Source organism: Serinus canaria, chromosome 1A (assembly GCF_022539315.1).
Source record: "Serinus canaria isolate serCan28SL12 chromosome 1A, serCan2020, whole genome shotgun sequence".
NCBI lineage: Eukaryota > Metazoa > Chordata > Aves > Passeriformes > Fringillidae > Serinus > Serinus canaria.
This window is the reverse complement of record NC_066314.1, coordinates 42,493,750-42,565,838: the sequence shown is the minus strand read 5'-3', so window position 1 is coordinate 42,565,838 and position 72,089 is coordinate 42,493,750. Positions and strand designations below refer to the sequence as shown.

Here is a 72,089-nt window from a genome sequence, read left to right as displayed (position 1 = left end):
GGGGATTTGCTGTAATTCAAACCATACCTATGGCTGCTTGTTCCATACTGTAATGTATGGACTACTTGCACTTGTGCATATTTGAGAAAATTATCCACTGCATTCTTTTTACTTCTGCTTTTTGGGTTTTGGTTAATTTTGTTTGGGGTTTATTTGGATGGATTCCCTCCCTGTTCCTGCTCAGGATCTGATCTTTCAACTTTTGGCCATTTTTTTTCAGTCATTTTATTTCAAAGAACTTGTTAGGAAAGAACAATAACTTAGTCTTCCTGAAGACCACAGTAACAGACTTTCTGGTTCTGTGATTAAAAGAATAATGATCTGTTTTGTTGTTGTCACTCCAGAAAAAGTACTCAGCTCACCATCAGCTGCAGATCCAGTTGCACATCTGTCTGTACAGACAGACATGCACCTCTGGCGTGTATTGAGAGGAACACATTGCACAGGAACAGATTGTTCCTTGCTTGCATTGTTTTTGCAGAGTAGCAATAATTCAGCAGGACATAACTCAAGATTTTACCTTTTTCACTTAACAGAATGACTGCAAGGTTTCTGCACATTTTTATGAAAGAAAAAGTAATTGAAAATGGTTATCTTACTGGAATTTAAAGTATGTTGCAAACATCTTGATGCAGCTATAAAATGATCACTTATCCCATTTGCTGTTTACAAGGCTTTTTGGTTTTGTTTTGATAAATGATAATGGTTAAGACTAAGGCATGAAAAGACATTTCAGTTTTGCTATTTAATCAAACTCCAATTGATCAATAACATTGTATTTAAAAACATTTATCTGATGCATTTTTACAACTTTTTCTATAGTTACCTTGCTATTAATTTACTTGTTTTAAAAGATGGGAACAATCACATGTATGGAATATCATCTCACAGTTTATGAACTATGACAAAAGGAAACCTTTCAATCCATCTTTAAAGGATAATATAATGGCTCAATATGTAACAAAATATTTCCCCAAAAGCCTGTTCCACAGGTACAGTGGGAAATGAGGAACCTAATGGAAAATACAGGAAAAGTCAGAGTGTCACTGCCAGAGCTAGGCTTAGGGCTGAAGCTGCCAGAGCAGCACACTCTGCTCACAAGGGAGCAAGTCACATGTGCAAAGGAACACAGCACCTCCCAAAAGGGATTATCTATACCACTGTAACTCTATATTCATTCTTTCTTCATACTCAGATAGCAAGTAAGAGAATTATGTGGTATCATGTTATCCATTAAAGATGCACATCCTTATCACAGAAATTCAGTGATTTCACCATAACTCTCCCAGTCAGCGTAACATTAGACTTCCTTCTGCAGGTTGCTGATTGCAGGCTCTTAGTGCATGCCCAGATTAGTCCCAGGATGGGGGCTGTGTGCTCAGACCTGCACAGTGCCCCATCTAGAAGCTGTTAAAAATATGTGACTTTTACCTGCATTCTGCCATTGAGCTGACACAACAATAAGAGCAAGAAGTTCCAGGCTTAGCCATACATGCACATCAGGAACTGGAAAATCCATTATGCACTGTGGGTCAGGAGAGCACAGCTAACTGAGACAGAGCCTGACAACAGTGAAAACCAATCCTGTGCATCAGACACCCTCTCCTTTCTTACACACACAGAAATCATTTGTTGTGCTGCCACGGGGAGTGCTTACTATTAGTGGAAACAGTTTCCTCTCTACAGCTTTCAGTTTTGCAAAAGACTGGGAGAAAGATGCATACTTCCCTTCCATGCTAACTGCAGGCTCAAGATGAACCCAGATAGGTAATGTGATTAATAATAAAAAGCTATGCTAGCAAGGGACCCAATAGCTGCTTCTACATGCCCAGTTCTGCCCCAGGGTTCAGTGGAAGACCTCCACTCTTTAGCTTGCCCAGCTCTAGTGTTAACATTTTTCACTTCTTTCTTTTGAGTTATTTGCCAGCAAGATTTAGGTGAGGTCTTATTCATTTTCATAATGATTTTAGGCTAATTTTTGGTTTTTGGTTCTGGTTTTTTTTGTGGCTTTGTTTTGTTTTGGTTTGTTTTGTTTTGTTTTGCTTTCTTTTCTTTTAAAATTTTGTTTCAAGAAACTGAGACAGCAGACATTTTTCTTCAAAGCCATTTCAATTAACAAGGATGTATTCAAACCTTAGAACAAGTCAACACACATATTAACCCATCAGGTGGTAAGCAAACCAAAAATCTCACTTACCAAGCAGTTGAAAGAGTTACAGGGAAGGAGAATATGGACAAAATGTGACATGGTGGCCATTCTCACCATTGTCAGGTCTGATTCTGTATTCTTTGGGTGCTGTTTTGCCACTGAGCATGGACTGGACAAAAAAAATCTTAAGGCTGGAAGAGCTCTCTGACCAAAGTATTTAAGAATCCTTCAGGACAAATAGAATCTTTAAAAACAGGGTTTGTGGACATGTATTAGAAAATGACCACGTATCACTGAAATGTGAGGAGGTAGGTGAAAAGTATGGACTCTCTTGACTTTTTGAGTATTTTTCACAATGTAGGCTTCTTTAAAGAAGAAAAACCCCCACTGTTTATGTTTATGTTTACGTTAAACATCTCTATGTTTAAATTACCAGAGAAATGTCAGGAACACTTTCTTTTTTGAAAGATACACATGCCTATAACTTTTTTGTGATGACAGTTATAGGTTTTGATCAACTTGTAAACTGGGTACAAAAAAAAAAAGCAGAAAGCTTTTAGGTTTATTGAATGAATCTTCCCACACTGGGTACCAAGGCTCTTACAGTCTGGTTTGTGCTGTGTATATTCAGGCTCCATTAAGCCTAATTTTCACATGAGAAGTTTGTCTGACATTTTTTATTTTGTTTTAGAACATTGTTTTCTTTGCTCAAACAAACAAAGAAGTTGTAAGGCACAATCATTTCTGAATCTGAAATACTTAGGTTACCGATGTTAATTTTCATAATGTTTCAACTATCAAACAAACCTTAAAATTACTTCTTATACAAATATCAAATTATATGACAAATTCTTCTTGTTATATGAATCACTATAAGTTTTCATGCATACTAAAAATTATGTTTTAACTTTTAATGTTACAAGTTTTTGGGAATGTGCCTAAAACACTAAATATTTTTTGCATCTTTTTTCAAGTGCCTGAAAAAACACAACTTGGAAATGGAAGTTGCACATTCTTCTGAGTTTTTATTTAAACATTCTGAAGGGAAACATTCCAGTCCTAGGATCATGTTCATGAGTTTCTTCATGAAGTGCATTCAGCTAGACCTGAATATTGCTAGAATTCTCTCACAGTCTGCTGCTGCCATGTCACAATTTCATCTCAGTCACGGGTACCTCCCCTTCCCCCCCCCCCCCCAGTACTGCTCTGTTTGATTATTTCAGGAAAACATCTCATCTTGAAGAGCTGGTATGGCACTTCCTGTGGAATCTCTCCCACTTGGCCTCTCCCTGTCTCATCCAAAGGGATTTTTCTACCTCTCTGACTGTAATATTGAGATGTGGCAACTTTATTTGCTGACTGAATGCCTGCTTCAGGTGTGATTAAAAAGGCCAGCCTGTCATAGTGCTTCCTCTCCTCCTAATCTCAGCACAGTTCAGTGATAAATTTCAGGTTATACCGAATCTTTTCTGCCTTGCCCAGCCTTGGCAGAGTCTCTTGGCAAAAGGCATCGCTTGAGCTACATTCACATCCCATTCCTGTCCCAGGGCAGCTAATCAGCTTCTGAGAGATGACGAACAGAGATTTGTTTTGCTAGATTTAAAACAGTAAACCTCACTTATAGGAACTGTAGAAAGGACTTAAAAAATCTTCATCACCCTCAGGCATCCTAATGTGTATTATGATCAAATTCCAAGACTTTTCACTCATGTGTATAAAAAGAAATTTCTGAAATTCATCTTTAAGAAGGTTTATAGGGGCTAGATTTCCAAGGGACATCAGCCCTGTCGCAAAGAGGCACAGATTCAGGAGCTGAAGTAGAAGCCTACAGACAGCTGGTAACCTTCTAAATTGTACCCTTGAAAATTAAATTCCTATTTGCCCTACAGGGATTGAACTTGTGAGATCCCCTGTTATAAAATGAATATGTAAATAATAATAATAATAATAATAATAATAATAATAATAATAATAATAATAATAATAATAATAATAATAATAATAATAATAATAATAATAGCTGTTTTCAGTTCCATTTTCTTCTGCCAGTTCCAAGGAAAAAAATGAAGTTTTAAAATTCTTTGGATTTTTTTCTGACATTCATAAGTGAGCGTCTTCAGCCTAGAAGCTAGCAGAGTCAAATTTCAGGCATCAAAAGCAGGCAGAGATGGACAATATGGTAATGACAGGATTTCAGAGTATATGCAAGACAAAGTTTATGAACACAACTAATATTTGCATTTAGGTCAACTGATACCATTTTAAAGAAATAAAAACAGACAAGTCAAATCTTGAAACATGTATTTTTCCAACAGTATTGGCTGACCTTCTAGAAGATACTACTTGCAAATAAGGCATAATGAAATATTTTATCTGTGATGATGTCTGGTAGTCACAGACTTCCTATCTTGCACTTTGCAAGACCATTTTATTGGAAAAAACAGGGGGAGGTAAACTAATGCATCATATAATAGACAATGTTAACTTAATCTAAACTTTGGAGTGAATTTCAGTTTCCCAACTACTATATCACCCCTTTAGATCAAAAACCAGAAAATCCTGAGGTTTTCCTCCTCCTATGTTATCATGCAAACCAATGATCTATTATTGGAACCTATTTTATTAGTAGCACAAACAACTCCAACTTGTACTTGAAGAACAAGTGCAACCTGTACTTGCCTTAAGGAATAAACAGTGAAACATTTATGAAATGTGTAAATTATCCTTAAATGACAGCAAAACTCTAGAACAGTTTTATATAGCATGTCTTATTAAAATTCTGCTAAGTGAGTACAAAGTTGGTTGGCTTAATGTGCATTTATATATATTTTAAGCAAGATACATATTGCATGAACCAAGGAACTCTGGGATTTTTGTGGTTTTTTTTTTTTTTTTTGTAAATAGATATATCTTCACCCATCTTTGTCATAGCCCAGGTCTAAGTAATTTATATTAATATGATTATTCTCTAGGGGTTGACTAGCTGCTGCTGCAGCCTGATCTTTCACCAAGCCAAGAAAAGGGGGATGTTTTAGGGAATTCAAACCTAAACCAGTAAGAATTTTAGACTCCAGTGCCATTCATCCTCTATAGCTGAATGTGCATTTGAAGGGTGCTTGGAGATTTGTTAGGACAGAGGTAGATGAAAAGGAGAAAAGAATGGCTGTGGAAGGGAGAGAAAAGCATAATTCAGAGTAAAGAGTTTCATGCTGAGCCTTGATGCTGTGAACGCTCCTGTATGAGAAATGAAGATCTATCAAAATGAATATTAAATTAGGAAGAATGGCTTTTGAGCAAATAGCATGGTTTTCAAGTCCTCTGACTGATACATAACCATGCCACAGCTTTTATCACTAGCCAGGAAATAAACCAGACAAGTTATTTAAACTTTCTTCTCTCCAGAGTTATATTTAGAAGGGAGCTATGTGTCCTCTCTCCTTCTACCTATAAGGTGACCCAACTAGCTTCCCCTAAATGTCCCTGGCTTTCCCAGCTGGGATCAACAGAACTAAGAAGGCTGACATGAAAGAAGCAGAGATGTATCCAAGCTCCCAATGGCCTAGTGGGATCAGGTTTTCAAGGAAAGAAAAGATGGTGCTTTGTGTTTGTGCACCCTGAGGGAGTGTCCACTCCAGCTTACATGGCTGCAATGCCTCTCATCTCAGCCAGACTGGATTGTCAGGGGAAGGAGGGTGGGACAGCATGTTTGTATTCATCCTTTTGTCAGCAATTCTGTATTCTTCTACTTAAAACAGAGTTCTCTCTAAGTTACTGTCCAGCAGCTCAAGGGCCAAATCTACACTGTCCTTCTCCTCTTTCTACCATCAGAGGCTGGGAATTGTCTGCCCACTTGTGATAGCAAGTTCTTTTTGTTGTGTTCACACACTGTTCCACCTGTGGAAAGCATCCACCTGTTCTGTTATTTGTATCAGAACAACTGGAGATGCAGGCAAGAGTGAATTCCTGACATCATCATCACCTAGCTGGGGGTGTGTAACAGCAAAAGCAAGTGTGCAGGTCTGGGGAAAAGAGGACATACAATGGAAAGCTGGGCATCTCATTGAAAATTGACACTGTGCTACCTAAAGAAAGATACAACTTTGTGCTTCACCTTCCATTTTTTGGTCACTTAAGGTGTTTCACAGCCTGAAATTGTGCTTGTTTGCTCTCCTTAGGCAAAGGGTTTCCCTCCCCTGTCTCAAGCATTCCCAGAATGACCTGACAGTACCCTGTGAGCTTTCTCAATGATGCTCCAGCTGCATGCTAAATAGAATACAAAGTTTGGGTTTTGCCTTGAAGGCAAAGATGCACTTCTCTTTGGGGAATCTCCATGCTGGAATTTGTCTGTCACTGGGACATTAGATGTAGAAGATGTAAAACCATCCTATCACCTATTTGATGTGCATATGTAAATCACAATAAAAGGACACGTTGCTTATACACGGGGACACTTGCTGCTCAATGGCAATCATCTTTATGAGAAATAGGTATTCTACTGAGAAACATCATGTCAACTTAATTTTATTGGTGGGAAAAAAAAAAACCCTACACAATAAATAAGGAAGGGAATGAAAACTGAGGCAAAACACACAGTTTTGTGAGGTTCTTTTGCAAAGCTGCTTCACTTAGGCAGCAACAACCAACACACTGAAGTTCCTCTGTCTTACTGCAGCTAAGGATTTGATCCTGTTATTTGAACAATTGTGCAAGAGGTGCTGATGTTTAGGAATCAGAGGAAACTAGACAGCCATGTGGTGTCACATAAGCCAATGATTTGGCCTTAATTTTGTCTGACTAAAATATGTAAAGCAGTGGTCATGAAAACAGTAAGTAAAGACAAAGCAGTTTTGTCCTAAAACTGCTTAACGAAGGCAGCACTGGCTGAACAGTAGCACTGGTTTTTACTGACCTTTCATAAAGAAAAGGCAGTCTGTCTGTCATTATGCAAATTTAAGAACATCTGTTCCATGAAACCCTGTAATAATGCCTGAGGTTTGCATGCTATGAGAATAAAAACTGTTTTGACAAAGGCTACAGAGCACACTTGTGTTAGCCAGACAGTCCTTTTTTCTAGTCCGAGTCCACCTCAAGCCTAGGGGGGCCAGACCTTCAGCTGGATTAATTGTTGTGGCTCAGTGGAACTGGTTTCTCAGAAGGCTGTTTTATTTTGTGAATAATGAAATCTAAGAGGTAACCCCTTCATCAGAGCATTGCTATTTCACTGGGAACAATGGCAGCAACGGATGGGTGACACAATGTGAAGTGTTTGTTGCAGCCTTCCTATGCAAGCCACAAAAGAGGCACCAGGCACTTTTTTCAGAGCTCTGCCAACGACTAACTCACATCTGCTTCGGTTTAATGAAAAAAAAAAAAAAGAAAACAAAAGAAAGCAATATTGACAGCAGATATAAACAATAAGTGGATGTCTCAGCTCTGTTTCATACTTAATAAACCTCAGGAAATACCTACTAAAATATATTGATTTTTCCCAAGACCATTACCAGCTCTGAATTTAAATGATGGAGGGGCTGAGGGTCCTGAGTGCTGGGGACTTCTGCAGTCCAGTGGCAACTGACAGAAATATTATGAAGATGGAGATCAGACAGGAACACAATGTAAGCTGCTCACATAATCTTTTCAGGAAGAGCAACCACAGGCTGCTTCCACAGGCCTAACTAGAGCACAGGGGAATTAGAGCAGAATTTCATCTTGCCAACATACGTCACAGCTCCTTTTCAGCATCAGAGGCAGAAGCCTCCTCTGTGTATGAAGCCAAAAGATGGCTCTATCCTTGGCTGCAGGGGGAAAGAGGAGGCTGTTTGACTTCTCTGCATGGGGGTAGTCATGGGCTAATGTCAGTCCTCGCTAGAGGACCTGTTGTAGAGCAACCATCACCCTTTCAGAGCCTAGCTGAGCAACATGGGACTCAAAAAATATTTCTGTCATACCTATTTTTGAGTACTTATTAACTTTCACATCACAGATATTCACAGATATATACAGAAATATTTGCATAGGTTCACAAGCAGCTGGGAAGTTTTCCTTTAATAATGGGTTTTGTTTGATTGTTTGTTTTCAAAATCCAGCCTGGTTTTTAAGGGTGGGAATTTAGCCAGCTTATCTATAGGAATGCAGGCATTTGACATTAGGTTTAAGTTGAGAAGGTGCCTCTGGCTGATCACAGATGTTTAATATACATGTGAGGGTTCAGTGTCTGCCTCTGCCCATGTCTGCTCACTGAACACAGGCTGGAAGCCAGGACTTAGCTCCCACCACCCTCACAGCCTCCACGTAGCTAAACAGGGCTGAACCAAATCCTACCCCAGAGCCTGTAACCCAGAAAAGGCTATCTGAAGTGACTGGACTTCATTTACCCCAAACAACTAAAACCAGGCATGAGTCTGGCACTTGTTAAGCAGTGTGGCTGTTATTTTGGGGGTGATGGCGAAAACAACCCAATCTACACTACCTCTGGTCTCTTTTCAGGAAGTCACCACCACTGCCAGCAATTGCTGATGTGGATGTTGGCAGGAGATGAGCTCTGTGTCCCCTTTTCTCACTGCCATCCTCTTCCTGCCTGTTGAAAGTGATGGCAGTGTGAGACCATCTGCTCACCACCGTAGTGCTGAAGTGATGGTCTTGGTCCGGAGGCACTTTCTTGGGCAGGATGAGCTTCAGCAATGATTCCTGCAGTGAGTGGCCCTAGCAGAGCTCTTGGGACATGGCTGTGTTTCAAGCCTGGGTTACTTGTGCTCCTGAGGGTAGCACATGAGCAATGGGCTATTTCTGGATGTTGTCATCATGGACTGGCACACACCCCATGGATATTTTTTCCTGCACCTTGCAGGTTGGGGGTGGCATCCTGAGGAGTGCTGCTGGTTTCTGTTCATGTTTTTTTTCTGATACCTCTCATGTATTCCCTTACAAATTTAATTTACCTTTGGCAGTGATCCCAGGGCCATATCAATTTTGAGTTTGTGGTTTTTTCCCAGTAAATATCTGGGACTAAAATGTTGGGCATAAACTACACAGCAGATTAAAGGCATAGATATCAATATTTTTTTTCCAATAAAGAATAGATCACTTGCTTTTAAACAGAATAGGTGAATGAAAATAGCAGATAAATGGTTAAAGCCTCGACATTTTTACTGCTAAAATTGAAATGTTTTCCACTCCTTAAAATTCACGCAGATGTTTTGCCCTCAAAATTGGCATTACTACTTCTTAGGCTGAGTGAGCTGAAATGTGACAAGAGAAGCCAACAGAATTTTTTCTTACAAGATATAACCAAAAGGTCAGAATTATATAAAGTGTGCTGACACTTTAGTGAAAAATGATGCTCTTAATCTGAAATTACCTTCTTGCGTTTCTAAATGCAGTTATCGATCAAATATAATAAAATCTATAGTGTTTTAATTATAATAAAATCTATAGTGTTTTCTTCCCTGTGTGAATCATCTTGCTTTCCAAGGTGGAATTGAGAAGAGAAAAAAATGCAGGATAAAGCAACAAAAGCCAAAAATCTCCTAAATCAACTGACACCTTCATACGGTTTTAAAATTTTAGAAAGATAAAATTTCCTAAAGCATTCCTGAAATAAAAATATTAGTGAATTTCCAACATACTTTATATGAGTTATATTCTTCCACCAGCTCCACAATTGCAATGGTTGAGCTAACTTGTTAAAAATAGGGCATTAATACTACATTTCCTGTATTTTTTTATTGCTTTCATTGCTAGTGTTTGTGAAATGTTAATAGAGAGTCCCATCACCCAATATATGCCTGCAGCTTTAGCTTCATCTCGACATGCTATTATTATTGTGATTACTATATAATGCATCAGAAATTACTTCTCATTATTGTTTTAATCATGATGATTAACTCGGATGCCTTCTTCAAAAGATGCAATTCTGCATCTTTCTTTGAAATCATAGGAAACCTTCCTTCAAACCTGAGGCATGCCAGAACCAGACAGACAAATTATGTCACCAACCCTTATTTTATTACTGGTTGCACGTCAAGTTTGTACTCTTTGGTGAATCTGTCTGTGAAGTAAACAACCTTGTTTGGTCACATTGTATATGGATAACAAATAACACGTTCACTTAACTCGCTTTCCAGAGAGGCAGAATGTGAGGAAGCAGAGATCATTTATTTATGGCATGATTCATATTTTAAAGCCATCATTTATTTATAGTGTTGATGCAGTTTTCTTACTACAGTCATATCACAGTTGCCTATGCTTTCAAAAATAGCACAGGACCCCATCTATTCCACAAACCAGCACCCAGTCACCACGGGCCAGGAGTGCAGCTTTCTAGTGTACGCTGCACAAAACATCACAGCAAAATAATCCTTCATGCATAATTCACAAATCCAGTCTCTGCACGCTTTATGCACTGATGAATTACTTGGTTGTGCTGAGGTAATTCAGAATGAGCTAAAAAGAAAATTATGGCAGGCATGTACTGTAACATTATTATTCTGCAGGCCTGGATTTTGAAATTACTGTTTTTGAGACCTGATTCAGAAATATAATGTATTCAGCCTCCATTATATTTCAACCCAGTGTCTTATGTCTGAGGATGTCCGAGGACTTGTTTCAAAAGATAACTGTCCAGAAACTCTATTTGATTTCTTTCTTTTTGCCTGAAATAGGCCTTGACATTTTAAAATCATTAAATGCAATCTGTTTCAAATGCTCACAAAAGGTCACAAAGACTATGGGACTGCTCCTGCTACACTACACCACCACAGCTCTAATCCCCTTTAGCAGGGGGACTAAGTGCTCAAGGCATTCAAAATCGAGCTCCTAATGTATTAAGTGCATTAGGAGAATTATTAGTCACAGCTCTGCTAGAATTTCCATTTCAAGGTCTAGATTACCAAGAGGAACATGCTGTTTGGGATGCAGTTGACTTTAAAAGGGTTTTAGTATTGTGTTGGATCAGATCCTGAGCACACACTTGATCTTTTCAGGATTTATTTTTTTCTTTTCCTGCAAAACAAGAAAACATGGTTTGTCTTGTTTTGGTTTGTTTTGTTTTGGTGGGTTCTTTTTTTTTGGTGGGGAGGAGAAAGGGGGCAGGTAAAAAAAACCCAACAAATTTGGGGCACAGTCTGAAATAAATCCAACAGCATATTGCATGTATCAGCAGCTGTTTACAAGGCTCTCTTTAATTTCACACCACAAGTATCTGATGACAACCTAAGAGAAAAAGGAATAACTCTAGAGAAGAGAACAGCTGTGACATGAATACTTTCCTTTCACACACTGCATTGTTGTCTATTTGACGTCAGAGAGACAATATCTCAAGTTACTGACAAGAAAAAGATTCACCCATTTGGAGAACAAGATCCAAAGTGCACTAAGTTTGCTAAACCTAATCAGGTTTATGTAGCACTGGACCAAGTTTTAAGCATTGATTGAAAAAGTAGCGAGCCCTAAATCTCTTCTTTCAGGTCAGACTATGGCCAGACATGGCTTCTTAAGAAATCCTCACTCTCCTATTTCCAGCTGTTCCTCCTCCCTCTGGATGCCCCCTTATCTCCATGGTGCCAGGGCAGTGTTCTCCTGGCCACTGGTGAAGCCTCTTTCTCACCCTGGTCCCAAGTTCACGACACATCTGTGTGGACAGCTGTGCTGGCACTACAGAAGAGGCTGTAGAGGCTCACGAGTGGTCTGGATGTTCCCCACAGCATTCCCACCAAGCAACACACCCAGGGCTACAGCCTAACTTTCTGCTGGGTACTCCTATGCCCCAGGAACAATGTCACTGTCCTCAATCCCAGTCACCAGAACGGCAGCAGCATTGTTGCAGGAGAGAAGCAAATTTATTTTATCTGGGGTAATGCTGCCAGTCTGGCTGTTTCTCACAGCTCTCCTTAGCTAAAGGGATAAGGCAGGCATCAGGTCTGGCCATGCTTACAAACCTGCACACATCTGTGCATTTATCTGTGCATTTTGGGCATTGTGAGAGGCTCAAAAGCAGGGCCTGGGCATGCTGAAAGGTCACATGCAAAAACATCCTGGAAAACTCAAATGTGGTCTGGACTGAAAATGATACAAACCCCTCCAGTATTTGCATTGAATTTTTTTTTTCCAAAATGTATACACAGTTGGTCTTGCAGGACAACTCTTTCTTGCAACTATTTTGAACAAAGCCCTAACAAAGTGCTACAACTCAGCTCTGAGAAGCCCATCCATACTAGCAACAATTTTTGCCACGTTTGGTTCCAAAGGGATGTAGTTTACTGTATGAATATCTTAGTGAGATAAAGGTCATGATGCATCAGTGTCTTATTGGTGTATCAGACCGCTGGTCTTATTGGTAAGGTGTGACAGTGTGCAGAGATTCCAAGGGCCACATTCAGAAAAGGCTACACGTGACTAAAGTGAGAATTCAGAAGAATTTAAGGCTCTGGAATCAAAAGTGAGATCTGGGAATCTCACTTAAACCGTTGTTTATAATCCAGCACAGTCACTCCTGAATCTGTCTGAGAGAAAAAGGTGATAGAAGGGAAGGTCTGTCCAGTGTGGCACCTGCCCTATGAATACAAGGATGAGGTTCTTCTCATTTAGAAGTTTACAGCACAGACTTCTGTCTCTGAGCTAATTGTCTAGACTCCTCTTATAGTCATTGGAATCAGGCACTTCTAAAAGGCAATTTATCTGACCTGCCTTAAATGAATCTGTAAGGGGAAAATTCACTATACCTTGAAAATGCATGTTCCTTGCCAGAGACCAAAAAGGGTGCGTGGATGGTGACAAAGACACTGCAAGTTAGGCAAGAAGGATCCCACTTCGCATAAAGGATTCCCAGAAAAATTTATTCTGGCATTTCCCAGATTTAGACTCCAACTAATCCCCATTTATCTTCTGTTATGGGTGAGTGGGAACAGGTGACATCTTGTGGACATGTTTCTTTGACCCCCTAGGAAGCACTGTGCTTCTTGCAGCCCCCTTGCCCTTGACATCTAAGAAGTGAAGCAGTGCTAAATACACAGTCACTCATAAATGGCAACTGTTGATGTGTGAAAGGTGCATGTCCTAACATCTCATCAGCTTTACAGCTGGTGCTATTTTAGGCTTCCACAAATGATTTTGTAGCAAAGGTCTGGCAGGGCCAGCAGCACCTGCAGAAAAAGAATCACTCATGAGCTAATTTTGCACTCAAGAAAGTTACACAGGGTTCTTGTAGACAAATGAAGCTCCTTCTGTCCCATGCCTTGTCACCTGTAACATCTCATGTTGGAATAAAATCCCAATATTGCCGGGTGGAACGTGCCTGGGCTCGTCCAGCCCTAGTGTTCTGAACCAAAGGCAACAGCTGTGGTGTTTCACCTCAGAGACACCTTTGGCTGGCTGGAAGTTGCAGTTAGGCACTTGGAATAAAATCACCCATGTTAGAAACTCAGTTTACCTCTAGTGGAAAAGGTTCAGGTGATGGTGAAGAGGAAAGGGAGCGGATTCCGCTGGAGGGTTAAATCCAGAGTTTATTCCAGGACAGCTCTGAATCTGGGTAACAGCTCCAACAGAATATCACTGCATGGTCTCTGTGACTTTTAAGCCCACAGGGAGGGGGGAGGGAAAGGATAGGTGAGCCACCAACCAGGTGGGAGGGGGAGGGTCTCAGGGGACAATGACACCTGGACAGGCCAATGACCCCAGGTCTGAGAAGCATCTCTTGAACTTCTGCCAATCACACCACGCCCTTGCTGGAGCTTGACGGACAGCACTTCGGAAAGGGGGCAAGGGAGAGTGGAAGGAAGAGTTTGGCACACCTGAGAGGAACTGGGACAGGATATTGCTTCACACCACAACAATCTCAGGTTTTCTCTTCTGAGACCTGGTGCCATGGAGTGACCTGTGCAAGATGTGACTCTCGCGTGTTTCTGTAGCGCGAGGGGCTCACTCTCAGCAGGGCTCATGGCACACCCTGAGCACAACATCCTGCCCGTGGGCTGTGCTCCCAGGCCCACAGACAGGCCTTGGAGGAAGGGCACATGCAACAAAGCCACAATAGAAGAGCTTTCATTCCCCCTCTGCCCCTGAGCTGACCTACACTGAGCACATGCCCTATCCAGATTTTCTCCTTGTTTCACTTACTCTTGCATAGGTGCTGTCATGAATTTGAAACTGATGCTGAAGATGAATGTGTCTATGATCTACAGATGGGTAAATTCTACATCTGAATAAATGCACAGGAACTGTTTCAGAGAAGAGAAAAGAAAAAAATGACATTATTGTATTTAGGTTTTGTTTTGGCGTCTGCACAATTAATTCAGAAAGTTATCTAGAGCAAGATAGCAAGATATTTTTAGCATATAATGGTTCAATACTGCTAAGCTTCTGTAATCCTTAAGTAGTTCTTTTAAAGTAGTGCACTTTAAAATTATATTTTACACGTATGTATGGCAGTTTGTAGTCTACTTAAAATAAATATTTCCCATATATCCATATGCATGATCCACACTTATTTTGTAGTACAAGATGTGCTGACAGAGATTAAAAGATTGCAACACAGCAGAAGGCGTTGTGCTATCTTGCAAGTGCAAAGTAGGTACCTTTATCTGACTCAGTTTTTAGCATCTGTCTTCCGATTCATAACAGCTCCTGTTCCACATAAAACTATAATCACCTCTCAAGCCTCATTTCTTCAGGCATGACATTGAAGGCTATTTGGGGTTGTAGCAAATAAAAACCTAAATAGACGTTTAAGTCCCAAGTGTGAAAATGCTTAAACTGCAAAGTTTTCTTATTGCAGTCTTCAGTACAGCCTTTGCACTGGGGCAAATCACCAGAGCTTTTCAAGTGGGTTTGACAATACTAATAGTATCTGTTTTTGTTCAAAGCATGTAACACCTTGCCTTTTAGGGTGGGGTTAATAAGAAAAAAAACCCTCTTTCCTTTAAACCTCATATTTCCTTCCAAAACTGAATTTCCTTGTGAATTTCCTTGCAAAACTCTAGAAGCAGGGGTCATTTCCTTCCTTGTGCCTCGTTATAAAGTTAATCTGATCAGGCTGAAGTTGTGCCTGGGCTCAGTCAGGAGTGAGGCTTGCTGAGTGCTGCAGTGAGCAAGGAGGTGACAGGAGGAAGTTTGCTGTGTTTTTGTCCATTTGAAGGGGGAGTCAGTGCCCATTCTTGCAGGGGAGGCTGAGGAGTCAGGGCACAGGGATGCTCCTTGGCACTGTGCTGCAGCCCAGCGTGTCCTTGGCAGCGCTGCCGCTCGTCGCCTCCAGCCCACTGCTGGGGCACTGCTGCCAGCCCTCTTCACTTGCTACCCCCAGAGATGGGCACAGTGCTGCAGATTTCACCTCAACAGGTCACAGGATGACTGCTTTGTTGTCTTCAAAATTTTTTGTCTTGGTGGACCTGGAGGCCAGTAAAATCCAGGCTGGCTCCATGGGAAGGGGAATGGTGCTGCCCTGCTGCTGACAAAGTGATGGCAGTGGAATTATAAATTGCAGTAACAGGTATTAATCCTCTATTTTGTCTGTCTCCACCTTTGCCTCTGCCACTTTTTCTGGCATGTCCTTTTTGCATGCTCGGAAGGGATTTTCTGATGTTTTTACTGGCAAATAGCTATGGATTCTGTATAACAGGCTTTCTTGTAAGGACAGCAAGATCAAGCAAAGAAATGCAATTTGGTCAAAAGTAATATCAAAACTTGCAAGTAAATGAGTGAGACACTGAGCTGTGGTATTTCTATTGCCCTTCCTAATACAGGCTAAGAAGGGGATCCTCACCTCTCAGCTCATCACCCCTTGTGCTGGACAAGGGGAAACCCCTGGAAGCTTGCTGCTGTTTCAGACATGTGTGCTGAGAAAGGAATTTGGCATGGAGCAAATGGACAGGACCTTTAGGTGCCTGACCTTCCCTCAGGACTGTGGTGGGGGAGGCACACTTCTCTGGGATTGCCCGAGCTGAGCACACCAAGGAGAGACTGCAAAATATTCTTTGCTTACTCCATGCTAATTCTCAAGCAGGAAGTGATAAATAAGTTTGATGAAATATCCCTGCCAAAGCAAGAACTACATGAGCCAAAGGCATATCAGCTGTGGAAAGAACTACCTAGGAACATTTAAATATTTCAATTAAAGTAATGAATAATATAAAAAATAAAAATTAAAAATACAATTGTAAAGAATCTTTTTGGGCTACCTACTTGCTAAAAGAAATTGTTAGAAAAGGAGAAAAAACAATCCTACATTCTCTCCTAAAGCAAACAATCTCTCTTAAGTCCTTGCTCATGACATTTATGTTTCCTTAATACATTGCCAGCAATGGAAAGAAAAGAACCTCAGGTATGGAAGCCTCTTACTTTTCATAATTTTCACAGATTTTTTATAAACTCACACTATCTAGGAAGGTATTTCACAAGACAGAATATGATTGGCTGTTGACTCTGTGGTTCAGCCAATATTTTGAAAGACTAATACTGAAGTAGAAAATTGAGTTTGTATTAGAAACCTTATAAAGAGAATAAAACCTACCCAAGAGAGGAAAATAATCTATGACAGGATGCTTATCTAGGAGGAAGATACAATCTATTTTCTGACATTCTTAGGTTTTAAACAGCAGTGTGAGAAGATCAGTGGAAAAGCAATTTGCATTTGATTCAAGTCCCACAGTAGAAAAAATAATCTTCTGAAAAAGAACTTGATAATTTCTAATGCCTTTTAAATTCCATTTTCCAGAACAAGTAGCCTTTCCAGATCAATAGTAGACAAAGAGAAAGAAATTCTGAAAAACTAAAGGTTACAAAGTCAAGCACTGTTAGGTGAAAAAGCGACAGCTAGGGTTTATAGTAATTTAATGTTTAATGTATTACTAAATGTTGCCTATGGCAATCATTGCTGCACATTAATTTTTCAAAAAAATTCCTGCCCTAGAGTACAGAAAGTCCTCCCCTATCAGCAGGTATTCTTCAGCCTGCTTTTGTAATTATTTGAATCTAGACCTCATCCCCTATACTATTCAAATGAAACTTTAAATGCAGGGTCATTACAGTCCTCTTAGTGTTTTCTCATTACAACCCAGAGATGCCAAAAGCAATTTTTATGGTTGCTACAGAAAAACTCAACAGTTGTTGATTCTCTCCTCTGATAAATTCATGTTGTTTACAGACCTAGTGCTGCAGGAACTAAATGGCAAACGCTGCACAGTTGTGGTAATCCCCTTTCTTGGAGGAATGTGGGACAAGCCAGGGACAGAGTGAGCAAAGGTCACAGTTGTACAATACTCCCGAACCCATAAAGGGAATATCAGAATCATAGCATCCATATGCTTCTAATAAAGATGCAATAATAATCCTTATTCTATACTTTGCCTGTTAGAGGAAATGGTACTTTATTCACAAGAGCAGCTCTTTTGAAAGGAGTTTATAATTTCTACTGTTTCAGACAGAGAAGGAAAATATTGTGAGTCTAAAGCAACTGGGCAGAAAGGGTGTCATGGCTGAGCCTTAGGAAAATTTCTAGTCCTCCATTCATTCTTTCCAGGTGCAGCAATCCTCCTCTGAAGGAACAAATCCTTTGGTTTTCATCCCCTTCTCATCCTTTTACTTAAGAAGCTGTGATGAGACACATGTCTGCAGGGATAGCTGAGCTTTTTGTGTTAGATCAGCTACATGTTTATGTTACCAGCAGAGCAAACCAAGAAAAAAATTATGGCAAAGGAGATAAAAATATTTGCATGTAAGATAATAACATCAGAAGCACAGCATCATTTCTAAGCCATGGGCCGCTTACAGGGGTTTGTTTGTTGTTATTATTGCTTTTTTGAAAGAGAGATATTAAGTTCTGAGTATTAGCCATGCAATATTAGCAAGCTCTCACAGGTAGAGGTGGTAATTATAAGGCTTCGTTCATTGGGAAGCATGCTGAAAGCCTGAGGGGCAGGGTTTCTTTGTCTGGTGTCATTGTACTTCCTTCTCATAAAAGGATGCTGCTTGTTTCTCACAACTGCCAGGTAAGCAGAAATACCTACCTTGAGCAGACCCAAACCACTGCCCATCCAAGACAGGGGAAAGATTTTCATGGTCCTCAGCAAGTGCTGCTGGATTGGGTTCACAAACCCTGTCAGAGAAAGCCAACAGATTTATTGCTCTGAATGGGAATATTCATGTGCTTTGCTATGCTAAGTGAGGAGATCAAGCAGTATCTGTATATCTACATCAACAGTCAGTCAGGCACAACAAGAACAGAACAACAAATATTTTGTTTGGAACCAAAAGATAGAAATCTCCAGCTGGAAAATGCTGAGCTGAGGTCCTCACCACGTGGGTCCCACACACCTTCAAGACATTATTCAATCTGAGTAGGCTGCTGCTCTCCCCATTTCTCTGGCTTTTCTTTTGTTCTGAGCTGCCTTAGTTGCTTTTGGTTGTTTCCAGGGTTCTTTTAGGCTTTTTAATACACTGCCTGTGGCTCTCAGAAGCTGATCTAACACTCCTCTCAATATTCTCAACTTCAGAGCACTCTTTCCCAAAGCTCTTTTATGATGAACGTTCCAGTTCCAAGGCTACAGCTTTACAGCTGAAGCAGACTACAGACTTTATCAAGGATCCTGCACATGACTTTGAAGGAAAATGCTAAAGTCTTAGTCTTTTCTCTGCCTCTAGTGTTCCGAGTCTTTTATTCCATGTGATTAAGTCTGTAAGGAAATAAACATTCTCTCTCTAGCACAAATGTTATTTTCTGGAAGTCTGTGTTATTTTTCATTTCTTGATCCAATCTGGTAATTTTTTTTTCCAGATCTTCCCACCTGTTCTGTAAAAAAGAGCAGTCTGACAACTTCTCTCTCCTTTTTAGAAGTTTTCTAATTAGTGTAATTAAAAGATGATAGTCTGTCCCCAAATTGCTCATATCCCCCCCTGCTTTCTCTCCAAGGCTCAGTCATTTGCAGGTAGTCTCCAGGAGTGGTTTGAGTGACTGGACAATCATCAGATGTAATAACTATCATTATTCTCCTAATGACAGCTTTAAAGATTTCTCCTGTCAGCTCCTGTGGTTTCAGCTCAAGATGAAGGAAGTAGATAATGGCAAACCCCTTCCTCCTGTTTACTGTCCCATTTAACACAGCAGTAGATTCATCACAGCACCCACCTGGGGAAAGAACTCTGTGACAGGAAAAATTGATCAATAACATGTTTATTTCTCACATCTTTGCTTTAGGCATAATTGATCAAAGAAAAAAAAAAAAAAAAGGAAAAGGAAAAAAAGCACTTAATTTTGCTTTATTTGGAATTCTGGATAGGAAAAAGCACAGTCAGATGGCAGGAAGTTACCAGTTCATTGGCACTACAGGGTTTGAAACCGTGGGGAAGGGACTTTGCCACCTCAGGCATGGTCTGTCTGGAGCAGTTCAGAGAAGGCCACAGTCACAATTTTAAGCCTGAAGCTAAATGTCACAATCTGACTCTTAAGCAGGTTCTTGCAGTTAAAACCTTTTTCCACGGGACTGTATATTTAAAACAACTGAGGGTGGTGTCTCCAAAAACGCAGGGTGTGAGCAGAACCTAAGGGCTCTTCCTGCTATTCCAGCTGGCTGACACATCTGAAAGCAAACCTCAGCCTGCTCTACAAAGATGCAGTCGATGGATTTCATCACCTCCTCATTTATTCATTCATGTACCAGTGGCCTGTGCCCCATGACTCAGAGCCTGTTGAACTTCACAATGGCTGTTCCCATGAACCTCCATGGGTATTTTATTTAGACTCCCCCAGAGCAATTTGTTTTGGAGAGTTTTCCTTTCCAAACATTTGTCCTTTACAAACATTTGAAAAGAAGTTTTCAAAACTCACAATGTGTCTTGAAGCATATTTGGGGAGGGGCAGCTGCAGTACACAATTATAAAAGTCAGCAATTCTTTTTTAATCTGCAAAAGGAGATTATTGTGTTATGGCTACAGCTATGAAAGTGGAGATGAAAAAGAAGCTATTTCAAAATCTGAAGGGAATCTGGCTTTGGAAGAGTCATGGGCAGAAGACAGGATGGCTTAGTTCACATGGAGCTCTGCAAGAACTTTCCATAGGGCCTGTGTCAAAATGGAAACATTGGAAAACCATGCGCTCTTGAGCTGTTGCCTTCCCAGAGGACCGAGCTGGAGCAGCTGGTGTGAAACACAGACCATTTTCTCCACATGGGCAGTGCACAGCTCCCAGTCCAGAGCTGCAATGTGTCCACCCCCCTTGATCTCTGGCAGGGGTCCAGGCAGGCTGGCACAGAGGTGACTCCAGATGTTCACCTCTGGAGCTGCGCTGCTGGTGGCAGACCAGCAGGACATGTGCCAGGCTGCTCTGCTGACTGACATCCCCCTCACCCAGAGCTGCCTGTGGCAGTGGCAGGAACTGCCCACCAGCTGACCTGCCTGACAGGAAAAGAGCAAAACTGGATGCAGCCCTTACGTGGCTGGTTGAATGCCAAGGCAGGCTTCAGTCTTGCTTGAAGGCAAGCCTGTGCAGACATAACAAAGGGCAGCTCTCTCCCTTTCAGTCACAGCCCTGCCATGGAGCTTACCTCTGTCTGAAAGACATGAGATTGCTCCTGCTGTCTGGTAGTACAATTAAAAATATTGTATTTTCCTCTTGAGTCCTTGAAGATATGTGAATGTGGGTGTGAGAGCCTAAGCACACCCACATCCAGGCAAATGTGACCTTAGCATAGACTGAGCGTTTTATACTCTTTAAACTGTTCTGTTTTCTAATTTAAAGGACTGGGCATTTGTTCATTGTAATACTATCTTAGAAGAGAAAGAAAAAAGAGCAGTAAACTTAGGAAAGAAAATATGTTATAGTCTCAATGTTCTGGTGCAGACAAAGCAAAACTCTTTGCTTGGATTCACAGTCTGAACCTTGTTTAGGCCAGACTGCAGTAGCCATGTGAGTGGAAGCAAGTTAGTCCTGTATCTATGCTTCTAGCATACCTATGTCATAAAACTTGAGTGGCTCACTCCTTTCCCTTCAAAAGAGCAAAGAGAAAAACACAAAAATCCTGGGAAAGATGTAACAAGCAATGTGTAAAATGTAAAGTATTTTTACAGACTATAGTTCGACTGTTTTGGACTACAGTTTGACTGTTTTCTGAGTGCCAGGAATTTTATGAATGGACTCTTTATGGTGTTCAACCAATAAACCTCCAACATTTAGAGACATTTTTGATGTGGTTTTTTTCCTTTTTTGTTTTTTGTGTTTCATTTCAAACACCTCCAGCAGGACGGTGTAAATCAGAGAGCTTGGACATTTGTGAACATTATCACTCTTACATGTGGCTCATCTCTATTACCCAGCCATAAAATTCAGTGTCAATATTTCTGAGACAAAGTGTACTTAACTTCTTTTTTTTTTTTTTTTTTTTTTTTTTTTTTTTTTTTTGTTGTTGTTTTTGGTCAGGTGATAATCTATTATTCCTCTTCACCAGGACCTATCTGTAATGATGCATAACAGGACTATTTCAGACACACAGCAGGAGGAAGAGCAGATATAAATCATTCTCTCAATCCCCACAGTCTTTTGGGAAGAACAAAGAGCAAACTTTAATAGCAATTGTAGAGAGTATTAGCCCTTTGTTGGAGGTAAGGTGAAAAAGAAACACAGCTTATGCTCAGGAACATACAATACTTCAAATAGAGTACTAAGTGGCATTTCTTCTGGTTAGCTAACAAGGCTGGTTTCCTAGGAACAATAGAAGTACCCTTCATGCTTGGGCCACTCCTAGGGCAGTGGTCACTGCAGCTGGATAGGTCGTTTCTAGGGCTCATCTCCTTGTTTTCATTTGTTCATACAGTAATTAATCTTCAGTAATGTGATAAAGTCTCCCACCAAGGCACCAAAACTTTGTCCAAGGGGCATGAGAAAGTCTTTTGCAGTTGGAAAAGCCAGGAAGAAAGAACAAAACTTGTCCTAAACCCACCCACAGCAATGACTTGTCTAACCAGACAAAGGCACAAGATCTTGGATCAACAAGATCCAGCCATCCTCCATCTCGGAGCACCCTGATGGATTTCTGGATCCAGAAATACTTTCCAGGACTTTAAGTTCAATTTTTCATATTTAAGTAAATCGGAGCAAACCTGCTGCTCTCATCTGTGCCTGAGTGTACTGGCATGGGAAAAACTCAGCTGCACCATGCTGAGCATGATGTGCCCTTGCATGTCAAAGTACAGTCTGGGCCTTGGAGCTCATTTCCAGAACTCTTCTGCAGCATCTGCTTGGGAGAGAAGTGAACCAAGGTGATTGCCCCCAGCAATTCGTGGTTTAGGGATCCCTCATGCTGGGGACTGCATCCAGACTTCCATGTTTAACCTGTCCTCCATGGGTTTGTCCACGGTGCATCCTTACCTCCCTCAAGCATTTCTGCAGGAAGTTCTCATTTCTTCTCCAATGGTCGCCCTTCCATAGACGTCATCATGCTGCACAACCTTCCATGCACTTAAATAGTGCCATCAAAGATGACATAAGCAGAACTTGGGTAGTTTTCAAACTATGGGAACATCAGATATTTATACAGTGGCTTGACAATGCTTTCTGTCCTGTCCTTTGCTCCTTTCTCATTAGTTCATCACATTTTATTTGCCCCTCTGAGTACTGCTGAGCACTGAAATGGCACTTTCAGAGAAATATTCACAATGACATTAACATCACATTCATAAATGTAATAAAATAAAATTTAGAGCTGTCATAACCTTCTCCCAGACTACTTTGCTTTGATTATATTTCTCACTATTATCTCTGGAGGCTGGAGAGCATTTTTGGCAGATAGTAGACTTTTTTGCATAGATACTTCCTTTATTACCACCCCTTCAATTGGCTTGTGCAGCTGGCATGGACTGTGTATTCTTATTCTTGGGAAATTCTGGAACAATATATTGTGAGTTTGTGTCCTGTGGAAGCACCCACTAGCTGTGCTTTATTCAAGAGACAGCTTGTTCTATCTTTTGTTGCACTGTTAACCTGCCCTGCCTCTCTAGACTATCTCCTCCTCACAGCAGAACACCTACATTCTTAACTCATGGAGAGTAAAATGTTCTTTTCAGCTGGGAACCCGCTTCATAAATCTGTGTGTCAATATTTCCAGTACAGCAGACCTGCTATTTTACAAAAATATGCATATTCACAGCCATAATTTATGCAAACACGTACATATCATTAATATACGGATTTCATTAGTGTCTCTTGATTGGGTCTAGACAAAACAAGGATGTCTTCAAGGGATACAATGAGGAGACTTCTTTATGCATATGCAGTTAAGTGGGATGAGATCTGTAAGCAGAACAAATATCTTTCATTAGACAGTTTGAAAAAATCCCCAAGCTCTTGGACTCCTTGGATATTTAGATCTGAAAGAGAAACCTCAGCTTTAAAAGCTAAAGACAAGCACAAACCAATTGCTCAGAATTTAGTTAAATATGTATCAATTAGATAATCGTCTAAAAAATGACAGCTGGTATCAGTGAAGTAGAGGTAGAGTACCACTAGAAAATGTAGAGTTGGAGTTATTTTTTCCTCAGCACTTGGCTTTTATCAACATTGAATTTCATTTGCAATTTTATCACCCTGTCTCTCCAGTAATGGGAAAGCTTTCTGCAGCTTTTCACAGCTCACTGTAGATCTGATTATTCAGAATAACTTTGCCATTAGCAACCTTTATCACCTCACTATTCCTTGCATTCACAAGATGATTTACATTAAGTATCCATACACCCTTCTTTATTGAACAATAATGGCATCCTGGGCTGTATGGCACCGCAGCCAGAGTCTGTGCTGTACTCATCATCATCATCAAGATTTTCTACATTTTGAAGGAAAAGCAATTTTCATGAAGATGGCCATCACAAAATCAGTGAGTTGAGTTTTTCGAGTTCTTGAGAATGTTTGAGGAAAGATTCACTTGACAGCTCTACCTAAAAATAAAATGAAAGCCAGAAACCTTGGGGATGCAGTACAGCTCCTCTGGAAAATGCTTGTTTACGTCTGCTGAAGACCTCTCCATGTGCATTTTCTGCTTTTAATTATGCATCACATTCTGTAATTTTTCAAAGACTATTACAAAATACTTTCTGTTTCACCCTGAGCTGTAAATTTATTGACCTCTACCTCCCTAACTTGTGAGCCAGCCACTATACCTGCTGATTTAGAGCCTTGTAACAGGGTGAGCTTTAGCGGAATTGCATCTGCTGTGCTTTCAGATCTAACTTTGATTTGAACGCTGGCCAAACAGAGGTATGGAGGTTTTGTTTACAGGAATTTCCTATAACTCAGGATGGAACAAAAGAAAAATCTATTCACCAGTAAAGAGATGACTTGCAGCACGGATTGACTTTTCTGGCAGGAAATATGATTTCATGATTGGTCATAGTATATCCACATGAGATTTGTCTGGATTTCTGCCAAATATTTAATGTAGTCTACATGTAGTCTCAATCTTTGGAATTGGAAAAGCTGTTATTTAAATGCTTTAATCTGTATATCAGAGAGAATAATGTGCCTGACAAGCACAGTAGATAGTTGGAAAACAGTAATTATCATTATTTTCGGGTTCATTAAGATTCTGTAGTGCTTTTTCTGGAATTTTTTTGCCTTTCAAATTTTGTACTAAAAGTTTGGGAAATATGAGAACTTCTATTTTTCACTCTTAGCATGGAAATATGAATTCTTACAGACATAATAAATAAGACATCAGTGACAGTACACTGCAGACCCTGAATCTCTCTGTCCCAGGGCCCTACACTCTCCATGCTTGTCTCCTGTAAGGGGAACAATAGATGGGCACCTTTCCAAAACATTCCCTACTTGGCAGCAAAATAAGACTTCACCCACTGTGCAGATGGATGCCATGCCCTCTAGGTTACAACAGCTGGAAATGTTAATCCTTGATTATAATCAGTGGGCAGCTGAATTAAGGCCTCACTGAAATAAGTGAGGAAACTGATGTTGCTCAGTACCATAGTGCAATGCCCTCTGTTAATCCATACTGTGTCAGCCTAAAGCAGACAACAAGTGCAGAGATCCTGCATATTTCCCCCACTATGGTCATTCCAATACTGAAATGAGGTCAATATAAGGTTCACTTAAAGCTCATATAATCTGATGTGAGACTGAAGTGAATTATGATGCAGCATGTAAGTTTGCCCCCCAGCATTTCTGTGTGTAGATTTGCCCTCTACCCTTAAGCACTTCCGTACTGGTTTCTCCCTCTCCAGCTCCCACAGGTTCCTTTAGAACCACATCGTGTAGGAAATTATTTTGTAATAAAAATAAAAGTGGGCAGCAGGTCGAGGGAGGTGATTCTGCCTCTCTGCTCCACTGTGCTGCCACCCCCACCTGGAGTGCTGCATCAAACTCTGGGGTCCTGGGTGCCAGCAAGACCTATTGGAGCATCTCCTCAGGAGGGCCACAGAGATGATCAGAGGATGGGACAAATCTTCTGTGAAGACTGAGACAATTGAGGCTGTTCAGCCTGCAATAAAAAGGCACCAGAGCAAGCATGTAACACCTTCTAGTTCATACCAGGAACCTGTAAGGGAGCTGGAGAGGGGTGCTTTGCAAGGACATGTAGTGACAGCCCAAGCGGGAATGGCTTTAAACTGAAAGAGTAGATAAAAAGAGCAAAATATTTTGCAGTGAGGGAGGTGAACACTGGAGAGAGAAGTGGTAGATGCCCCATGCCTGGAAACATTCATTGTCACTTTGGATGGGACTCTGAGCCACCTGACCTAGCTGAAGATGTCCCTGCTTATTGCAGGAGGAGATGGACTTACATGACCTCTAAAAGTCCCTTCCAACCCACAGCCTTTATGTGATTTTGTGGTTCTCTGATTTCAATTTCATTTTAAAAAATGAAAAAAATTAAATGGAAAATGCTGAAGAACAAATGTATCTTTTGAGGCATTTTTCATGGAAGATAGAAGGCAATATTATCTCACTCTTGTCACTGGAAGACCTAAATCTCACTGCTTTAGCTTACAGGAATAAATAAGTAGCCTGTCAAAACTTCACCACTTTGTAGGGGGGTTTTAGTAGGCATAAAAGAAAAGAAGCAGTTTCGTGTCAATAGTGTGAAAAAATTATTAGCTTCCAGATCTCTATTTTTTTTACAAGTTAAACCTATGCTTTAGAGATATATTTTCAAAAGGCAAGATAGAAACATGCATGGTAAAAACTAAGAAAAATGTTATCAGATTATGCTGACCATATTTAGACAGCGTTTTATTTTGAATTCAGTTCCAGTCAAAAAAAGGGCTATGTGTCTAAGTTGAGGAGTGTGAGAAAAGACCTTGTTCATCTTTTGTGAAAATGGGAGTCTCATAAATATCACAAATGCCTTGCCTTTCCATTTGTCAAGAAGGGAAGAAATAAGGCTCCTCTAAACCTGGGAGAAAGATGGATTTTATAAAGTGGAGTTGTATTTTTATTTCATTTAATTTCATTATCAAGGAAATAGACTGCATTTTGTTATGTCTCTTTCCCAAGATAAGATGAAGGAAAATTTAAAGAACAGATGGAAATTTGTTTTGAAAGGATATAATTAAGGATCAGGAAAAAACTAATCTGGATTTAAATAGCTTAAAGATGTTGTTGAATGTATTAATATAAGACAACATAAAACTGCCATGCAAGTCAGAGGGTTTTTGAAAGAAGCTCAAGAACTCCAATCTGTGAGCAGTCATAGTGAAATTTGGTGTATTAGGGGGATAATCCATATAAATTAGTGCCAAAATTATTTAAAGAATTTTTGCTGCAAGGTTTGACCCTGGGAAATTCATCATTCAAGTCTTTCTGGTTTAGCTTCTTCTGCATTATCTCTGAGGTCTTGATTCAATGAAACTAGAATAGAAAACCCCATGACTTAAAAAAAATCCTTTTATATCTATATATCTACATATCTGTATATCTGTCTCTGTGCATTATGCATATTTATAATATATACGCATATGTTAAATATGTATATTTTATGTATGTATATATTAAATATGTATAAAGGTAAGTGTGTGCTTAAGTAGTTTCCTGAGCAGAACTGGCTTGTTGAGTTGTGGGACATAAGGATGGTCTTGTTTCAGGGCTTTCCAAGATCATTAGCATACTCTGAAAATTAGTACAAGGCTGATATTTCCAGCTGCCTGTGAGATCCTGTTGTGTGAGACACGTCCTGAAGAAGGGGTCAGTGTGCCATCATGGGCACAGCCCATCCTATAGGTAAGGATTTAGCACCACTCTGCTGAAAGTTTTCAGTGAAACCCTGGTGAATTTGACACTGAATTTTTGGTAGATTTGTTTTCTTCTAAGGGGTGGATGTATGGATAGATGAGGGCAAAGAGCTTGATTCCTTTTACTTTTGCCATGGTGAGGTGTTTGAGGAATAAAGGTGTAAAATTTAAGGGTAGTTTGTAATGGATGTTTCTAGGGGCTGCTTGGGGGCGTTTTTGTGTTTGTTTTTTTACTAGTTTTTCGGGGTTTTTTTTACCTAATTACATTTTTAAATGTCAACTAAATAAGAAAAAAACCCTCTCACACCTTCTCCCTTGCCTTAATGAAATGTTAATTTAATAATTCTAAGCATATGGCAGTTTTAAATTATGGCTCTGACATAATAGTGCCATGCAATAAACTGTCATGTAAACTGTGATTAAGCACCATTAGAATACGAACACCCACCTATTGTGTTAGAAAACCACGTTTCCAGCTGGTGTCAGCCAGGCAATCTCTCAAAAGCTTGGAACTAGCCAGAGCCAGCCCTCTCCCCCACACTCAAACACGACACAGGCAGGGTTTGGATGAGTGAGAGCAGCAGACAATCCCCTCCACCGCTGCCCTTGGTGACTCACAGAGCGCAGAGGATCCTGGTGGAGGATCCTCCTGGTGGAGGATCTCTGCCCTGTGTCCTGGAGCTGGGCTGTGGGGTGATGCTGCTGTTCCTGCTGGTTTGCCTCTGGCAATGGGCCTCACCCACTGCTTCCCACAGGGAGCGTTCCCTGCGGGCTGCAGGTCCCAACAATCAGCAGTACTGTTTGCTTATGGAATTCCTCCCTGCACATCTCGCTGTACTCTTTGCTCAGCCAAGCCATCACCACCCTTGCTTGGCTGAGAATCACATCAGGGAACTGAACTCTCCAAAATGAGGCTCTGAGAGAATAACAAAATGAAATTTTTCATTCCTTACCCCAAAATCATACATTGATTTCCTCCCCTCACCCTCTTCAATATGTGATTCTCACTTGTACTGCGTTCCCTGCCACCCTGATTCTGGTCAGTCCTGGTTAAAGAAGGTCCCACATTCCCTAAGACACATTCTGTTATTCCCTTACCTTCCTTAACTCACTCGTCCCTTCAGCTGGGCATGAACAGTTCCCTGTTCAGCTGGGCTGTGCAGCTGCTTGATCCCTCCCGCTATTTTGTGACATGGCTTCTCAAATAACTTAATCAACAAGACTGAGAGGCTGGAAAACTCAGGAGGGTGGTGGTGGGAACCTAACCCTCAGGATGGGAACCTCTCAAACCAGCTTTGCCAGCAGAGCTATTGCAGTATGGAACTACACCCCTAGGCACTAGATGCAGTATGCCAAATTTCAATTAAAGACAGAACCTCAATTTTCGAGTAAAACAGAGCATAATTACAACAAAAAACTTTTCTTTCTTTCCTTTTATTTTTTTTTTAATAATACCTAAATGGCTTGTGCTAACAAAGCTACTGTGTCTTAGACTATACCTTAAAATGCTACTAAAACATCAGTCATGAGCTTGTTGAAACTGGAAATATGGCATAGTATTTTAGTTCTTTCTTTGCTTTTTAGAGGGTCATTTGGTATTGGTTTGTTAACTGCAGACAACTGTTGAGCCTGCTAATCAGAAACAAGCAACCTGTGCCCAGAGGTACATTTTGAATTTACAGAGATGGGACTTCAGGGAAGTCTGGGCTAGCATATTTCCCACAGGTACAGCAGTATCTTAACAGGTATGGCACTATCTTAACATGGCAGTATCTAGATTTCCCCTCATTCTAAACAAGTTTAATTTAAATATATTGTAGAAAAGTTTACTGATCATTTTTTATGGCTGACAGCAGGCAAAACTGGAAGGCCTGCAATGACTTGACGATTATGCTCAATAATTTTTTTCCAGTCTCATTTTAGATTAAATAACAAAACAAAATAGTTTCTTAATTCTAACATTAGAGGCTGGTCTATCTTACCAGATTTCTTTTGAATATGCCAGTGGTTGCTTAATGAAACCTGAATTACTGATTGTGAAACACAGAGAGATAAAATAAAATCTGAAGTTAATAGCACACACCCTCTTACAGTCAAGCAGGAACTAAAGTCTGATTGTATTAATAAATGACAAGATCCTTTTATGAATGAGAGGAATAATTAATTGAAATAATCTTAATTTTTTTAGTATATTTTTAATTAAGTATATGACTTCCCATTTCATTAAGTGAAAATGTTGTCATGCCCTTGTGTTTGTATACATATGCACAGATTCAGATAGGTGGTGCATATGTAAACCTTCTTTACAGAAATCAGCAGTTCCCAGGGGTGGAGAACACAATCATCTGTGCTTGAATGGTCAGTTTGTCACTGCTGGAGGGGATGCCACCAGCCCTCCTCTTGTAAAGGAGCACTTTGTCATTTTGAGGAGGCATGGGAGGGGTATACCAGGGCACAGGTCCTTTTGGGATGGGCTGTTGTTACAGGGAACAAAGTCTCCTTGCAGCCCCTGTGCAGTTTGTTAAAAATTTGAATTAACCCTGAAAATAGTTTGCCACACCCTTAAATGACAGATTCATCTCTGGCAGTCCAGGAGTCCAGTCTGGGCTGTCCATCATCTCTGTCATGCATGTTCAGGATGCTCAGCCTAAGAGTCTCTTGTTTTGCTGTTCCCTGACCTGCTAGTTTTGGCCCAAGTGCATTTCACAATCCCAGCTTGCTGTGTAAAAGGTTCCACATCAGGCCAGCTTTTGGGGCTGCTTCTACATTGAATTTGACCCATTGTGCTTTTAACAGTAGCTACTACAGAGAGATTTTGATCTTAACTTGAGCTTCTAGACAAACTGTTTTTATTACACCTGGTAAATCAAGCCTTTTCATAGGTAAGATCTGAAAAGCTCCCACATGTATTTCCTAGTTTCATGCCCAAACTTTGCTGAAGGTAACTCAAGAAGAGTTAGCCATGACTACTCAGTGAGCACCAGGACGAGGTCCAGCTTCCATGGACACCAGACACCCCTCTGGCAGACCTCTGCCTCTCAGGGTGTGGCACCTTGGCCCCTGCCCCTTCTTCTGGTCTCCAACAGCTTCTCTGAGCATTGGTTTGGTCTCTGCAAACTGAAACCCATGTCCACATCTCCTTTTCCCTGTTTGAAGCTAAGTCCAGCTCCAAGAGGAAATTTACTTTCTCCCAATACTTTGACAGTCTAATCGTCTCCAAATCAATAGAAAATAAAAAGTACTGAGTCCTCTCTTGTCACAGCTACACAGGGTCTGAAAGAATAACCTTAGGAGAGTTGCAAACTAGAAAAAAAATTATTTCACTGCTTCATTGTAATTTTTGTATCTTCTCCTTTTGTACATTGTTCAATTCCCTGCATTGTCTATGAGACAGCATTTGTTGACAGCAAGCCTCACCTGCTTACCTGAAAATCCTCAGGGCCATGATCACTTCTAAGCTCAGCCTCCCTGACTGTTTAGGCCTCTCCAGTTTTGAACTTACATGGAAATATCAGCATATTTTAATTCTATTTACTGCTATTAACTCTTATCAGCAGTAAAAATACTGAATTCATTCAACATGCAGAGTTGCCATAATTTTTCACTTCAGCTTTATCTAATCAGACCTTGAAATCGCTACAATTTCAAAAAAGGAGATGCCTATGTTTAGATCATTGGTAAAATTTTCAATTTCTTCTTTTTTCTTTTTTTTTTTAATGAAATTTGTCTTTCTGAAGAAAGCCAGGATAGGGATTAAATCTGCTTAAATCTTGCCTGAACTTGAGTCCAGGCACTTAGGATCCAAGTAATTCTCAGCCTGTGAACCACATGTGCCTCTTTACCAGGACTGCCTAGCCCTGGAGCTCTTTATATTCACTAGACAACTCCCTGACTGGTTTGGGATTTCTCCTGGCATGTATCCTGGTTTGTACCTATGATCTAGAGAGAAGGAACAGACACTTTTATACACTATTGTCTAAATTTCCCCTTCTAAAATTCAGTAAAGTGATGCCTAAAATAGATAGATACTGGGAAATGAAAGGAAGAATAAAGTAAAAGAAGGTCAAATCTACTTCTGATTTAGGAGTTTTCAAATTAGTTGGACCAGATCAATTTCATATAAGATAACTGAAGCACTGTCTGAAGAAACCACAAAGCTACTGTCCTTGAAAAATATTGGTGAATGATAAGGTGCTGAAAGATTAGTAAGGACAAACATACCATATAACTTTTAAAAGGAGTCAAGAAATTAAAGCCTAATCAGCTTGATTTAATTTCTCAGGCAAGATCCTGGAACAATCAGTCAAACAAATATTTGAAGTGAGTTGTTTTAAATGCATGCTCCAGAGCCAGCCAGGGACTCAGTCTTGAAAAAAACAATGTAAGGAAGGTGCAAACCTATCTGTGTGTGCATATCTGGGGATCAGTTAAGTAGGGAAATATTCAAGGGCATAAGAGGAAATTAGTATTCCATAGAAAACCTTAGAAATCAGATTTAATTATAATAATTGCTTTTATTACTTCAGAAATAATAATTTTTTCTTTGCAGCTCAGAGAACACTGGAGAAAGTCAGGGAACAGGGAGAAGGACCAGACTAAGCATGTGAACATTTTTTGCCAAGTCAAGAATAATCATTTGTCTGTGTACAGGACTGGTAAAAAATAGGAAAGGATGGGTGCAATTTGCAATAGGAAATGCTAGTTAGATGTTAGAAAACCATATATGCAAAGTTTATGCCATAATGGAAGTGAAGACCAAGGAGACTCTGGATATGCCACCAGTAGAAATTCTGTATGTCAGACTATGTATAGCTGACTCTTTGTACTAACAGAGGAGTGCAGCAGATCCCTCTTGGGAACCTGCTGTCCTGTGATCTCATTATTGTATGGAAATAGCAGAAACACAGGAGTTCACCCTGAAAAGAGAGATGTTTGCAAGTAGTTCCTAAGCTGCTGAAACAAGGCAACAGTCTTCATCACAAAAGCTGAACCCACTGGGCTCCCTCTGACATTACTTTTCTGTTAGTCTCAAATACACTGGTGTTAACAAAAAGCAACTTTTGTCCCAAGCTGAAGAGGTTTTCTGTAGGATGCTCCAAGAGAGCAGGAATAGCAGAAGAGCCAAGACTTCACCCAGGTCACAGTAGGTGCTCAGCAGAGGTGGACTGTTTGCTACAGTAAATAAGAGTCTTAGATTACAGCTAAACTAGTGGTGAATCATTTGGGGGAAAGTGTATGTGGTTTATGCAGAGCACAGGTTACTGAGCTGGTGTCTGTGTGAATGAGCACTGTAAGCTGAGATAGGTGACCTGAGCTCCTGAGGAAACTCTCTAGAATCTATCAACACCACTAAGGCCAGAATCCAATGTAAAGAAAGAGAGAAAATGTCAAGAACAGCAATTAAAAGAAGCTTCTTTAAGTAAAATGCATCTGTTTTTTCATCACAGCAGTTTATGGAAATCCATCATCAAATGACCAACAGGGAGAATATCTGAAATTAAATGCTTCAGGGAAGAAAAACTTTTTTTTTTTTTGTCAAAAGAAAACATTGAAAATTCTTTATTTTTTTTTCCCTGAAAGACATAGAGGACCATGGAGCTCTTCTGTTGTTCTATGTATACCATGGTTGTTGTTTTTATTTACCATGGTAAATGCAGGACAGCAGTTGATCAGCACTACTGCACACTTGTTTGCATTAATCTCATGATAAGCAGGAAAAAGAATTGATTTGCTTATTGTCTTTTGCTCAGACAAAGTACAACAGATAAGTACTACTATTGCCAGTGGGAACACTACTCAGGTGCATAAACATGCAATAACATCCCTGCCCTGTCTCTAGCACAGACAAATAATTCTGGTCACTATGGTTTGCTCGACAGTTGCTGAATTTCTGCTGATGTGTTTGGCATTTGGTTGTAATTACCTATTCATCTGAATTAAAAGATTGATCACTGCAGTCAAGGACTGATACAAAACAACATGAAAGGGATACATTAATACTGAAATTTGATGTAAGCGTCGTTCCAGAGGGAAAAGAACATATGCAACAGGAAAATTGAGAAGACATCTGTCACGGCAGTCAAGCCTCTATCAAGCTTGATAATGATTATGAATCCATTACCATTGATATATTGCATAAAGCTGTGGGAATGGGAAGCTTTTCACATGACAGAGAGAGTAATCAACATCCAACAGAAGTAGTCCCATCACACACACACCTGCTGTGTGCCTCACATCAGAATGTGTCATTTGGAAATCTAAATGTTATTGGCATGGCAGAAGGAGACAGACAAATAATGAGATTCGCATGTGAGCTATTTTATTCCTCTGCTAATGAGTTTTTCTAGTAACTAAACAAGCATTTGGTAACTTGCATATATTCCTCAGAATGTGTTGACAATACATAATTTAATCAATACATTTCAAATGCAGCTGAGTAATATTTCCAAACTATTCCTTATGAGGAAAGTCCAACTGCTTGTAATGGAGACACATATTTCTTTCCTATATATTTATGGTTATATATGTTTTTCTGGGCATTTATACTACTATTAAAAAAAAACCAAACCAAAAATTAAAAATCCCCTTGAATTATGTGGGCGTGAAAAAATGGATGCAAAACTCTTATTTAAAATTAAGCAGAAAATACTTTTATGTCAATCTCTCTTTTTTTTTTTTTCAGAGTTGGGTTGAATTCAATTGTGTGTAAGAATAGGAGCCTTTGTTTTGAAGACAAGAAAATACTAGAAGGTTCTGTCTAAAAAAAAACCCATGCAGCTCAGAATCTGCTGAAATCAGATAGAACATGAATCTCCTCTGGTGGGTTTACGTACATGAACTGCAGTTCATGTTTTTAAAACAATTTCAAAATTTCCCAAAATATGCTCACCCAGCATGAGAATTTACATACACACATTTGGACATGCACATACACAGGATGTTTCATACATATACATAAACAAAGCATACACACATGAATATCTTATAAAATATATATTACATGTTTCAGCAAGTACTTAGGCTTTTTTTTTTTCCTACTAAGTGTTTTGAATTATCATGGAAGTCACAAAATTATGTTAGGTGTTAACCTTTTGGTTACAGGCATTTTTAACACTTGAATAAGCAAATTGCTACTTTTCCCATTTGATTTATTTCCATCACTTTAAAAAAAAAGAGGCATCTCGATATAAACTAAAATCAAAATAAAACTTGAAGCTTTTTAAATTATGAAAGATATATTGAGATGACAACATAAAATATGCTTTTTGGTTGTATCTTTTACACAGAAAGATTCTGGTAAAACAGGCCATCAGAGATGAAATTCTATGTTGCAGGGACAAAAGTCTTAAGAACTTTTACCACTAAAGTGGTGAGATGGCAAAACAATACCAAAAATAGCAAACCAAAAGTAGTTTAAACTTTTCTCTCAGACACAGCTTCAGTCTAGTCTCTGAGTGAAAAAAATACGTAAACATCACTTTTGTTTCAAATCACCATGGTCTAGCCAGGATGAATCAAAGGAAAATCCATATAATTGTCACTGTTCTACAAAAAGAGACAGACGTTATGTGGCACAGAAAAGGAATCCTAATTTGGTAAATACAAGAAAATTTGGGTGGCTTTTCTTTTATTTCAATCTTTTTTTTTTTAGCATAATCCAAGAAATACTGAGGCTTAGCATAGGATTTGTCCCACTGGACGTGCTCTGGAACTGGTTACTGGACTGCATCCTCTGGGGGAAGGTACACATGGTCATAGCAGTCCTTAGGGCAGCTCAGCACTGCCATGGCTGGGAAAACACCAGATCTGCAGAAAACCCTTGTAGAAATATTCAGAAAAGAAATTTGCCAGCATAGGCCTCATGCAAGATGAGAAGAGTGATTCAGACCAGCAGCTGTTGGGAAAGATCGTCGGTTCTGGGGCTGATAAGTGGGACAAGAGTTTTTCTTATTTTTCTGCTCAATTCCTTTTTGATACAGTAGAGTCATGTTGAGTATTGGTTCTGGCTTAAATATTTCCTGAATCCTGCCTGAGAGTAAGGTATACAAGCAGCTAGCTGTTGTTAAGAAAGATCAGTAAATATGAGCAGGTGTAGAAGCAGGAGGAGTAAAAACTGGAAAGAAATGAGGGCAGTGGGAGAAAATTAAGGAATGAAAAACTGAAGGGTTGGTTTTTTTTCCTGAAAAAGATGTTTGGCCAGGAAAATTTTCTTCCTATGATAATGAGTTCATGAAAACCAAACACCCCTTTAAAAATGGTGCTTTGCAAAGTATCAACTGTCTGTGAAAAAAAAAAAAAAGTATTTCTGAAATGTCTGTAACCTATTATAGAAATCTGTAGTTTCAGATCTTGGTTTGTAACTTGAGATCCAAATCCTGGAAAAAAAGACTCTTTAGAGACTCATTTTAAATTAGAAGAAACAACAGCAATTTGGGAGGCTACACCACAGAACCAGGGGGGAATGAAAGCTTTGGAGATAAGAAAATTCTATGATGGTCTTTATTGCCTAAACCACAAACTTACAGAAACATTCAGTAGCAAGAATGTGCAGAAGATATTAAGAGAAAATCTGAGAAGCACAAATGAGCCTGAGGTGGCCAGAAGCAGAATGTGCTTTGGGTGGAAGATACCCCAGCATATACTCCATGGACAGAGCTGCTGCATCTGCAAGAAGCCAGTGCAAATGGCCTCAGGCAAGGTTGGTCACCCCTTAAAGGAAGCAGAGGAAGCACACATGCATTTTTTTCACCTTGATGCAGGTTTCTGCAGCACACTCTGCAGAAACACCTAGCTCCATTTAAGAGGTATTATTGGACTTTTCCTCAGCAGTCACTGGCATTTATTTGTGGGAACTGCTTGAAGGAGATTGAGAGGATGGAATACTGGCTGGAATAAGAATGGAAAACTTACAACATACAGAACATAGAAGTCTTTTGGAAAGGGTAGATCTATAGGTAGATGGGCTGGTAATAGGCTGGCACATGATGCTCCAGATCAGCTATTGTACATAAAATCCATTGCCTACTAACATGGGATACGGAGAGCTCTTTGCTATGCCTTGCTCACAGAGACATTAATTTTCCTCTAGTCCCAAGGAAGATTTTCTGTGTGTTCTGCTATAAAGCCTACATGACCACCCCAAAAAGTCACCCAGTCCACTCTAGCCCGTTCAGTGTGATGTCTCCAGGCTGGCATGCCCGGCCAGGAGCAGCAGGACTGTGGCTGTGCTCCCTGTGCCTGTGCTACCAAAGCCTGCCGAGGGCAGGGCTGTGCCTTGGCAATGCTCCCAGTCCCGTGGTGCCTCTTCACAGCACAGCACTGGCCCGAGCCAATGGACAAGCTCTGAGACAGCTTACAGCTCCCTAAAATCCCCTCCAGACTCTGCACATCCCTGCAGAAGCACACATTTGTAGGCAAGCCTTAGTGGCAGGGGCTGCTGTTGGTGAGCCAAATTTTGAGAGCAGCACTAAGTCTCTTAAATCCTATCTGCTCCCTGGGGGTTCTAGCACAAAGTGCTTTCAAGTTGGCTGTGCGAAATAAGCAGCAGTAAAAATCCTTGGCTGCATTTTCCTTTTTGTTGTTATTTTAGTCAGGTTGAGGTGGGATGGGTTTCACAACTTGCTTCAGCCAGAAAATACTTCCTTAGTTTTTGGATTTTTTTAAATTGGTAAATATGCTTAGATGAAATGGAATTAAAATGTTAAATTTAGATGCCAAAAAAATACTTAGTTTTGAAATTCAGTTCACTAAAAATGTATATCCCTAAAGGACAGCATTTTTCTCACTAACAAATATGTATTTTAATTTTTGTGTTGAATGAAATTTGATGAAAGAAAGGTCTAGTAAATGAGCTTTGAATGTACTCTTCCATCATTGAAATAACTGCTATTAAATAAAAATTGATGGGTTTATGTTTACACATTCATTCATGTAGTGTAAAATTTGCTATGTAAAATTGTCACAGGGCAGTCCATCTAAAAGATTATTCCTCCCATTCTGTTTTTCTGCCAGCATCCCTGAAAACAATATACTTTTCATACCAATGTTTATGGAAATTTAATTTGATGAAAGTAAAACTGCAAGTTCTTTTCTCTGGGCTAATTTAATTTGGAGGTTTTGCTGCCTTTGTTGCTGTGAAGTACTGTAAACAGCTTGAGTAATCTTGAGGAAATGAATGTGTCTATGCAACAATAAGGTTCTAATTAGGTTGAGTAACTATGAGAGTATCTGGACGTTACAAATTTGTCTTTTCAATTTACATCCAATTTATTTCATCATTTTATTCATGGCCAGATTTTTTTTGACATTTACATTGGTGATGTCAAACCACAAACCACAAACTTAATCCAAATTCTTTGTAGTGAAATTTCTTCCATTTATTTCCACAGGATTTAATTTCATCCTAGTGAGTTATATGAAAGTACATCAAAAAATAAATGCGCATTTTCTTTGAAATGGACGGAAAAGATGGCATCTTTTCTTTTGTGAATTCATTGCACTTTATAACAAAGTAAGCCAAATTGGTATAACTTTGACCATTTCCAAATGAATCTCGTATTTGCTGGCACACAATTTTTGCAGGAACATAACTGAGTTTGCAGTGAGCTTTACCAGTGCTTCCAAGAATGCTAGGAATATAAAGACTACAGAGGAGCTTTTGGTCGTGGTGTTATCCTTTCATCTGATTAAAGTACTATGAAACAGACTTAGAGCTTTGTTTCTTCGTCTTCTCTTCAGATCAGGCATGCAGTAATTATGAAGTATTTTCCTTGAGAGGTTCAATTATTGACATGCATTATTTGCAGTCATTGGTCTTTTTACTTAAAAATAATATTGACTAAAAATTTAAAAAAATAATGAGGCCTACAGATGATATTATGAAGTATGGCCAAACACTGATGTTCATCTTCTCACAAAGGGGAACGTACATGTGTGCATTCACTGAGTTTGATAATTATACTCATGACACAGTTACCAACAGAACATGCTGCACCTCATTGCTGAATTCTTCTATTACTTTTAATGATGGCTCATTTAATAAAGAAGCAAGCTCTTAGAAGTTCATAAATATCAGATACAACTTGTCCACTCAATCCTTGAAATGATTCAACAGATCAAGTGTTTATGCAGGCTGCTTTCTTACAAAACAGTTAAGTAGCATGTATAAGCAGCAGATACTCATTTTCAGTGCTTTTCTCATTGGGCCATGCAATGTGAGATGGGGGATTTTCTCGAGAAAGAAAATGAGTGTGTGGCCTGCTATTTGAAAACAGTAAAATAATCCCTTGCAGAAAAGCACAACGGGTTTCAATTTAAAAGAAGAAAGGGCTTTCCTATGTACTTTGGCCTCCCTTATTAAGCTTACTAGAAAATGATAAACTTTGGAATTCTAAAGATGAATATAAAACAGTGCAGCATGGACACTGATGCCCCCAGCCTGTTGCCAAAAAAGGTCTGATTTCTACAGACCATTGTTGATTTCATCCTTTCAAAAAATGTGCTAAGATTCTTAAGTTGCATGGAAATTAATGCTGACCATATTTATACGGTTAGTCAAAAATTATACAAGGAAAGAGAAAGACTGTGACTATTCCCATTATCAAGTTCTATTCTATTCAAAGGCAGAAATGTATCTCAGATAATGTATGCTGATATGGACTTCAATTCAAGGCAGATCTAAGGTAATCTACACATAATTTGGGTTTAAAATCTGATTTGGCTTGAAATACAGCATGAAGCAGTCTTCATATTCTTCCTACTCTAGCTGAAAATCTCTTCTTGAAGGACTATCAATGTCTTTGATGCTATTGCCCTGAATTCAGAGATTGGCACTTTGCTAAAGCTGCAGAAATTCTGCTTTCTGAAACTCTGCCCAGTGGCTTTCCTTCAGCTGGTCTGCATTTTCCTCCTGCTTTTCTATCCCGTGGAAACTGGGGACTCATCAGAAAGACAAGTTTGGTTTTTTTTCTTATAAAAGTATATGAATTTCATCACTCCTATTGTTTTGCCCATTTCCCTGCCCTTTTTAGCATACAGTTGTCAAGAGGGCAGGTTTGAGGAGTGAGGAGCTGACTAGTGCTCCCAGGCACCCCAAAGTGCCTCTGCCATCTGTGACCAGATCTCAGGCAGCAGCCACAGCAACAGGTGGCTCAGGATAGCTGTTCTCTCATTCTTGCAGGGTTAAACTTGTTTGTCACCAGTTTCACTTTGGACTTGGAAAATAAATTACTTTGCTAGTTTGAGGCAATGTAGACCTTGTGAACTCTTAATCAAGCTCACTATTCTATCTCTGACATTAACCATCCCTGATGAAATAGGACAGGATAAGCTCCCCTGCAATTTGATGGCTCTGCCTTGAGCCTTCCTGAGCCCTAATGTTTCCCCTGGCACAATAAAAGTACCTTGTGGGAAAAAAACAGTAACCCTAAACAGATAATCTTCTAGACAGAACTAAGAATAGAGCAAATTTATATTTCTTTTTAAGAGTGTTCCCATCTCCTGACACTTTCAGCGAAGGTTTCCTGGGCCTACTATGATTTATCTGCTTGGAAACCCCAAAAAAATCTCTCTCTTCCCAGAACGGTCTCCCGTTGAACTGTGTTGAAATTTTTGCACCCACAAAACTTTTTGGTGAGGAATTTGACTGAATGGCTCTCTGTTGCCTAAAGAACCACACTGATTTGTTTGCTTTGAACCTGGTTTCTTTCAAATCCATCTGACCATCAGTTTTTCTTGATTGGGAAGTCAGCCTGCCTCCATCCTCTCAGTGCCACATGAGCTTTTCTCGACTCTTTCCCTTCTCCTCTAAGCCAGCTGTGAAAGGTGCTTAGCTGTTCCCTGTGTGGCAGCAGCCCTCGATCTCCCTTTCAAGTCCTTGTTTCTTCCTTGAACAGGGTCATGTCCTTCTAGTGCTGCCCAGCAAGATAAACTCTTTCAGTTGTTCCTTTTAAACAAACTCCCTCATCTTGGCATGGTTGTGTCTTTGCAGCTAAGTGTGGCTGTCTGGGATCTGTAGAGAAGCCCACTGAGATGGTGACTTGCAAACCTCATGCCTGTGGTGACAGAGCAGCACTTTTAAAAGGAGATTTTTGAACATGACCCTGGATATAATTTGGTAGCAAGCTTCATACTACTTCTTCTTGAGCACTCAATCAGCAACCAGAGAGAACCTAAACATTGCAACTCTGCTTCCTGCTGCCCTGTGACATTTGCCCAGTTAGGGTTGGGGTAATTGAAGTAATCCAACAAAGTTGTCTTTTCTGCCCTTGCTGCCTCCTTGACCTGATCTGTCTGTGCACATTGCAGTCAGTGCTGGGCTGTCAGTGATATAGACCCAGCTCTGCCTTCTCCCTGCTGAGGCCCTGGGTTTGGATCCGTGCAGATTTCATGTTCCACACAGATGAACCCATACAGACTCCATCAAAGCACCCTGGGCTGTAATTTGATTTGACTTTAAGCTCTTCTTACTCTATAGCATTAAGCTGCCCCTGGCACAGCTCCTTCTAACTTTCATAACATATTGTCCTGTTGGTTGCACTCCTTCCCCAAGGTTTCTCCAACCAGTGCTTTCACTGGAAGCCACATGCCTTCTTTTCTGGATTCCTTCTACCATTTGTAGAATGCCATACTGCTGTTTTGGGTTCTTTCTTGGCATTGTATTAACATGACAATCTGTTTGTTTTCCATTTCCCATTTCATGAGTTTCTGAGTTGCCAATGGGCTGAGCAGGACAGGACTAGGCTAAAAGCCAATGTATTTTGGCAATCAGTGAATTCTGGTGTGAAAATATACCCTTCCAACACCTCAGCCTAAGCACACAAAACTGTACAGATAGCTAATCCAGGCTTTCTTCCACAAATCTCAGGGTTTGTGAAGCCTGGTAAACCAGGGAGTGAGCAAGGCACCCAATTCAATTTAAAATGGCTGACTGCACCATCACAATTAAGATATGCAATTTAGCATAAAATAAGGCAAACTAGCATGAAACAACTGATTTGAATTTGTAATGGGATCATAGGAGCTAATTCCCCTTAAGAAAAAAAATATGCTAGAAGAATAACTAAGCAAAAAAAAAAAAAAAAAAAAAAATTAAAGAGAAAGAAGTGAAATGCCTGCCAGGGAAAGCTGGGGTGATGAAAAGACTTCAGTGGAAGTTAAAAAAGAAGTATGAATAGTTCAATCCTATTAGTGACCAGGTTTTTTTTCTTCTTTATAAGAGACATGTACTGCCAATAGCTGACAATCCTCTGTTAGAGGACATCTTCACTTTCTGCCATAAATTCTGTTTATGAGGAACATACCATTCAAACAAAAGGATGGGGAAAGAAGTGTGTCCTTTTCCTTCTTTTGCCATAAACACAAGTGGATTTATTTTTTTGTTAGGGATACCAGACTGGGGACAAAAGATATTAGCAGGCAAGTAGGCCAAGTGCTGCCCTTAACAACTTCAGCAGAAAACAAACAAGTTGAAAACCTTTTGTCAAGAGAACCAAGTTAGAGAGATTCCAAAGTAAGGAAGTGCAAAGGTATCAGGTGCAATAGACTTCATATGAAATAGTAGCTCCCTTGGAGAATATTGTTTTGTCCAGGATTTAAGTGGAATACTGGTCAAAGTAAAGGCACTCATGGAAACATGCAAGTGAAATTGAATGCATCAGAGAAAAGAATATTTTCCCTTCTTCTTGGCAATCCAACTTCCCAGCAGTGCAGCTCTGAGTATTACCCAAACATGCTGATCAGGACCAACAGGTAAAATCCTGAAACTCATAATCAGTTTGTAATGAATCATATCTCAGATGAACTCAGAGAGTTCATCTGCCAGAATATGCATATGCACTTGGGTTTTTTGTTTTATTTTTTTTTGTTTTTGTGGTGGAATAGGAGGCCTCAGTTGGGGTTCCCAGTCTTCAAAGTGTCCTCCTTTCCAATGCATTGCTCTGTGATTGGTTTCTATACATAATTGTTCCAAGATGCTAAGGGTTGTAAAAGGGAGTTCTGGAAGCAGTAAGGGTTTGCTTAGCTCTGTCTCACAGTGGTTAATATGACCTTTAGTGCCGATTTCAGCATAATAAAATTAAGAAAAGGACAATATCTTGAAAAGTTAAGATTTTTGAAAATCTAAATTTACAATATGAGGGAATTCTGCCAGGCTTCCTGGATACTGTAAGTCAGTCTTTGAGAGCAAAAGAATCAAAAATTTTTTCATATTCACCTTAGATATGGATGATCTTGCCACAGCTCAGGTAGGTGGAATAGAGAACTTCAATGTCTCTTGATTTCATGCTATTTTTTTTTCTTTGTTGAAAATTTCTGCTTTATGCCTCTTTCTGTCTCTAGATTTGCCTTTTGGCAGGACAACAGTAACATGTCAAAATTTTCAGTGTTATTTTAAGGAAAAAGGTGTAACTTTATGGGGTTATGGCAGATTATTGCTGGGTTACCTTTTCTAGATTTAAAGAGATATGTTGTTACAGGCTAGCTAACCAAAACACAAAGACCAAATAAAATAAGGCAGAAGATGACACAGGAGTGAAGCTGTTGCCATCTGTTGATTTTAAACTCTGTCTGGCTGCTGTTCAGCTGACTGGATAAGAAATATCACATTTTGCCCTCATTCTGATGAATTTTTGAGGGCTTTGTACACCAGCCCTTCATCTGTCTATGATTAAAGCAATACATTCAATTCATTTTTTTTCCACAGAAATAAAGAAGCTACTGTTACACCAAGTAGACTGCCTTATCTGATAAAAACCTGAATTTTGAGTTTTCCCTAATCCTCAGCATATCAGATATTGACAGGCCATGAGTGGCCTAATGTTATTCTGTGATCCTCCCTGGGAACTGAAAACTTTAATTCTTTATTAACGTTTTGACTGATATAAGAATCACAGCCTAATTTCTGCTAAAATGTATGTGTTAGACTTCAGAAGCTACATGAGGACCAGCATATGCATAATGAATCTCTGAAGTGGACAAGAACTTTTATCTGAGCATTACTCCATGTTTAAAGTGAAATATAACCATGAAAAAGGAAAAAAACCCAAAAAAAACTCCAAAAAGCCAAACAAAACCCTCAAATTATTTGGCAGCTAGGAAAACCCTGACCCAGATATCATGAAGATGGAGATAGGTCAGGTGATTCAGACTTGCTGCTTTTAACCTCAGCCTCAACAGTCAGTGTTTTGTTCAGTGCAAATAGGTTCTCATCTGAGGGAAAAGGCATTTTGGCTTGAGCAGGCTGCAGTTATTAGTGTGGCAGCTGCAGAAAGCAGGTTTCTCAGCCTGAGAAAAAGGGCAGTTAGATATTTATTCCCAAGAGATATGTATTCTTCTATTCCCAATGCCAGCAGAAGGTGGGGTTTAGGGAAATGTGGTATCTCACACCTCCAACAGTCCAGTATGCCCTTCCAACTCCTCTTCCCCTTCTTTTATACCAGTCAGACATGGAGGCCTCAGCTTTCAGGACAGTTCTGATCCAAATCCTTCACAAATTTAAACTGCTTTTGCCCAAATTTAAACACAGCAGCTCAACAGCTTAGACAGACCATCATAAAAGGTTTTTTCTGTCATCCAAATAAGGCCTTTTTAAAGTAACAATATATCTTCACATCTGCTGACAGATAGCTCTGAGACCTTGGTCTCACAAACTGTGAGTTACATTTTGTTATGGAATGGCTTTGCGCAAACACTGTTATACAACTTCTACCAGGAAGTTACAGCCATTAAAGAGAGGAAAATATTTACATTTTGATAGTGCTGAAGATATAGGGAGGGAAGCAACAGAGAGGGCGTGCTGCATGTACAGTGTCACTCTGTTCCATGCAGCTGCCAGGAAATATTTCACTGGCTTCACTCAGGCCAGGATTTCATCTCAAGTTCATCTCTGACAAGAAGAGACGCTTAACTAAATAAATGTGTAACACTGGGGTTGTGTTTCTGTACAAGCCTCCTGAGAGTGGAGGAGGATTCAAAACAGATCTGAGAGTTTTGCAACCCTTCACCTCTGGAACTGCATTGCCTAAGAGAGAATGGATTCTTAATTTTCTTCATCTCTCTGAGAGCAGAGAGTGTCTGTGCTGTTTCTTTTCTTCTTTACAGTTATTGTTTCTGAGCTCTGGCTTTCCATCCTCCCCTCTGCCACAATCTTCACACAAATATAGAACTAGGGAAATGACAGGGCAATAGTTATTATACTTTTATATACCACACTTACTGCATTTAACTGTTTTTACAAATGGTAGGTATCTGATTTCACTGGATTCAATTTGTATGGAAGATGAAATGTACTCAGTCATTGGCTCTGAAGTAGTGCCTAAAACCAAGGCTACTCACAGAAGCTGAAATTAAACTAACAGTCTCCTTTTTCTAGATTTAATAGCATTGAAACATTAATGATTCCTTTGTTGTAAAAAAGGTAGGAATAATAAAATGAAATGAATAGGATATGAAATGTGGCCCTGAAATGTGAATTCATCCACAACATCCATCATCAGGTTGCTCTGGAAATGGTGATGTGAATTAGATGAAGGAGTCACTAGCAATATGACATGCAATTTAAATTAACCTTCTTCAAAAAGCTGAAATTAATTTAAGGAAAACAGACCCACAGAGCATCAGTGATTTGGAAGGCATTTTTAGTCACTGTTTACATTGAACAACATCATACTGATTCCAATCTATGTTTACTATTGTTTCATTTCTTACCAAAATTCAAAATCTACTTTCCTGGCAACCCAAAACTTGGAAGCTGTTAGTGCAATTGGAAGGGAAAAAATAAAGAGAAACAAAAAACAAAAAAACCCCTCAACCCTCTAAATATCTGGCTAATTCATTTTAATGAAAAAATTACAAGTGTCTAAAAATGCAAGCATTTTGTGAGAGAATATATCACCAACTATTGCTATACATTTTTCATAAAAGGTAACAGCTGCAGGATTCTTTTTCAACATGTTTCTGTAATAATAACTTTTAAATAAATGAAACCAATGTTTACTCAATATGTGCATTTCTGAAGAAAGAGAAGCTTGGAAAGGTTTTCATAAATACTCATCATACATAATGGGAAGTATTAAGAATCATTTCATGAAACTGTTTTACAAATCTATAGGCCAGTTTTGAGAAACAGCCTCTCACTCTTCTTTCTACACTTCTCTTACTGCTGACATGGGCAGAAAATGATGCTTCAAAAATAGATGAAGGTCTGGGTTTTTTCATAACTGCTCTGAAGATTTTGTGTGTTTGGGGGATAGAAGAAGATGATGAAGCTTTTAAATATTGCTTCACATTTCAGCTTCAACTTAGCCTCAACTTGAGGTTAGACATCAGCAGAAGCAGACATACCTTGAGTATCTGTTTGGGGCTGCAAGGCTCAGCACCAAGACAAAACATCCCATTCCCACTTATCTCAGAAAGCACAAAATACAAATAGGGGGCTATGTAGCTTTAGAATATATAACATCAGTTGGGAGCTCAGGGTGGAGGGGAAGAAATACATAGTTACTAAGAATATTGCAAGATTAAAAATCACAGCATCTGCAGATTTTACATGTAATTAGCAAAAAAAAAGCTAATATAGATATTGGCTAAGAAATACACTTTTGAAATCTTTTTTCCCATCAAATTACATTATCCTTAAACAGAATATGCTGAGAGTATTTTAAACCATACAAGGAAAAATAAGCTGAGATTTCATAAGATCCTAGATTTCATGGCATTGGTGCATGAGTATATTTCCCAGAATGATGTATTTATAGCAGGAGATGAAAACTACAATAATGCTGGTTATTTTAAAGTTATTTTAGGAGCCAAAGCAGTTTACAGCAGTGGAGGGAACAGGGAGACACTTTCACAGAGGAAAGAAAATGTCTGAGAACACAAACCATAAATTCAGATGCCAGCACTAGTCCCATTCATTATGGTCTTTTCACTGATGTACAAAAACATCTGCCAATTGCCTAAGACCATGAGTACAGTAACATGAAAGATAAATCAGCTCTCAAGAAAAATAGCAACACTAGGATTCCCTTCCTACCAACTCTCTTTCAAGTACCACTGCAAATTCAAAGCATTGAGGCAAAGTCTCCACTCAGAACCATTGTGAACCAACTGAAGTCATTAATCATGGAAGAGAACAATCAATCAATCAATTAATCAATGAGAGAATGGTTTGGTTAGAAGCATCCTTAGAGGTCATCTTGTTCCAAACCCTCTGTTGTGGGCAGGGCACCTCCCACCAGACCAGGCTGCTCAAAGCCCCACCCAACCTGGCCTTGAGCACTTTCAGGGATGGGCCATCCAAAGTTTCAAGACTATTGAGAAGCTGCTTTTTTTCTAGTGTGTGTAGAAAGACAGAGGTCTTAGTTATACATCTGTCTAAAAGAGATTAAAGACTTTCTACAAGTAAAAAGATATCATACATGTGATCAGATGACCTGTTAAAAAAATTTGAAATAATTTAACTCTGTTAAATAAAAGAATTGGCCTATTATACACAGAGTTAAACAGAGCAAGTAATGATAGTCCCTTGTCACAACACCAGTTTTTAAGTGAATGCTATTCTGTTAGAATTGCAATAGGAAAGGTATACACTTATAACTGTGAAGTTACTGGATCAGTTCTTCAAGAGGACTTGTTCTTTTTTTCCTGATATTTAAACATGAGATCCTGGTCTGTTTGAGCCAATAAAGGTTTGGCCAATTATTTCAACAAAGTCAGACATAAAGCCTTCTCTTACCTCCTTTAATCAAAGGAATGTGATTTTTTGGAAGAGATCAAAGTCCATATGAACAGTATTTACTGATGTTCAGTATTCTGATTGTTGTCACAATTGAAACTCATTAAAAGACAATGGTTTTAAAATTCATTTCACTGGCATGAGTGAAATGTAGTAGAGCTTCTCCATGTAGTAGAGCTTCTCCATGTAGTAGATCTTTTTCTTCTGAATATGTGCATATAGATTAACGATGGATATTAATCTAAATAAGGGACATATGGCTGTACAAGAAGATTCATTTGATGAATAATATTTATTTAAAGCTGCATGGCATGACCAGTTGAACACACACTTGGGGAAAAATTTGAGCTGTTTTTCTTTTTTTTTCCTTTTTTTTAGTCTCTAACCAGCTCACTGTGATCAAAAGAAATCCAAAATAGGGTTTACTCTAATTGCTTTAATTTTATTCTGATCATATAAAAAGTACAAATTATCCCATTGATGATACTCAGGAAAAATTCCCTCTGTTATTTTGACACTAGAGAGCTAAATTCAGCTAATGTCAACTGAAGGTACACGAGGACTTCAGCAGTGCTGCCTGCTACAGCTGTGGTTTTGATCCAGCAAGCTCACAGAAAAAGCCCCTGCCATCTACTTTTGTTATTAATCTGCTGAGTTGCTTTAACATTCACCTAAAGCATGAGAGACATCAGAGTAACCTTCTCAGAGGTTCACAGAAACACAGCACAGAATAATTCAACCTCAGAAGATAAATTACCCAGGTTTTGAAGGGCTTGGATGATTTCAATATGAATTTTTAATGATGTCTACTGACTCAACTTTATCTTTGACTCATTCAGTAAAATACCAGAAAGGTTTCAAAGGCATGTTGGAAAGAAAAACATGCCAAGTAGCCATATAACCAGGAAAATCATGCACCATTTCTTTGGATGTTAAATAAGACTTAGAAGTGCAAATCCCTGTCTTGGAGCACTAATTATAACCTTCCACGACAACAGAAAATAATATGGCTGCCAGGGCAAGACATTTTGCAGTGAAAAATCGAGGGAATTTAAACTCTTTGGAATGGTAACAGGACTTTCTTTTTGGTTTCCTAGGAAACAAAGTGGCCTAGACTCCTCCTGTGCCAAGAAGCAGCTGGGACATCAGGTCAAAGGCTTAATTAAATTTTATGTGAGTTACTCAGCAGTAAAAAACCAGTTAGCCTGCTCAGGAAAGATGATGCTTCTTACGTCAATCAAAAAAGCACTTGGGTGAAAAAAACTTCTACAATAAAAAGACAAACACAAAAATAATAAAAATAAAAAGCACTGAGATATAAGTGTGCCTTCTTTATAATTTAAGGAGCTAAGCATCATCAATATTTCAAACCCTGAACTCTTTGCTGCAGCTGATCTTTGCTGCCTGTTTCCTACCATCAGTAGAAATGACCTGTGAACAAGAAGAGGAGGCAGACCCACACATTCATCTGATGGGTGCCATGGTCATGAAGTTCAACAAAACAAGCCTTAGATGCATCATTAAAATTCCTCTTCATGCTGTCAGATGAAACAGAGTGTGTAACAGACTTCACAGTAAACTCTTTAAAATAAACAAAATTTTATCTTGAAACGTCTCAGGGGACCTAATTTTTGCAAAGTATATGGAAAGGAGCAAAGACAGCTGCTCAACAGACATCTCTCCTCATGGTTTGCAAGCTGGCTTCTGGATGCTGCTCTTCACCAAACACATTTTGAGCACTAAAAGCTACCCTTGAATGGCAGCTCCTCCATGCAGGCTGCCTTGCCTGCACCTCTAAAGCTATCAGCTTTATCATTTTTCTTTACTTGTGACATGGTTTGTACAGGCAGCAGAGCAGACCCCAAATCCCTCACAGTTTCACTGCTGAAATAGGGCTAAAGCCAATGGTTCTACCCCAAGTTTTGACACATAAATCAGATAAGGTTTTGGCATCACCTCCTAATTTTCTTGTTTATAAAGTGCCCTGTGACAGTAAAGCTTAAAGTTTGCATCAACAGCAGAGCAGGGTAACAGATATTGTAAAACCCATGTAAGTACACATGGATGCAATGCAGATACACCAGCTCTTTGCAGATCAGATTACTTTCCTTTCAAAGTTTCATTTAAGTGGTCACAGTTTTAGGGGGACTTCCATGTACATAAAATGCAAAACATTTGTGGATATATATATGGAAAAAAATAATACTCTGCTTACTTTTAAGGAAATAAGCAGAAAAATGTGGGGAAAACACCCAAAATCCTGGAGTTTGTCTCTTTCTTACTGACTGAACTTTTCAGTGAAGCCATAATATCTAATTTTGAGGGCATCATCTCTTGGCAAAGAAATAACTGTCATATCACCATTTCTGTAGCATGACTTCATTGGCAGACTGGAAAAGAGCAGCCAGATGGTTTGCAGAAAAAGAACCTTCTTTAATTAATGAATATTTTTAACAACTAACACCCCCAAAAGACACAAATAACATTTCTGATAAATAAATGTGCTGAAATATTACTAGTTCTATCTTTAGAAGACTTATCCCACAAATATGTCCTGCTATTTTAAGCAAAATTAATTATTTTGTATAAAGAATTTAGATGAATTTCATATCTGAGGAGTCATTAGAAAAGACCAAATGTAATATAAAATCTCTGCATTTCCAGTACCTGACCTACATATGGCTATTATGTCAGTTATTATTTGCTTTATTTTTCCCAGATTTCTCTTCTGTTTGTAGCACCCTACTCACCAGGGATTAATATTTTACTGGGGAATTCATTTGTACTTGAGACTGAATATTGAATTTAATTCCAAGCTGTGAATTTTAGATGTGGCAATAACATGTAACAAGAAGATTCTCTGACAGCACAGTTATTCTTTTATTAACTTTTCTAATATTTTCATTGCTAATTGAATCTGACTTACACTCTTTTTTTCAAACTCTAAGCCCAGGATTTTCAGGAAACTTTTGAAAATACTGAAGTTAATATTGTATGTAAATTTGTCTAAGGCAAGTACTTCTTTTAAATATATGTGTAAAATGTGTTCATTTTAATTTTGTTTATTCATCTTAATTGCAGATTTAAAGAAATGATAACAGAAAATGTAGGCCCACCACTGGAAGAGGAGAGAGTACAAACAACTTCTGGTCCAGGGAAGGGTGAGGTATTTAGTGTCACTCTCAGTCTTTGTAATTTCAGTAAACCATTTTAATAAGGCTTATCTGCGACCATCAATGCAAGTAACATAGTAAGAAAAATAGAGGGCTTGGTAATTGAATCAGAATCCCATGCTGAAGAATATGACCAACAGTGATAACTGTAATATAAACAAATAAACCAGTAACTATTGGGGAGCTCGTAGAAGAGAAATTTGTGGTTGCCAGAGAGTCAAACTGAGAACCATATGCAGGTTTAAATACAAATATTTTATGGAATGTTCTATTTCATTCCAAAACCCAAATAGAACCCTCATTCAAGCCAAAATTATGAAAGAAATATTTCTAGGACATTTATATTTTTCAGACAGAATATCCTGATGAAATTAACTTCCTAAGATTCCCAGAACAGAATTTCAACAAACTAGTATTATTTTTAAGAGCTCATATAGATGAAATTCAAAGGCAATGGAGAAAAACCAGTAAATACAATGAGTATAAATACCTTATAAAACACCATGTTGGCAGAAAATAAACTATTTTAAATAAAATCTCCAGGAATAAAAAAATAAGGTTCTTTGTTGTAAGGTTGCAGAACATATAAGGCTGTTTAAACCAACCAGTATGTTTTTTTTTTTCAGGAAAGTCGGCACAAGATTTTTCCTGTTTCTGCTCTTACAGGTAATTATACCTTCTAATATGTTCAGCATGCTTCTCTTCTTTCCATTCACCTGCCAAAAAGGCAAAATTCATATTGCCTGATTTTTTATGGAGGTATTGGTAGCAACCTTCCTTTTATTTTACTGTCTTAAACTGAAGCCTGTGGTTCTGCTAAATAAATGCTTTGCAGTACCAATATAATGATATTCCAACAGTTCAGTCAATTCCAATTTTGTTTGCACTGTTGGTTCAGCTTACATTAATGAGATGAAGACATTTGCTTTTTTATTATATTTTAATGAAATATATTTTTTTTCCTTTAATGTGGCTTAAAATGGTTAATATTTACAGAACATTTGCAGAAGTTAGAGCAAAATTGCTTCTGTTTGTGGTCACTGATAACTTTGCTACGATAAACTGTGCCAATTTTTTTACAGGTCACATCATGACTGTAAGAGAAGAGCTGTGATTGTTTGTGTACTTATGTTTTTAAAGGTTTGAGAATTGAATCCTGACTCTATGCTTCCATTAGTTAAATGGTTTGCTTTCTACAATGATATTGCTTCACTACCTGGGACAATATTAAAATAGTCCTGGAAATAGACATTACAATTTGCACCCAGTAAGGAAGGGCACAGAAATTACATGCAGAAATTGATTGAATTCTGAGGTTTCAGCATAAAAGGAAATTGATGCAAAATTATCTCTCAGTTCCAAACCACAGTGGTATTATCTCTACAATAAATTATCATGCCCTTTAACCTCTCACCTTTGTTCTGCACACTTTCTGCACCCTTTCTTCAGTGAATGCTTTTAAAAGTCTGAAGCAGTTTCAAATGGAAGTTATTGTAGTATCTTCTAGGGTCCAAGTCAAGAAATAGTTTTGATGCAAGAGCAAATCTAAACATCAGTTGGTAGAGGTTTTTGTTTTTTCCTTCTGGGATATTTTTGTGATTCAATACCATGTTCAGCAGTTGTACAGAGTATTTTCTTGGGATTTCTGCAATATTCCTGTTTTTCAGTGTGCAAAAAATCAGATACTATCTAGAATAATGTTATTTAGAAACACCTTTCTGTATGTATGCCATCAATAATGGTTACACTTCAGGAAAACTTAATGCATCAGTGAATTCAAGGAGGTTACCTGTACATAGTTTATGTTTTCCTTCCTACACCTGCAATGAAGGGAGACTGCCTTGTATCATAGACACAAGAAACTGGAACACCTGTGATAGAATTGCAGCAGTGTCTGTTAAGCCTGAGTGTGCCTGACTCATGTTGATGCAGAGGCTGATTTCCATATGGATGTACACAAATATGAGCATTGAAATGCAGGGCTGAAAGACCAAACCCTTGTGCTCTGAAGAGGCAGGCAGGGTTCAAATGCCTGCCTACCTTTTCCCAACACTTTCTCTTCAGTTACTTTACAAGCTTGCAACTTCCAGTTAAGAGAACAGAATGGTCATATGAGTGCTGGTGGACTGTGACCTTTAAAACTAAAGCAGTTCTGAGTAACACAAGAAAAAATGTATTGATTTTTCCTTGGTTTTTGGTTTGAAGCTTAGGTTTTTTGGAGCATCTTCATGTTCTTCTGGTACTCTGAGCTGCTAACATGTTCAAGTTACTAATAGCTTTTCCTAACCCTTCTCATTGAGTAAATTACCCTACCAAAAATTATCCTACCAAAAATGTCTTTCTGCCTTGGAACTCTCCTGTCTTAATCCCTGGCGCTATCTTTGGAAATGCCCACAGATGTGAGCAAATGATAGTTCTAGAAGATGCCACAGACCAATCTATAAGCTTCAGTGTGACTTTCAATTCTTTTGTATCTTTTTATGGTATACACCTGTCACGTGCTCATACTTGAGAATACCAAGGTAAAGAGTCCCATGGGTGCTTCCATAATTACAGACTTGCAATATGTTTTCTAGAGGCTACAGTTCTGTGAATTGCAAAAAATCATTCTAAAAGATACATGTTCTTAAAACTGGATTTTGAGAATTCTTTAATCTCTAGTTCATACAGAGGGCTCACAATATTTCTGGTACCCCAGTTCAGAACTTCATCTTAGCAAAAAGACAAGCCCTTGATATATCTGTTTAGTTACTAGTAAAATCACTGTAGAACAGTAGAAGTATCTATAAATTAGCCACATTAAAGTCTCTGGCAAGAATATTTTTTGCCTGGGATAAAACCCCTACCCTTGAACTTTTCCAATGGAAGTCCTGCTGATTGTAATGGAATGTCTTGCATCTGCCTGAAAACTCTTACAACTCTGGGGCTGCTTTATTTGATATTTTTAAAGAAAGTTGATAAGTCTAGGTCGATGACTGGATGTATAGATGGAAAGCTGAAGTAATCAAAGGCTAAAGACAAATACCCTCACATATATGAAGAAGAGATGGAAATTGGAACTCAACTGTATGGATCATAGTCTAACTAGATTCATGCTCTAAAAGCATCCAGCATCACATCCAATATCAAAATTAGCTGCCACTTCCAAACATGGAAACACATAGTTTTGATCAAGAAAATGTATATGTTGATAGTTAAAAAATTAACATCCAAATAACACAACTGGCTTTAATGGGTGACTATAAATTATGCTCATTCCTAAGGGTTGTTTATTTTTGGTTGTTTCAGAAGAACTGGGATGTGAATAAACGCAATCATCCTTTGGGTTGCTCTCAGTCATACAATGACTCACCTGCCGAGCTGATAACAGAACTGTCTCTGCTGGATGTGTATTGCTTTCCCTGTGTTTCTGGCACCAGGCTCACTGCTAGCTCAGTATGATCTGCAAGCTCAACATCACCATCTGCTACCACTCAAGTGGTACAACTCTTTCCCAGCCTTCCTGATGTTTGATGTGCCAAAAGCAGAGATTTTAGAATTTGTCAGTGCTTTGAAATTGGAAAGTGCTAAACTACATCAGTTTTATGTCCATTATGTTCTTAATATTTGCATAACCTGATCTGGATTTTGGAGATCTCCAATTCTATAGAAAATTAAAAAAGAAAAAAGAAATAGAAAATCAGGATGCAAAGGTCACTCTGGGGATATATGTTTATGGTGTGTGTTAATGGTGATTGTTGCAAGACACACCCCTCATGTATTCCTACTGACTCTGGCATAACAGAAAATTAAAAAAGAAACAGTTGTCTTAAATAATAAGAAACAGTGAATCAGATCCTTGCCAATCTTGAATGGGAACAGCTGATGTAAACACAGGGGACTTCAGCAGAAAAGTTAGCCTTGGAAAAAAGCCTTAAATGAAAATGCCATCCATAGAAAGACAGAATAAATTGTTGGTAAGACTGTCTAAAAGAAAATCTACAATGACTACATTTCCACTTAAACCTGCCCATGTGGCAAATCAGAAAGACTGCAAGAACAGAAGAGGATTTTGAAGACAAAACCATAATAATTTTAAACTGATTTTCCTTGTTCCATGTCCATACCTACTCTTGTCCCAGATGCTGATGACAATGAAGGGGATAGTGAGTGAAGGCTTGACCAAACTGTGTGAGGAAGGGAATATGGAAACACATTTATGTCCTCTAACAAGTGCAAGACCATCCCATTTGTGTTCTTAAATGCACCTCTAAATAAGTTTCCAGAGACTTTTTCTACAATCTCTTCAATCTGATGGGGAAATAAAGCAAAATGGAAACTCTTACAGTGATCCAATAGTTTTAAGTTAAAAGGACAAGACCCTGAGAGATGTAGTCTAATGGCAAGGCCCTCCTCCAGGTGAGGGACTGGACCAGACAACCTCCACTAGTCCTTCTTCTGACTCTAATCAGCAAATGCTGTATTGCTGCATCTTATTATCAAAGAAACATGCACTGGGAAGGGACTTTTGATGCTTCAATGTTCATACATTGTCAAGAAGATTGGGAAGACACAATCATGGCCATGAATATGGGTGACAAAATGACAGCCAAAACAAGTATTATGTACTTCTAGCACTTGATAAAGAAAGGAATAATAATGGATCAAGTGGTCAATGATACTTCCTATTCCTGGTATTCAAGTATCATAATAAAAATGATAAAGGGAAATAGTATAAATAATAAGTAAATCATTGTCCTCTTAATTTTCATTGTTTCGCACTCAAGAAAAAAAGAACTAAAAATCATTTTAATAAATTTGTCTTCAGGATATCCCTCATATTGGTTTGGTCAGCATGTGCTGAAGTAGACAGTATGCTGTGACAAGAGATGACCTCCCATTTACTTTATCCTGTGCCCCAGTTCACAAATAGCTCCCAAAAAGCACGGCAATCAGCACCTGAGGGTGCCAAGGTTGGAGGAATTGTTTGTAGTACAGTGTGAGACAGACAAAAGAAGATACACCTTGCCAAGCCTCCCAAAAAAGTAAAAATTAGACTTATTTTGGAATTTGAATGAGGAAAGTAGTGGCTATTGCCATGCAGGAAGCTACTGAAAATTTGTTGGTTTGACAGAAAGTTGATGTTGGGCAGAGAGACAATTGATTGTCATTCCTTCTTTTTTATTCTGTCATTCCTGCCTAGTACATTGTTTTTTCTACTAAAGAACAGTTAATCCTTCCTAGCATGCTGAAAATACATTTGGTGTTCTTGACAGACTCATTTTAATTAAACCATACAGAAAATCCACCTCCTGACTGGTTGATCTGAGGTATCATATTTCCTGACAAAATTATTGTTACCTGAGAAGAACCCACACGATTTAGACACAAAGAAATGAGCATCTGGACCTAGAAATAAAATCCTGCCCTATGCTTGGATCTAGATATTTTAAAGTGGTTATAAGGCTTACATTACAATTACTCATTCAGATCTGGAAAGCACCTGTAAGGCTTTGGATAAGGTCTAAAATTAAAACTACTACCCCATCTTCAAATATTTCTCCAAACTGGACGAATGTTGGCTGATATATGCGAGCACCTGAGGCGAATGAACTGTCCAGCCTGAAATATATCTGTTTTGCTTGCTTTGTGTTATGTACCCTCCCTAAGGGAAGAGATCCTCTCTGTAGGTACTTCTGGCTTCCTCCAAATGCTATAGAAATCTCAGAAATAATGGATTTCTTGCCACAGCTTGCTCAGTGTCAAACCTTTCTTCCAACAAATAACTTGACATGAAAGGTTTCAGGAAAAGGATTTGTGGGTAAAATTTTTCCCTTTCCCTACTGAGCCTCCTAGACCCAATTGGTTTTTCTGCAGGATCTAACAAAATACATAAGAATTGGCAAAAGACAATTGGACAAACATTACAGAACCCCAGCAGATCTGTTAATATTCATAATTCAACATTTCTGTCCATCTTGGGTCTGAGAAGCCCTGTCACAACAATTTCAATTCCTTTAGAAAAAGGCAAAGCCCATGCCATCACCCATTGCTCAGTGTAGAGTGTAGCTGGAGTGGAACTGAGATCCCTTTCTGAGGATTCAGGGTGTGTCAAAATTACTGCTGGACCCCCTCTAATAAACAGCAGGAATTCAGCAGGGCCTTCTGAGGCAGCTGCTCATCTCTGTGGATTTGCTTTGCTGGAATGAAACATGCATATGCACATATAGAAGTGAAAGCCACAGCCTTCTGAAAATCACTGGGAGTCCTCCCACTGTTTCCATGAAGTTTTAGAGCTGTTCTGATAGCTTGTTAAATGTTGTGAGAAAGCAGGCACTCAAACATCATCATTTCTGCCCTGGGCTTTGCAGATGCATTCTTCCACTCATTGTGACGTTCCTTGTGTGTAGCACAGATTCCTCAGGTTCTTACCCATATATTTTTTCTATTATTCATCTCAGAAAGACCTAAACTGAGATAATGTTTTATAGCTACTACTTTTAGGCAAAATATTAAAATAATCATAAAATCAGTTTAAGCTCCAGGAAGTCTGAGGCTGTTTTTGTCTCTTGACTATCAAAAACTCCTCCTGAAGTCTGCCTTTGGTCTGCCTAGTCCTATGTTCTCTTCAAGGATCTTTAGAGGATGGACAGATATCATATTTTGATATAATAAATTGAGCTTTCTAATATATACAGCTGAAAAGACTGCTTGATAACTTTGTGAGATAGACAATTATATCTCCAGAGCCATGCCGTGAGAGGCAGATGAATTAATAAAGACATGTTCAAAAATTGCCCTGGCTTTTAATATAAAGATCAAGTAGGAGGAAATTGCCAAATAGAGCTCTTACTGAATCTTCTGGGTGTGAAATTTTAACTCATTGTGGCATCTCTGGTTATTTTCAATCACAACTATTTTCTTCAATATTATTTTTGCACAGAACTACACAAATCAATGATTTACAGAAAGGGAGAATGGATAGAAAGGTTTTGTTCAGTTCTGTGCCTTTAAGGCTGATCACAGATGCAGCAGATAACAAACTGATTTACCTGTGTGAACCTTGTCAGCCCTGTGAAGATTATCATTATTCAAATTAGAAAAGTTTTTGGAGTTCACAGAAAGGAAAATTACTTGAGAGCCTTGAGTTTTTGTTTTCCTCTCATTATATGATAACCCAAATTTTGCCATGTTTTTCATTCTTCAACATTGAAATTAAGTGAATGTTTTTCACTCTTCAACATTGAAATTAAGTGAAAAATATAGCTTGGCAGCTAACTAATGGTTTTGCCATTTGCAAGAAAAGTGGCTCTAGGTAGGAAAAAATATTATGGTAATAGTTAATGTTCAGCATGCTCAGCAAACCAATTTGGCTTTCAAACCTGGCATGGCTGGTTTTATATTATGCTGATGGATTTTTTGGAGCTAGAACCACTGCTATCAAACATTTCCTTTTCCTGTGTTTCATAAATATGTTATGCTTTCCCACTTTCTATAGTGATAAAGAATTTCATGATTATTTTCAATATTTGAAAATTCAAATCTATTTCTTATTAAATTACCAGAGGATAGTTCATGTTTTGAGATAACATAAAGTCCTTGGAGAAAATGCACACTGGAATAGCCATTTTCCTATGTGCATTGATCAAAACATTGATCAAGGCCTTGATCAAAACAGCAATATTATATTAAACATTTCTATGTTTCTATTGCAACAGAAAAACTGCAAGGATTGGAGCTCTGGAACTACTGTTGTGCACTAAGATTTAATAAGCAGTAGCTGAGGAATAAAGGACAGAGTGATCCATAGGGAGAAACCAGTGGGCCTCTTTTGCAGCACCCAGAAGTCAGCTAGCTTTATTCATGAAAGAACTATTTCTGCCAGGCCCTTCTCCTCTGTGAGTGCTGTGGCACTTTTTTTGCAGCAAGAGACCTTGGGGTAGACTGTCTGGGGGGGTCAGGGATGGGAAAGACTGCTGTTCCTGCAGAAAATCCATGCAGAAAATCTCTGCTTTGAATGCTGCTCCTGCCTGGGAGGTGCACTCCCATTTTGCTGTTGATGGGTGTTTCTCCCGGTGACAAAGGGGCGTCCTGGGCTGTGAAGTCGGCAGCCTGGGGTGATCAGAGAGAAAGGACTGCTGATAAACAGTGAAACCTGTTGAACCAGTACCCCAGGGAAAGTAAGAGATGCTATCATCAATGGTTCCACAGAAAAAAAAGAAAAAGGGATCTGAAACTCAGGTTTTGGCAAACAAATACAGACACAACTACTCTTAAAAGAGGTAAGTCTGTGTTCTCAGACACCTTAAATTAAAAAATTCCTTCTCTGTAGGGCTTTGAGGACATAAATATTATCAAGTAATCACTTTTATACAGGTGGGTTTTAATTTTTTTCAGATTCTTGGAAAGGCTGCCTTGGCAAGATCTGACAAGCTGCCTGCAAAGCCAAACACTGAAAACTGAACTCTCAAAGGAAAACATTTCAATGAAAGACAAGCAAGTTTTCACACTCAGTCAAAATGTTGAATAGCAGTCAGCATTTTATACACTACCTAAGTCCAAATCCAAAGACAGAGACCTGTTCTGGAATCTAAGATTGCTCTGAGACCCCTTCCTAAGGCCACCATTTAAAATGTACTTGCCGTGTACAATGCCTAATGGAGTGCACTGATCCTTGTAATGACTCAAACATTTACCATGGTAGAGGAAAATCTGAGTTTGGTTCTCTGTTATCCTAACATTTTCTTCTGCTTAGAGCACTAGGATATGCAGGGAGAGATCATATCTACTAAAACTGTGAGTGTGACAGACAGCACAGCTCTGCAAGCTTGTGTGTAAGGGCAAGAGCGGACAAAAGAGGCCCTGGCTTCCTGCTCCAGCTGTGTAAATTTAACCTGCAAGAACTGACTGGAGAAAGCATCATGTCTATTAAATTTTCTAATCACAGAATCACAAATATGCCAAGTTGGTAGGGGCTGATGAGGACCATCAAAATCCAGCTCCTGGCCCTGCACAGAACCATCCCCAAGTCACACCCTGTGGACAAGAGCATTGTCCAAGTGCCACTTGAGCTCTGTCAGGCTTGAGGCTGTGACCACTTCCCTGGGTAACCTGTGCCAGTGCTCAACCACCCTCTGGGTGAAGAACTTTTTCCTGATATCCATCCTGAACTTCCCCTCACTCATCTTCAGGCCATTATCTCAGATCCTGTCACTGATCACCACAGGGAGCAGAGCAGTGTCTGTCCCTCCTCTTCCCCTTGTGAGGAAGCTGCAGACTGCAGTGAGGTGTCCCTTCAGCCTCCTCTCCTCCAGGCTGAGCAGACCAAGTGACCCCAGCCACATCCCCTCAAGGCCCTTCACCACCTTTGTTGCCCTCCTTTGGACATTCTCTAAAGATTTAATGTCTGTTTTATATTGTGGCACCCAAAACTGCCCCCAGCACTCGAGGTGAGGCTGCCCCAGTGCAGAGCAGAGGGGACAATCGCCTCCCTTGCCCAGCTGGTGATTCTGTGCCTGATTCCCCTAGGACACCCCAGGTTGTCTGGTGCCTCCTGGCTGCCAGGGCACTGCTGACCTCAATTCACTTTAATTCCCTTTGTAGAGTAGAGCAGTAGGTGGGGAAAAACAGTGAAAGACACAAAGAAAGCTAGACTTATTTTGAAAAGTGAAGAACCCCATGAGGTTTGGCAGTGGAAGTTGGTATTTCTCTTATTTTCAGGGGCTGGGATTCATGTCTGTGGAGAGAGCTGGCACCTGGGTGAAGCTGAACCTTTCTGCCTCTGCACAACTGTGAGCCTCCTAGCCCTGCTCATGAAGAAAAGATGATAGATTTTTGTTGTTCTTGTTTTTCTTCCTCTTGATTAATTGAGGCCAGGTATTAGTCTGGGCTGCTTGTTTAGATGCTCAGTTTAAGCACCCAATCATTAACTGATTTCTTCTTCAGAAGAAATCCAATGATATTAAAACCTATGCATTTTAAATAACGACTCAAGCATGACATTCTTAATTCTGTGAGGGCCAGGGAGGTTATTCAATGCATTTAAGGTTAAAAAAACTGTAACTTTCAAAACTGATCTGAAAATCCAAGTAAGTCAAGTGAAAAAAAAAATCAAAAAGAATAAAAATAACGAAATTTCTTTTTTTTTCTCAGGTTACTTGATAATAACATCCTATGAGGGATACCTAGTGATTTGCAATGATGATCTAGGGTCTCTTTCATGCTTGTTCCTTACATGAGAAGAACCATGGAAATTAATGGACTTAACCAACAGAAGTATAGCCCACAGGATCAAGCATCTGATCAGCAGGATTAACTTCTTTTTGGAGTATGTAAGATTTTGGAGGGGGTGAGGTGCAGAGAGGAGGTAAATAGTGGAGGAGAAAATACCATAGGACTGGGAAGGTCATCTAAATTAATCATAACTAATGAGGCATCTGCTATTAAAAATAAATCATCATCACTTTGTCACTATCCAATTTCCCATTAAATTAGTTTCTAGATACAGCATCAGGTCCAATCTTTTCCTATAAGCATTGATGCTTCATTACTGTAAAATGTGAGCACTGGAAGAATGAAAATGGCTGATGTGTATTAGTAACAAGGCTCAGTAATCACACTGCTTAGAAAGGTGCTCCTCTTGGTGTTTTGCCATTCCTGCTGGTGTTCACAATACACAAAATACAAACTAGTTAACTCCTACCTCTGCACTTCTGACAAAGTAGTGTATTCTTCACATAAGTAAATACTGGTTGACTTTTCAAAACTTGAATACACTGTGAGTAAGCAAACAATACTATAAAAAAGACTGTCAATCCAAGAACTTCATTGCAATCTAATAATTCTATCTTAATTAATATATCTCCTTGGAGAGAGTAATTTTCCCTCAAAACACGGCTCAGATGTGCTGGATGGCATTATCTCCCTAGTAATAATTTCAGAAAATGCTGTCAATATTATTGTCCTACCAGTTAATCTACTTTGCTTGTTCCCTTGTGTCTTTATTGCAGGTTTCTTATTTCATTTGGAGTTACATTTCACTGAACTATAAAAAAAGAGTTATATAAAAGGTGAATTACTGAAACTGAATTACTATTCAGTTTTATCAGTTCCTGGATTTTGTATGACCAATACATTAGTGGTTCCCTTTCTCAGTGGCTTACTTGGAGGGTAACAAGGGTTCCTCCAAATTTAAACCAGGCAAAACATGGGACAGGATTTGGCCCATCATATAGTTAGGTTGTACTTTTATAGTTAAGAGTGTCATTGTTTGCATGTAACAGTTGCAGGAACTCTGAGGAAAGGGCATTGCTTAATTGACTGTCCCAGGGCTGTCATATTAGATGGATAGTTGAGGGAGTGCTTCAGTCAGGACTCCCTGGCACTCCCTCCTGAAATTACTGGTTTGAAAAGCCAGCCTTGGACAGGATGCAACTGTGTGCACAATAGATCATCCAGGTACAAGGAAACTCAGTGGGACTGGTACAGGCCAGTAACTGTGTCACAGTTTAGTTGAGACTGGTTTCCATTGCCTCATAAACCTGCAGCTTCAGCAGTGCCTGAATTTTCCATCTCAGGGGAAATGAATTTGCATTGTACCTTACGCACAAAATGCAATAACCAAATAGCTTTTGCCATTTCAGTGTAGCTGCTCCCAAATGGAGCTGCTAAACCTTGCCATCCCCCTAGGGTCTGATTCACAGTTGATTGTGACCTTTTAAGACCTTTTTTAATAGTCCTCAAGCCCATAGTCATCAGCCATCTGTACTTTACTCCATTGGGCACGGTTCAGCCCAGTGAACTTCCAGGGATGAAGGTGATGGTTTCAGTTCTTCTCTGCTTGTCTTACATCTTGTTCAGCATCTAAAAACACATCACAGCTTTCAGCTCAGGAAAGCACAAGAAATTTGCCAGCTGCAGTCCAACACTTCATTTTCCCTGCATTCTCATTTTCTGCAATTTCTCCACAGCATACAAGAAACAAACAGCACACCCCTCATTTTCCATAATATTTTGTTGGACACAGCATGGGGAAACCTTGAGTATACTTTGGTGTTGCATTTTCAAAACACACAAGGCAACGTTGGAAACTTTGGCGTGGGCTCAACTCATGTCACGTGGACTTTCAAGAAAATGACCTCTTGGTTGGGGCTAAACATCAGTGAAGACCAAAATTTACAGATAATTTCTGTGATCCTGTTCTTCTAGTGTGGCTGAATGTCCCCTTTGACATTCCTGATTCACATTTGCTCAGGTTCAAAGCTGAAATCTACATTAGTGAGAAAGCTGATGCCGTAGTTTGCAAGAAGCATGTACTTCATTGCACTGATAAGACAACACCAAACTATTGTATGCAGTGTGCCAGCAAATTGCCTGGGAGGAGGATAGGCTATTCTATGTGAAAAGCAATTGTTACTCTGCAGCTTTAAGAGCCTTAAAACTGGATCGTTATTTAGTTCTTTAAATAAGTCATTATGCTTATCAAATGCATAATTTACCAGATGGAATTAAAACTTTAAATTAAATAAAAGGAGTGAAATTTATTCTGAACAGACAGAGAGCATCTAGAAGCCAGTCATGCTCCAGAGCACCAGAAGACTGAGAAAGGCATTTAGGAAGAGAAGCAAAGTCCTCTTTCTTACAAAGTTGACTTCTGCTCACTCTTAGTGGTAGATTTGGACAAGGTTCCCTTAAGGTAGATAATCCCAATACTGTGTTTTCAAAGGTATCTTCCACCTCTAAATGCTTATGCTGAGAGGAACCCAGCGACTTGAAGTGAGAAGGTCTGCTTTCCTTGGCTCAAGACACACAGAATAATTTCTTGCCTGCATTGTACAAAATTCCTCCCCAAAACAGGCTGTTCCCTTGGAACTAGTGACATGGAGTTCATCAGGAGATGGAAGTCAGGACCTTTGCCAAGTTTCTTATTTGAACAATTGCTTCACAATAAATGAAGACAAGAGTGAGTATATTACAATTTTTCATTAAAGATTTCTAAAGCTTGTATTCAGAAAAGTCAACATATTTCACTTGGAGTTGAGTCAGTGTTAACATGAATTTATCTGGGCTACTCAGGTGTCTTTAGGAAGCTGTGCTTGAAGTGTTGAATAGCTCTGTTCACTCAGGCTTCCTAGATGGATAATATTTTATGTATTCTAGGTTGGGCCATGGCTTTAGTGCAACGTACAGCCTCAGGTGAGACCATGTGCTGCCATGGGCCAGGTAGTCCCATACCCCAGCCTAGTCTGTATGAAGCCTCCTTGGTGTCACTGTCTTGGATTAACCAGTGAAAAGCAAATGTGTGGATTAGGTTTTCAGAGGAGGTAGAACAAATAATTTCAGAACACAATAAAAATATGGGAAAAATACTATGTTGAGAGAGATAAAACCAAAAGAGATTTGACTGAACTGTTATTGAAACACAAATGCAAAGCAGCAACTGAAGTTGCTGGAGAAAACTTCTACATGTACAGAAGACACCTAACATACCTGTGCAGTGCTCATCCCTGTTTTACATGGACTGAGCCCCTAGGATGAGGATTTACCCTCTAGTCCCCACCTCTCTGGACTGTATGAATGGAAGTTTAATCCTGTGTAAAGCAACACTAGTGGTGCTCCAAGGGGCACTTTATTCAATGAGCCTGACATGTCAGTGGGAACATGAATCAGTTTCTGTAAACCAGGGAAAATAAAGCACTTAGAAAACCTCTCTGTGAAATTTGGAAAATGACCAACTAAGTTTGATTTGCTTGTTTTTTGGTGCTCCCAGGGGCTTTGTTTTGTTTAGAGTTTGGTATAAAGTACTCTAATTGTGACTGTAGATGGGGACCTTTTTAATTTGCATAATCTTCTCATGGGACTACAGCTGCTAATTTGGTGATTAATTATCCATATTACACACTGTTTATTTGACCATGCCTAGATTAATTTCTCTTTCCAAGCAAATCACATTCAGATATGAATTTGCATATCTTGATTACATTTTAATGCCTTGGCTATCATTGTTTCTTTCCAGGGTACCTCATGAGATTAGAGCAGGGTACTCAAGCAGGGAATGATGGAATGTCTTAAATGACATTGCATATCATTGGACAGACCATGCACATAATTCCATGTTAATGGAAGAATTGTTCCTTTTACTATCAGGGAGGTGATGATACCGACACTGCAGATCCTTTGCTAGTTTTGTGGCATTATTACTTAAGGTGATATGAAGAAAAGAGCTCATTTATGTTTAAAAATTCAAAAGATATTGATGTTCATGGATTTTCATCTACACTCAAGCTTATCCAAAATCTTTCCTCCTTTATGGGAAGAATAAACAAATGTAAAGCTTCTCCCTCATTTAACAATAGAAATCACTGGTATAGTATATGTATTTTGATATCAAGGTTGAGCACACAACATGGAAAACCTTTGAATATATTCCAATAAAAACCAGAAAGCCGATCTGTTCCTGACATGATTTTCTGAGACAAAATTTTGCAGAAATTGCATTCTAACACAGTTGGAATCTGTGCAAACAACAGGAAAAATTATTTGCTTATTCATAAAAACTTTCCAAGGATCACTCTAGCATCCCAAGAGACAGCTAGGATATTCTCTTTACAAGGCAAGCTGCTTATCCTGGATAACTACAGGTTATATTTGGAATTTTATGTGTCCCTTTTATTTACTTTTACAGCACATGCATTACAGAGGCACTACAGCTAGGTATAGTCTTAAAAATAGAATAATATTTATTGTATAAAGCATGATTTTTTTATAGTTCTTATGATTAAAAAGAGTGTTCTCCTATGCACATTTGTCTATTTTATCATAGCAATGATCTGTACACAACATAAATTACTAACTGCAGTACATCACTGCTGTAATGGTAATTAGTTCCGCCATTCTTTACCAGAAAATTAAGGCAAAAAAATACACTGAGATCTCCAAGCTTGTGATTACGCACAGGTTCACTTGGGAAGGGAGAGGAATGTTAAATACATTAACTTATAGGGATCATTGACACTAATTCTATTTTATCCCTTCTAAGCTCTCCTCCAACGCTACTTGTATTCAGGAATAGAAAGCTAGCAAGTAAAACTGTAACTGTTAAAACTTGATAAACCAAACATATCCCTATCTTTTGGAGGGGAGTTATTTGTGTGTTTCTAGCATTTTTTCACCATATGAAAGTCAACGACTCCTATCCACAGAACATTTCAAGAAGTATGTCAAAATATTGGGAGCCTGACCCTAAAAACACGTTCCTGTTAAAATCAATTTAATTATTCATATGAGTGAAGATTTTCCTATGTGTTAGTACTTGCTGTAGCAGACCCTTGACCTTTGGCTTTACGGGAAGACAACACAGTTGTTGTGATTTCACAATATAAATAGACACTATTAAAAGACCCAAAGAAACAACATAGGCTTACTGGGATTAAAAACAAAGCATCATAAATGTTTATGGGTATCACAAATAAAGGGCAAATTCAAGTTTATGTGAGCTCTGCACATTTTTTGTTTGAAGTCCAAGTTCATGGGCTGCAGCTCTCCTCATGAAATGCCTGCCAACACTTGTATGCATATTCCCCTATCAGTTTGATCCTCCTTTTGAAAATAAAACTGTGTTTTGTTGCACAATGAAGATGAAAAACAAATTAAACCAGAATTAATACTCCCTAAGGAATGAAAATCAGCTTTGGAAATGGGATACAAACTTTTAATCATTACATTTTAGGTTAAAAGACTTTCAAAAGCCAAAGTAACATTTAAAGAAGGAGTGGGGTGGGTGGGACACTGCATCGTGAAGCCCCAAACACAATAAACAAATTTGCTGGCAAACTCGATGCCTTTCTCTTTCCAAAACAGTGTTCTTTGTGTTATTGTCCTCAGTGAGGCATGAAGGGTTTGGATGAAAGTCTTGCCACATTGAAACCAATGTTAAAAACTATCAATTTGCAGCCAAAAAGTGATCATCTGTATTAAATTAACAGAACGAAACGGGAAGAAAGCAGTGACCAAACAGGCCCAAAGCACAGGAAGCAGAGCCTGCTGTGGGCTGCAGCCACCAGCTGGGGATGCTCTACTGGTCCCCAGGCTGGACCCTGATGAACAATGGGTCACCCTGGTCCCTGCTGCTGCTGGCATGGCCCAGAGCCTTGCACAACCTACTCCAACCCTTCCTGGAGTCTGTGCTCTAACCAGAAGCATCTTGTCTGGCAAGGGTGCTTTGCCAGCTTAGGAGGAGCAAACAGGGAGGAGGACCCTAAAAAAGAGCTCTACTGAACTTGGGAGCCCTTGGGAAATTGTGCTAGAGGAGGCTCTGAATCTTTTCAGCTGACAGTCTCCCTCCAGCCCCCATATGAACTTGGGCTGGTCCTGGCCATGGGATGCACAATGTGAGTGATGCAGTAATGTTCTGTGCTGCTATCTAACTTGATCCCCTTAGCTCAGAAGCTTTCCAGAAGAATCTTATTCCCATTCTTTCCCTACCTGTAAAACATGGAGAGAATTGCAATGGTAGAATTCACTATTAAGTCACACTAGATTAAAAACAAATGGGTCAGGGACACTCGGATATATGTTTTTCTGCCTGACTTCAAGAGATGAGTTTTACTCCCCATTCAGGAGTAACTCTCCAGGGGACCTGGCATCTTGAATTTGACCAAGGTATTCTCATATACAAGGTGACAGAACTAGGAGGGAGTTCAGTAAGAAGGCAAGGAAGAGAAAGGTCCATTGTTAAGGGGAAAAGTTGAAGAGGAAAAGAATTCCCAGGAAAAACAAACCACTCTACCAAACAATTCAAATGTTTGTTTGAGATATCCTGCATGGAGCCAGTGAATATTGCTCTTTCTGGGGTTATAAATTGGGTGTGTATTTATTACTTGGATGTGTTCCTTAGCACTATGTTTCTTCTGATAACAAAAAGGAATATTATAGAAATTACTGTACATGGAAGAAATTAGGAATGTTTTTCCAAGTGCCCTGGAACTTTTCATTACCTCTCATGGACTAGGTTGGAAATACTCCTACTGTATTTTTAAGACATGCAGTAAGTGAACCTTTCTTTAGTACAGGTACAAGGGGGCTACCTTTGAGTCTAACTACTGCTATTTACAAATCAGCATAATGATAAGCATTAAAAGTGAAAGGCACTTCAGTGAAATTCTATCAGCATTTAATATGCAGTCTTGTGGTGTTTCTTCTTATTATTTTTTGTATATTTTACTTGGGAAAAAACTCTCTATGCTGCTGTTCTGATTATACTCATATACAATATATGAAATCTTGTTTTACCTCAGCCCACTTCAAAAACTTTGATAGATATCTTTTAATTATCCATGTGTGTAAATGTTAATGTTTCTGTATGAGAAAGACCCCTTTAGGGTGGTAGCTTCTATCAATTGCAACTGTTCACTACTTTCTTTTGTGTTGTGGGGTCTTCCACTTTTTAAAGCAATATGTCTAATAAAGTGTTCATTTGAACTAGCACATCTCCTTATAACCCTTGTAAGCAGTTGTCTCTTGTGAATTAGCTCAGAAGTATTTCAGCAATTTTGTCATGGCAAAGTGGCTCTACTAAGGAATGGAAAATGTATAGAAACATGTGGATGCCATCCTTTGTTAAAGTTCAGGTTGTTGGAATCAACTGACATTTGGTATGAATTAACCTTTTGAACAGTTATTGACAAATGGCAAATCACAGAATCCCATAAAAGATAAGGTTGGAAGGGACCACAGGTGGTCATCTGGTCCAGCCTCCCTCAAGCAGTGTCACCCTAGAGCACATGGCACAAGACTGTGTTCAGACAGTTCTTAAATAGCTCCAGTGACGGAGAGGGACTCCATAACCCCTCTGGGCAGCCTGTTCCAGTGCTCAGCCACCTGCACAGTGAAGAAATTCTCACTCATGCTCACATGGAACTTCCTGTGAATCAGTTTCTGCCCATTGCCTCTTGTCTTTTTGCTTGGCCCCACTGAGCAGGGGCTGGAAACATCCTGTGGGCACTCTCTCCTCAGACACACAGACGCTGAAGAGGTCCCCTCTCAGTCATCTCTTCTCGAGGCTGATCCGACCCAGCTCCTTCAGTCTTGCCTCGTAAGAGAGAAGCTCCAGTCCCTTTGGACCCTCTGCTGGACCCTCTCCAGGACCTCCATGTCTTTCTCTTGTCCTGAGGAGCCCAAAACTGGACACAGCTTTCCAGATGTGCATCTCCAGGGTGGAGCAGAGGGGCAGAACCATTCCCCTTGACCTGCTGGAATGCTCTTCCTAATGCACCCCTTGATAGCATTGGCTTTCTTGGCCACAAGGGTGCTGCTGGCTCATGGACAGCTTGTTGTCCACCAGGACACCCAGGTCTTTTCATTTCTGAGTAATTCCCAACATGAGGAAGATACTACATATTTTAATTACATTTGCATATTATTCATTGGATTAAAATATGCTGTTATTTTATACTAGCAAAAATATTTTTTTTAATGTTTAACATTTATGACTTGCATTCCTAAAAATCAAGTTAGTTCTTAATAAGAATGTATTTACAGGATATTTTTATACAAAGTTTATGAAAGAAAACAAAGCTGGTTGGATGGTAAAAGTAAGTAAATATAGTATAATGAATAACAGCAACAAGGTTGTTTTATGCCTGCAATTGGAACAATGCCACTAGTAAAAACAGGAGTCTGGGAGATTTATGGAAAACAGCCCTTCAGAAAAAAATGTCAGTGGAGCCAAAACTGAGTGCATGGGTTGTTCACCATAGTAGATTAAAAGGAATGTCTGCCTAAGAGTTGATAAGTGTCTGTATGATTATTCGGCATCCGTCTTCATCTTTCTCTTAATCAGGGTGAAATTAAATCTTGTGCTAATCAGTATAAGACCCCAATGGATCCTGAGCTATCAGCTGAGCAATGGACATGACCTGACAAGCCTTACTAGGGAAGAAATATTCCCTGGACTCTGCAACCAAGCTCCTATCGACCAAACCAGGGTCAGAGTTGCAGATGATGTAGTCTCCCCTGCCTTCCTTTGCTCCTTCATCTGATTGAGGTGATGTTGAGCAGCACTGTGACCTCATCACTGTTGAAGGGAGCTATGAGATGTGTGTGTACCAAGCCTTTCTCTCTGACATTTTCCTAGCTCTTTCTGATTTACTGAGACACTTACCTGCAGAGAAGTTCTGTACACTGAGATATAAAACTGTATACATGTGTTAATTTACCTTTCCTTGAAAGCCACTCTTGGGTAACCTGCCATGGTTCATCAGCCCAATGGGCTTCCCATGCAGGAAGAGAGCTCTTGGTCAAGCAAGAAAGCCCAGGTTGCAGGGGGTGAGAAACTTTTCCTCTCCCCTGCCCTTGCTGCTGGCTCCTGGAGCGATCCCATGGGGACCAAAACCCACCAGCCTGGGCAAAGCCCTGGCTGGTGCCCCAGGAGATGCCAAGCTCCTCCCTTCAGAGGGCGATCTGGGTGCCTTAGGCAAGGCTCCTCTGGCACCCACCTGGCTGTGGAGGACATCACCTGGGACCAATCACCCATAAGTCTCAGACTGCCCAGGACAGCCCTGGTCTTGGAATTCTACTGCAATGAAGATGAGGAGGCTTTTTATTCCCCTATGTCCCCCTTCCACCAAACCTGACAGTCTGGAGACAGCTTGAGTGCTGAGTAGCAAGTGGCTGATGAACTGCTGCTAATTGCTAATTGCTACCTGCAGCTAATTGCTCTAGACCTTTTAAATCTTGCCTGCCCCCAGGTAAACTCCCTGTATTATCCTGCCACAAACAGTCCTGCTTTGGAAATACTGAAGGTGGAGGAGAAGTGTGGGAATGTTTTTAAAAGCCTGCTGATAACCTGTGGACCACAACCATGAAAACATGGTGCCTCCCACTGTTACAGGAATTTCCCTATTAATTTTGTCAAAAGATTCATATATCTGTCAAATCTAGTAACATATTTCCCCTGAACATGTTGCTCCACCAAATTAGTAAACGTTTCTGCACAAGCATTCTGATGCTGATTCAGCAAGTAATTAGCCAGCTACCTCAAGGTCTTCTAAATCAAGAACTTTGTGCTGATGGAAGAGTATTATAAGTGTCTGAGTTAATTTTAACCTACAGTACACATCTGCATTTCTTTCATACTTGAGCTGATGCCCTGAGAGAATGACCTGGAACAGAGACTAGACAGAGAAAAGAGAATAATGTAAAAGGCCTTAAAAAGGTTACACCTTGGGCAGTACAAGAGCCTGGCCAGGGCTGCACCCAAGATGGACCCAAAATGGTCACAAAAATAGACAACCGCTCATGAGGTCTCACATTTTTATACATTTTGGTCCATTTGCATATTGGAGTTAATTGTCCAATTATAGCTTCAGGTTATGAAGTCCCATCCTCCTTGTCTTCAGTTCCCCATTGTTTATACCTTTTGGCCTGAAGCTTGTTGTCCTTGGTCTCAAGATGGAAAAGGATTGTTTTGTCTGCCTACCCTGTGAAGAGAACCTACTGAAGTTAACATGAAGCTCAGAGCTACACCCCTAGGCAGCACAGAATCTGAAAAATATGAAAGCTAAAACTAAAGGCATCTTCTCAAGCTTAAAAGACGTTAGTTTTCATCTTCTTGAGGCAGAGAAATAAGTGTTCAAATGTAATGAAGGTCCACCCTGATACGGGCTGAATGACCTTCATGTTTTGTAAATTACATATAATCAGTGAAACCGGCTCTAGTGTAAGAGATCCCTTGTTGAAAGGTGACAAACATTGACCTTGGGCATATATAGCAGCAGTGCAAGGAAAATTGAATACTAGAATTTGGGAATAAGTTAACAGTTTACACCATAATAAAAGGGGTCAATAGAAGTTAGAAAGAGACAGAAAATTATTTTGATTTAAATATGGAAATCAAATTATTGTATGAACCATGCTAGAAGAGAAACTTTTCTAGATAAGTAAATAACCTTTCTGTCAAATTTCCTGAAGTATAAAAATACTACATAATGTAGCTGGTGTGTTGTTCCTTTAAATTTCTCTAGAACAATGCTGTACCTCCAAGTAGGGACAGTGATCTCTAATAGAAGAGATCACTGTGCTAGCACAGAGAGATAGATCACTCACTTGGCAAGCCAGGCATGGTTTTCATTCAGCCTGTCTCATAACCCAAATTGATGTGGCTTTAAATGCTGAGTGAATTAGAATCATGCTTTGGTCAGAGGGTTCAGGGCTGCCTTTGGTGCTTCCTTAAGCCGCCTCAGCAACGTGTGTGCAGGCATGAGAGCATGGCTTATGCTGTTCACTATGATCTATTTAATGCAGTGAATGCCAGAAGTTGGGCTGGTCAAAACCGGAACTGGGGTGGGGTTTTTGTATGTGTTTATTTTTCTAAATATAATTGGAATTTACTATTTTAACTATTATTTGGAATTAATCTCTAACTTTCATGTTTTATTTTTAATTTTATTTTAACCCTTTCCACTTTGACATTTCAGAATTTTAAATAAATTGGAATCTGAAAAAATACGAAGAAAATTCTCTTCCAACTAGTCTTTGGAAACATTTGATTCCATGGAACAGTAAATAGGAACCATCTTTCTTCTACCTTTATAATAATTAACATTCCTTGATGGGTGAATTGATGTGAGTAAAATGCTTTTGTTTGTGTCAAGGCAGCCCCTTCCAAAGCTGTAAGTAATGCTCCATGGGGAATTTACCTGTCTGTCATATTAGCTGACAGATTCAGGTGTCAAGAATCTGGATTGTTTAGATAATATTAAATCAAACTTGGGGACAAATCCAAAACACACTTATTAACAAAATAAAATGTTTAAAAGAAAAAATGATTCATAAGAGTCACACATGA

General features: G+C 39.3%; 1 long non-coding RNA gene across 1 annotated transcript; it reads left to right on the top strand.

The window, feature by feature from the left end:
* Nucleotides 1-27,184: 27,184 nt before the first annotated feature.
* Nucleotides 27,185-52,079, top strand: LOC127061114 (uncharacterized). Its single transcript, XR_007780586.1, has 5 exons — nucleotides 27,185-27,350; nucleotides 48,191-48,266; nucleotides 50,175-50,254; nucleotides 50,893-50,932; nucleotides 51,349-52,079. It is a non-coding gene; the product is annotated as an uncharacterized LOC127061114 (long non-coding RNA).
* Nucleotides 52,080-72,089: the final 20,010 nt, after the last annotated feature.